Source organism: Lactuca sativa, chromosome 6 (assembly GCF_002870075.4).
Source record: "Lactuca sativa cultivar Salinas chromosome 6, Lsat_Salinas_v11, whole genome shotgun sequence".
Lineage (NCBI taxonomy): Eukaryota > Viridiplantae > Streptophyta > Magnoliopsida > Asterales > Asteraceae > Lactuca > Lactuca sativa.
Window position 1 is genome coordinate 48,708,429 of NC_056628.2, and position 72,089 is coordinate 48,780,517.

A 72,089-nucleotide genomic window follows, 5' to 3' on the forward strand; every position below is an offset into this window, starting at 1 on the left:
GAGTTCAAGCATGAAGTGGAGAATCAATTGGGCAGGAAAATCAAGATGCTTCGATCCGATCGAGGAGGAGAGTACCTAAGTATTGAATTCCACGACTATCTCAAGGAATGCGGAATAGTTTCGCAATTGACGCAACCTATGACACCGCAGTTGAATGGTATGGCAGAACGGTGTAATCGAACCTTGTTAGACATGGTCCATTCTATGATGAGTCATGCTTCACTACCTATCTCATTCTGGGGTATGCCTTAGAGACTGCCGCCCATATCCTTAACCGAGTCCCTACAAAGAAGGTTGCCAAAACACCTCACGAGATGTGGACAGGGAAAGCTCCCTCGTTGGCACATATCAAGGTTTGGGGCTGTGAGGTTTTCATAAAACGAGAGACTCACGACAAGCTCGAACCTCGTAGTGAGCGATGTATTTTCATCGGCTACCCGCAGAGATCCTTTGGATATCTCTTCTATAGACCGAGTGACAATGTTGTCTTCGTTGCAAGGAGAGGGGTTTTCTGAGAGCGAGAACTCATAAACCAAGGAGACAGTGGGAGACAAATCGATCTTGAAGAGATTCAAGAGTCGAGTGACAAAGGAACCTCTACCACTGGCGCTCAGCCCGAGGTGGAAACTCCGGTTGAACCAATTGACGAGTCCTTAACTCTTAGACGTTCCGAAAGAGTTAAAGTTCAACCCCAGTTTTATGGTTTTCATATTACTACCAAAGGGGACACATATATTAGTGATGGTACACTAATAAATCTAGATGAACCTAATAGCTATAAGGAAGCCATGGCAGGCCCAGAGTCTGCAAAATGGAAAGAGGCAATGGACAGTGAGATTCAGTCCATGTATGACAACCAAGTTTGGAATTTGGTTGACAATGTGCCCAGACGTAAGACGGTTGTGTGCAAATGGATCTTCAAGAAGAAAACCAACGTGGATGGGAATGTGCACACGTATAAGGCACGACTGGTGGCGAAGGACTTTACTCAAACTCCCAGAGCTGACCATGATGAGACCTTCTCACCAGTTGATAAGATAAAAATCTATTAGGGTGATGCTAGCCATTGCTGCATTTCATGATTATGAGATATGGAAGATGGATGTCAAGACCGCTTTCCTTAATGGGAAGTTGGCTGAGGATGTTTACATGGATCAACCAGAGGGTTTTGTCGATCTGAAGCATCCCAATAGAGTGTGCAAGCTTGATAAGTCCATTTATGGACTTAAGTGCATCTCGCAGATGGAATCTTTGCTTCGATGAGAAAGTCAAAGAGTTTGGATTTGTACGAAGTGAAGATGAATCATGTGTATATGTCAAGGCCAGTGGGAGTATAGTTAGCTTCCTCGTTTTGTATGTTGATGACATACTACTCATAGGAAACGACTGTTGGAATAGTGTCTAAGTCTGCAACTATATTAGGCAAGTATTTGACCCGGTTGTGCATGGTGCTTTTGGGTTGCCTTCACCATAGCAACTTGATAGGATGATTTATTAAGAGAGAGTAAATATTATTAATATATTATGGGAATAATATAAAGAATAATATATTGTTATTTGATTAATATAAGTCATAGAATTAATTGGAATTAATTTGGTGACTTAAAGAGATTAATTAAATAAAGGGGTATAAACTGTCAATTGTTTGATAGTTAAGCTTTAGACTATAAATCCTTATAGATATATAGTAGATGGATTCTAGAAGCTAGGATAGCTTCAAAATTGTCCAATGACTTATCTATGGAAAGGATTTGGATAGCCTTAAGAGAAGATTATCCAATTAGGGTTTAGGTTGTAACCCTTAAGGAGTCTACAAGTATAAATAGACCCTATGGCATAAGGAAATCGACACCTCACCAAAAGTAAGAGAACCCTGGCCGATTTCCTCCCCTCTCCTCTCTCCTAAATCATCTTTCTTGCTATTGGTGTTTGTAAGCCATTAGAGGAGTGACAATTGAGACTCTAGAAGCTCCAAGACTACAAGATCAACAAGGAATTCAAAGGTATGGTTCTAGATCTGTTTCAATGTTGTTATTTAACCTAATTAGCCATTAGAAGTCTTGGATTCAAAGCATGTTTAATTAGAAAGCCTAGATCCAAGCATTAGGGTTTTGCATGCGCACATAGGAAAGTTCTTATGGCTAAAACCCATCAGTGGTATCAGAGCCTAGCTTGGTTTTCATTAAATTGTTGCTTGATTAATTGAAACAAACTTGCAAAATTCGATTTTTTGGTTTCTGAGTCATGGACTCGGCGAGTTCCAAAGTGGACTCGGCGAGTAGGCCTGACTCGGCGAGTCCCTTTGTGCACTCGGCGAGTCCAGGCGTCAGGAATGGCCAGATTCGGGATTTTTTCATAATTATCTTATGGAAATTTACCTTAATCATATTAGATCAACCCTAATCCGATTTTTGATATATATGACTATTATCTTGATCTAATTGAAGATATTTATCAACTAATAAAATATTTAATTTCCTTATATGATAATTAATTAATTATTTTGATTATTTTGGTAATTATCTTAAAAAGAAATCTTGAATAAAATCAAATAAAGATAATTAGGATATTAATTGTTAATTAGAATTATTTGTTATTTGATCCTCCATGTTTTAAATGTTTAAAACTTGCCCTCAAGTTTTGAAATTTATATTTTGTGATTAAAAGTTTTAATTTAGACAACTTAAATTTCAAACCCTAGATTTTAAAAGGTTTAAAATACAACCCTATACTAATATGATATTACTAGAATAATATATATATATATATATATATATATATATATATATATATATATGTATGTATAACTAAATGCTAGTCTTACCGTTAGTAGGCCTCATTCACGAAGCCGATCTATAAGGTGGGTATAAGGTTGCGGTCTATAAAATGGCGCTTAATGGGTGTACACTCACACCCACCGCTTGCTTGATTGGTGGAGGGTCGTTAGCCGAACGGGTAGGATAGGGCAACCTCATCCTCTCATTAAAAGTATAATAAATAATACAAAGTAACTACACATATTTTAAAATTTCCCAATCTTAGTTACTTTAGGAAAAGTGAATTGATGCAATCCCATGAAATTACACTTTGCACCCTTGCTAAGAAGTTAGTGGAGCGTGTTTGGTTTACCGGCACACTAATTGGTTCTAAGCAAAGGTGGCAAAGGGTGATTCATTGTTTATCATAGTTCGATGGAGCGTGTGTGGTTTACCGGCACATCGAATAGGTGATCGTTACAATGAAGGCACCATGTGAATTTGCATGGTAATTCACACCCGCTTTGTGATCCTCGGCATCCCAGTCACAAACAAGAGGGGCATATCGAGATTTAAACATGCCATTGAATAGTTTCAATGAATCTCATCTAAACCTAGGAATTCTCAATACACTTAGGACTAATAGTTTAAGTTTTGTGATGGATAATTTGTGAATCGTCATTCACTTACCTTCAATTTATTTGCATGTTAGATTACGGCATCCCTTTTCTAGTATGTAAATGTTATTGTTGGATCCTAGCCCTAATTTTCTTATTGGGTGATAATTATGGATTCTTATTCTAATCTATCTTTGTCCTTTCTATTTGTAGATGTCGAACGCAAACAACGCTGCTGCTAGTTCTTTCACGTTGATGAGCCTTTGCCAAAAGGTCACCTTCGATGGAACGAACTTTAGCGAATGGATAAGATACATTCGCACCATTGCTCGCTATGAGGATAAGGAGTATGTCCTCGATGAGAAGCTCGAGAAGATAAAACCTGAAATCGCTACTCCGGCCGAAATCACCGCTTTTGAGACTCATGAGTGAGATGCAACGAAGGTACATTGCATCATGATTGCCACCATGAACTTCGAATTCCAAAAGTCCTACGAGGACATGTACCCGTACGAGATGCACCAAGACTTATTGGAGAGATACCACCAGAACGCGAGACAAGAGCGTTATGAGATTTTTACCAACATAATTTCTGCTAATATGGGTCATGGAGAATCTCTTACCGTGCACCTGCAAAAGATGCAAAGGTATGTCGACCGCCTTCGCAAGTTAAATGTTGACTTTGGAGAAGACTTGGCGATCAACATGGTGCTTCACTCTTTGCCTCCGATGTACAACCAATTTAGGATGACCTACCACATGAACAAAGAAAAGGTCACCCTAAGCAAACTCCAAGGTCTCTTGAGGGTTGTTGAGAGCAACTTCAAAGACAAGTCTGTTGCACCTACTCCCAATCCGCCTACTGCTCCTGTCTTGGCTATTGGTCAAGGAAAGGGAAAGAAGAGGAAGGCTTCATCGAAGAACTATTGCAAGGTTAAAGCCCGAGATGGTGACGCTTCTAGTGGGACCAAAGTTGATCCCGCTAAGCCCTGTCCTAACCCGAAGGAGGCAGAGTGCCACCACTGCCACAAGATAGGACATTGGAAGAGAAGCTGCCCAGAGTACCTGCAAGCAATCAAAGAAGGAAAGATCAAGCCATCTTTCGCAGGTATATACACAATTAAATCTAACGATTCTAATCATGCTATTTCTTGGGTTCTTGATACCGGTTGTGGTTATCACATTTGTTCTAATGTGTAGGGACTAAGAAGAAGTAGGGATGTGGAGCAAGGAAGGATCAATCTAATCATGGGGAACAGAAGATCGTCGCCTGTGACCAAGATTGGAGTGTATTCTTTAGTGCTTAGGAATAATTTGTGTTTAGATTTGAACAATTGTTGCTATTCGCCAGAAATGGCTAGAAACATCATTTCATTTCATGGTTTATATAGACAAGGTTTTAGATTTTCTTTTAATAATGAGAATGGTTCTATTTTGGCTTATCTAAATGGTGTCTTTTACTTTGAAGCTATACCATGTAATGGAATTTATGAAACTGTTATGATTGTTGATAACTTAGGAAATGATGTTTTGAATATAGATTCTTCCACTAGTATGGATAAAGCATCCTTGTGGCATTGTCGTCTTGGACATGTCAACAAGAAACTCATAGCCCAACTCCAAAAGGATGGAGTGTTGGAGTCATTCGACCTTAGGGAAGATGACACATGCGAGTCTTGTTTACTTGGAAAGATGACCAAGTCACCCTTCATGAGTACATGTGAAAGGGGTGAGGGTCTATTGGACCTAATACATACCGATGTATGTGGACCGTTTAGATCAACCACGAAGGATGGGAACCGCTTCTACGTGACTTTCACCGATAATTATAGTAGATATGGGTATATCTATTTAATCAAGCAAAAGTCATAAACCTTTGAAAAGTCCAAAGAGTTTAAGAATGAAGTGGAGAATCAATTGGGCAGGAAAATCAAGATGCTTTGATCCGATCGAGGAGGAGAGTACCTAAGTCTTGAATTCCACGATTATCTCAAGGAGTGTGGAATAGTTTCGCAATTGACGCCTCCTAGGACACCGCAGTTGAATGGTGTAGTAGAAAGGCGTAATCGAACCTTATTGGATATGGTTCGCTCTATGATGAGTCATGCTTCACTACCTATCTCTTTTTGGGGGTATGCCTTAGAAACTGCCGCCCATATCCTTAACCGAGTCCCTACTAAGAAGGTTGCCAAAACACCTCACGAAATGTGGACAGGGAAAGCTCCCTCGTTGGTACATATCAAGGTTTGGGGTTGCGAGGCTTTCGTAAGACAAGATACTCACGACAAGCTCGAACCTCGAAGTGAGCGATGTATTTTCATCGGCTACCCGCAGACATCCTTTGGATATCTCTTCTATAGACCGAAGGACAATGTTGTCTTCGTTGCGAGGAGAGGAGTTTTCCGAGAGCGAGAACTCATAAGCCAAGGAGACCGTGGGAGGTAAATCGAACTTGAAGAGATTCAAGAGCCGATAGATGAAGGAACCTCTACCGCTGGCACTCAACCCGAGGAGGAAACTCCGGTTGAACCGATTGACGAGTCCTTACCTCTTAGACGTTCCGATAGAGTTAGAGTTCATCCCCATTTTTATGGTTTTCATATTACTACCGAAGGGGACACGTATATTAGTGATGGTACACTAGTAAATCTTGATGAACCTAATAGCTATAAGGAAGCCATGGCAGGCCCGGAGTCTGCGAAGTGGAAAGAGGCAATGGATAGCGGGATCCAATCCATGTATGATAACCAAGTTTGGAATTTGGTTGATAATGTGCCCGGACGTAAGACCGTTGGGTGCAAATGGATCTTCAAGAAGAAGACCGACGTGGATGGAAACGTGCACACATATAAAGCGCGATTGGTTGCGAAGGGCTTTACTCAAACTCCCGGAGTTGACTATGATGAGACCTTCTCACCAGTTGCGAAGATTAAATCTATTAGAGTGATGCTAGCAATTGCCGCATTTCATGATTATGAGATTTGGCAAATGGATGTCAAGACCGCTTTCCTTAACGGAAAGTTGGCTGAGGATGTTTACATGGCTCAGCCAGAGGGGTTTGTGGATCCGAAGCATCTGAATAGAGTGTGTAAGCTTGAGAAGTCCATTTATGGACTTAAGCAAGCGTCTCGCAGATGGAATCTTTGCTTCGATGAGAAAGTCAAAGAGTTTGGATTTGTACGAAGCGAAGACGAATCTTGTGTATATGTCAAAGCCAGTGGGAGTATAGTAAGCTTCCTCGTTCTATATGTCGATGACATATTACTCATAGGAAACGACATCCCGACTCTGCAAGAGGTTAAGTCCTGGCTCGGGAAGTGCTTCGCTATGAAGGACCTCGGAGAGGCTTCTTACATTTTGGGAATAAGGATAGTAAGAGAAAGAAGTAAGAGACTAATTGGACTTAGTCAAAATACTTACTTAGAGAAGGTACTAAAACGTTTTAGTATGGAAAACTCGAAGAAGGGAGAATTACCGATACAAAGTAATGCCAAGTTGAGTAAGACTCAAAGTCCGAGTACCAAAGCTGAGATAGCAGAAATGAGCCGAGTACCATACGCTTCCGCAGTTGGCTCAATCATGTACGCTATGACTTGTACTCGCCCTAATGTAGCCTTCGCTTTAAGCATGGTTAGCAGATATCAAGGGAATCCTGGCAAAGCACATTGGATTGCGGTGAAGAATATCCTTAAGTACCTTCGGAGGACGAAGGAATGGTTCTTAGTCCTCGGAGGGAGTGATGACTTGAAGGTGAGAGGGTATAGTGACGCCAGTTTTCAGACCGACAGAGACAACTACCGTTCGCAGTCGGGCTGGGTCTTTACCCTAAATGGAGGAGCAGTGACATGGAAGAGTTCCAAACAAGAAATCGTAGCTGATTCAACGTGCGAATCAGAGTACATTGCAGCGAGCGAAGCGTCGAAGGAGGCAATATGGATAAAGAACTTCATCGGTGATCTTGGAGTCGTACCTGCCATAAAGGAGCCCATGGAGATTTTCTATGATAACGAAGGAGCGGTTGCCTTAACCAAGAAACCGAGGGATCATGGTAGATCAAGACATATCGACAGAAAATATCACTTCATTAGACATCGTGTAGAAGAAGGACAACTCGTAGTGAAGAGGATATCATCAGAAGATAACCCAGCAGATCCACTTACGAAGGGACTGAGTAGGGTTAAGCACTTGCAGCATGCTAGAAGTATTGGGCTGAAGGATGATATTAGCATAGATTAGATAGTATTAGAAACGTGTAATAGATAAATGTAATTAACATTTGATGATTAAATAAAGGAGTTTTATTTATGAGTAATGTTACTGTCTTATGTTAATTGTTTAACTATTGTTTCACTTTGCATGTTTTGACTTCCAGAATAATTGAGTTTATTAGGAATAATCGAATTGTTCAAATTATCCACAATCGTTCATATGTTGGAAGTAGATATATGAATGAAGATTGTCATGAATTGGTGTGTAGATTGTCTAAATGGTTTTAGACATAGCAAAGGGTTGCTGAAACGTTCATGAGTGCTTATGAACTAGTTTTGAGCATTGGAACAAACCCTCGCTTGCTGGAATCACCTTATGGAATATGATATAAAAGGGTGATCGCAAGACGATAATATCATATAGTCTTAAAACCTAGATATATGGTTTGTTATTTGTTAATTGATTGTACATTGATAATGCGAAAACGCATCAGTAACTCGGTGTTATAAAACGCATTGTTGTGTATAGTTGGTTAATGAATAAGTAAATGCATATAAGTCGAAGTTTATCTGTAACTTTTATCTAAGAAGGTAAAAGCGATATCTCGGCCGCTCGATAATTTGATTTGACTTATGTGTCGGGCCCGGTCAGAACTGAATTGATGTGTTCGATTAAGTTCTATGTCAAATAAATCAGAGATCGAGAAACCTAAATGCTTGACTAACTATTCCATAGGATTGTCAGCATGATATCTAACGGAGGACTGTACGATCCCTTATCTAAAGGACAAGATTGATTAGATCAGAGTTTGACAGCGTCTTTGAGAGCTACGATTGCAGACCGAATTGTACTTGTGCATATAGTTACTAGACTTATCCAAGTGGGAGACTGTTGGAATAGTGTCTAAGGCTGCAACTATATTAGGCAAGTATTTGACCCGGTTGTGCATGGTGCTTTTGGGTTGCCTTCACCATAGCAACTTGATAGGATGATTTATTAAGAGAGAGTAAATATTATTAATATATTATGGGAATAATATAAAGAATAATATATTGTTATTTGATTAATATAGGTCATAGAATTAATTGGAGTTAATTTGGTGACTTAAAGAGATTAATTAAATAAAGGGGTATAAACTGTCAATTGTTTGATAGTTAAGCTTTAGACTATAAATCCTTATAGATATATAGTAGATGGATTCTAGAAGCTAGGATAGCTTCAAAATCGTCCAATGACTTATCTATGGAAAGGATTTGGATAGCCTTAAGAGAAGATTATCCAATTAGGGTTTAGGTTGTAACCCTTAAGGAGTCTACAAGTATAAATAGACCCTATGGCATAAGGAAATCGACACCTCACCAAAAGTAAGAGAACCCTGGCCGATTTCCTCCCCTCTCCTCTCTCCTAAATCATCTTTCTTGCTATTGGTGTTTGTAAGCCATTAGAGGAGTGACAATTGAGACTCTAGAAGCTCCAAGACTACAAGATCAACAAGGAATTCAAAGGTATGGTTCTAGATCTGTTTCAATGTTGTTATTTAACCTAATTAGCCATTAGAAGTCTTGGATTCAAAGCATGTTTAATTAGAAAGCCTAGATCCAAGCATTAGGGTTTTGCATGCGCACATAGGAAAGTTCTTATGGCTAAAACCCATCAACGACATCCCGACTCTGTAGGAGGTTAAGTCCTGGATCGGGAAGTGCTTCGCTATGAAGGACCTCAGAGAGGCTTCCTATATTTTGGGAATAAGGATAGTGAGAGAGCGAAGTAAGAGACTAATAGTACTTAGTCAGAATACTTACTTGGATAAGGTACTAAAACGTTTTAGTATGGAAAACTCGAAGAAGGGAGAACTATCGATACAGAGTAATGCCAAGTTGAGTAAGACTCAAAGTCCGAGTACCGAAGCCGAGATAGCAGAGATGAGCTAAGTACCTTACGCTTCCGCAGTTGGCTCGATCATGTATGTTATAACTTGTACTCGCCCTGATGTGGCCTTTGCTTTGAGCATGGTCAGTAGATATCAAGGGAACCTTGGCAGAGCTCATTGGATTGCAGTCAAGAATATCCTTAAGTACCTTCGGAGGACCAAGGAAAGGTTTCTAGTCCTCGGAGGGAGTGATCACTTAAAGGTGCGAGCGTATAGTGACGCCAGCTTCCAGACCGACAGGGACAACTACCGTTCGTAGTCAGGTTGGGTCTTTACCCTTAATGGAGGAGTAGTGACTTGGAAAAGTTCCAAACAAGAAATTGTAGCTGATTCAACGTGCAAATCAGAGTACATTGCAGCGAGCGAAGCGTCAAAGGAGGCGATATGGTTGAAGAACTTCATCGGTGACCTTGGAGTTGTGCCTGCTATAAAGGAGCCTATGGAAATTTTCTGTGATAATGAAGGAGCGATTTCCTTGACCAAGGAACCGAGGGATCATGGTAGATCTCGGCATATCGACAGAAAGTGTCACTTTATTAGACATCGAGTAGAAGAAGGACACATCGTGGTTAAGAGGATATCATCAGAAGATAACCCAGCAGATCCGCTTACGAAGGGACTGAGTAGGGTTAAACACTTGCAGAACGCTAGGAGCATTGGGCTGAAGGATGATATTAGTTTGGATTAGATAGTTTAGAAACATGTAATAGATAAATGTAATTGACATTTAATGATTAAATAAAGGAGTATTATTTAAGGGTTTTGTCTTATGTTAATTGTTTAACTATTGTTTCACTTTGCATGTTTTGACTTCCAGAATAATTGAGTTTATTAAGAATAATCGAATTATTCAAACAGTCAACAATCGTTCATATGTTGGAAGTCGGTATGAATGAAGATTGTCATGAATTGGTGTGTAGATTGTCTAAATGGTATTAGACATAGCAAAGGTTTGCTACAACGTTCGTAAGTGCTTATGAACAAGTTTTGAGCATTGGAATAAACCCACGCTTGCTGGAATCACTTTATGGAATGTACCGCAAGTGATCGCAAGACGATAATATCATATGGTCTTAAAACCAAGATATATGGTTTATTGTTTACTAATTGGTTGTACATTGATAATGCGAAACCGCATCAGTAAATTGATGTCATAAAACGCATTGTTGTGAATGATTGATTAGTGAATGGTAAATGCATATAAGTCGAAGTTTATCTGTTACTTCTATCCTAAGAGGGTAAAAGCGATATTACGGCGGCTCGATGATTTGATTTGACTTATGTGTCGGGCTCGGTCAGGACTGAATTGATGTGTTCAATTAAGTTCTATGTCAAATAAATCTGAGATCGAGAAACTAATTGCTAGACAATAAGTATGACAATGCTTCATGAGATTGTCTACACGGTATCAAAACAAAGGACTGTACGATCCCTTATCTAAAGGACAGGTTACTGATAAGATCAGAGTTCGACAGCGTCTTTGATAGCTACGATTGCTAATCGAGTTGTACGTTGCATTTGTGGTTACTAGACTTATCCAAGTGGGAGCCTGTTGGATTAGTGTCTAAGCCCGTAACCATATTTGGTAAGTACTTGACCCGGTTGTGCATGGTCCTTTTGGGTTACCTTCACCAAAGCAACTTGACTGGAGAAATAAATAAAGAGAGAGGTTATTATGATTTATTAATATATTATAAGAATAATATATTAAATGAGAAATCATATTTGTTTAATTAATATTGGTCAATAATTAATTATGAATTAATTTTGTGATCAAGTGTAATTAATTAAACTAGAGGGGCTGAATTGTAATTATGTGATAGTTGCAAAATAGGGCAATGGTTATCCTTATTGTAGGATGGACGAATTCAAGGGATAAGATATACTTGAAATCGTCCAAAGGTCTAAAGGATAAAGGATAAGGGTTTTTCAAGGCTTATCTTATGATTGTTTGGTGGGTAAGCAACTAGATAAGGATAAGGACTGAAACCCTAATCTCTACCCTATATAAAGACCCCTAAGGCCTTGTGAATTCGTCCACTTGATTCTAAGATATCCCAAGGCCGATGTCTACCTCTCCCATTCTCTCTCTATAGCCTCTCCAATTGCTTGTGGTGTTTGTAAGCCATTAGAGGCACTACACTTGTGGTGCTTGCTTTCAAGACTTAGGGCTTGAAGATTTAAGTTGTTATTGCAATATAACAACAAGAGGTATGTGATCTAACCTTCTATGTGAATTTCGAAATTAGTAGGCTACATTAGGGTTTTATTCATGTGTTCATAATGTTGTATATCTAAAAGTGAAAACATAGATCCAAATCTAAGGTTGCATGCACACATAGGATTGTTTGTATAAAACTCATCAGTTATATGTAAACCGTTATCAGTTTAAAGCTACAACTTTCGAACAGTTTGGATAAATTACTTAAATTATTAACATAAATATAACATTACAATGTCAACTTAAATATAAATTTCAGTTCCACTTAAAAAACCAAAGAATATTTTGTAAATAGTTAAAAGTGATAAATTTTAGTGATAATGCAAAAATTAAGTTGTAATCTAAATTTAACTAAAATATATCCTAAATATATTTTTGTAATCGTTAAAAGTTTTCAAATAAGTAGCTCAAAATAACTTACAATAACAATAGTTAAAAATAACTCTATATAAATGATCATATTATTACCATTAAAATCAAAAAATAATGTTTGATGTTTAAAATAATTATAATGATAGAAATTAAAACATTAAGAAAATAAATTTTAAAAAAATAGTTAACAACAACAACAACTATAAATAATATTAAACCATATATTATATTTAATTTTGTTCATGTGTAAGTCGCGGGTAGAAGTCATTCAAACGATTGAGTTTATGAATTTATAATATATATATATATATATATATATATATATATATATATATATATATATATATATATATATATATATATATTATCAAATAATTCAAAATAATCTATATATTATATCAATTTAGTATAAAAATTATTATAGCAAATTTAACAACAACGTTAGTGTTTTTAAAATAAAAAACATATATTTGTAAAGACTTTACATATATAGGTGTTTCTGCGCAACGCGCGGGCATTCGCCTAGTATACTTATAAATGAAGCATTTTTCCTTTCACCACATTCATTTGAAACTCCCATGACTTTTCAATTTCTTTCTAATATAGATTATAAGTTGGCTAATAAGGTTAAATAAATATAAAACTTAAAGTGTAATCATATATAAACTAAATTTTAATATTAATAGAATATATTTTTTTCTACATATAAATTATGTTTTTAACTTTTAACATATTATAATTAATTTATTAGGTCTAATATGTTGTTGTATATAACCATTATCATTTCAAAGCTACAAATTTTGAACAATTTGTATAAAATACTTAAATTGTTAATTTAAATATAACCTTACAAGATCAACTTAAATATAAGTTTTAGTTCAACTTAAATAATCTAAAGAGTATTTTGTAATTAATAGTTAAAAGTGATGAATTATAGTGTCTTTCTAATAATGATTATAATTTGGTTAATAAGGTTTAATAAGTATCAAACCTAAAGTGTAATCATAAATAAACTAAATTTCAATATTATAATAATATTTTTGCTTCTACTTATAAAGTTATGTCTTTAACTTTTAACATATTATACTTAATTTATTAGATTTAATATGTTGTTGTATGTAAACCATTATCAGTTTCAAGCAACAACTTTTGAACAATTTAGACAAAATACTTAAATTGTTAATTTAAATATAACATTATAGGGTCAACTTCAATATAAATTTCACTTCCACTTAAAAAACCCAAAGAATATTTTGTGAATAGTTAAAAGTGATAAATTATAGTGCCAAAATGCAAAAACTAAATTGTAATATCAATTTAACTAAATTGTAATATGTAACACCCAAATTTTCAAAATAATTTTTCATATTTTATAAAACACATTTTCATTCATAATTGTTATAAAAACACCATTGTATCACATAGTCGAAACATAACATCACATCCTAAGATCAAAATGTAAAAACTCCTCGTGTGTGTACTGATCAAGCTGGCGCCTTCCCGTGATCCTCACTGGTACATGAAACACATAACACAACACTATTAGCATAAAGCTTAGTGAGTTCCCCAAAATACCACACACATCACATATTAGCCACTCGAGGGTATAACTCTGTTTGACCCTCTGGTCAATGTGTCTCAATGGGACCCTCCAGTCCCATAACTCTGTGGGCCCTCTGGCCCTAACTCTGTGGACCTTCCGGTCCTAACTCTGTAACATACATAGCATAAAGCACATAGAAATCACATCATGCAAGAACATACAAATACTCTGTCTCATAACTCTAATTACCACTCTAGGTAAAGTATAGTGAGAAGACTCACCTCGGGTAACTCGGTGAAATCTCGAACTCTAAAAAAAATCCGATCTGTCTAATCATATGAAATAAACACTCTAAATCAATACATCTCTCAAGGCTAGACTATTCCTCCTCTTAGTACTCTCAGAAGGGTAAAAGACCATTTTACCCCTCTCATGGCTCAAAGACCCTAAAGTTGACCAAACCCTAAAAGTCAACAAAATTCAACTCCCCGGGTTACCCTGCGCGTACCACACATGTATGTTGGGCGTACCCGGTGTCTTTAAAGAAAGCGGGGTGCGCGACCCCTTACGCCACGCGTACTGGGATTACGCCCAACGTAACTCCCAGTTTCAGACTCTAAGCATTTTGGGGTCTTAATCCGTTAAGACCCACGTCCAACTTCTAGATCTGACCATTTATAACCCTCTTAATTCATAAAGTCGGCAACTTTAAGCCTTTGCATGGCTGGACAAGTCACTAACACCCATAATACTCCACTTCCTCACACTAGAAAGCTCAATACTCATGCATAACCTCATATCCATGACCAAGATAGAAACTTTATGGATTTATAACACAAATAACACTGAAATGGGACAGATCTAGGTCCACGAAGCACATTACACTCATAAAGTCTCCACCTTTGGGACTTTTATCCCTAAAATGGTCCATGCAATCATCTATCCAAAAAGAAGAGGGAAGTTTTGAACTTTATACCTCCAAATGCAGCTCCTTCCTCTGTAGATCTCAGATCCAAACTTGCACTTCAAGCTCTAGCCTCCACAAGCTCCTCTCCTTCTTCTTCACACACACACTAAGGCACTTTTAGCTCCAAAACACTCACTCTCAAGCTAAGGACGATTGGGAGGCTCTCTTAGGGTTTTACTCACTGATATGGAGGCTCAGAAATGAGCCTTAGCATCCATTATATAGTGCACAATTCAAATATTAGGGTTTGCATCTGGACCCATGACGCCCAGCGTAACCCTAGGTACGCCCAGCGTACCCAGGCGAGTCCGCGTCCAAATTAAGCGAATGAGTACGCGCAGCGTACTCCCCCGTACGCCCAGTGTACTCATTTGCTACAAGAATTCTTACAAGGACCGCTTTTGACAACATGACAAAATGAAAGGAAATAATAGCTTTACCTGGATTTCGGGATGTTACAATTCTCCCCCACTAGAACCAAACTTCGCCCTCGAAGTCTCATGCCAAAAGCAACTCCAGATGTTGCTCCCGCATCTCTGAATCCGGCTCCCAAGTCAGCTCGGACCCTTTCCGATGCTGCCACTGGACCTGAACCAGTGACACCTTCTTGTTCCTCAGAATCTTGACCTTCCGGTCCAAGATCGCGATCGGCCTCTCAAAAAAATTAAGACCCGCATCCACCTAGATATCCTCCAATGCTACCACTGCCGACTCGTCAGCTATGCACTTCCTCAGCTGAGACACGTAGATGGTATCATGAATCTGGCTCAACTTTGCAGATAGCTCCAATCGATATGCTACCCTGCCCACCCTCGCAATAACCCTGAACGGTCCAATGTACTGGGGCCCCAACTTGCCCATTTTCCTGAATCGGATCACTCCTTTCCAAGGAGACACTATCAGGAGTACAAAATCTCCAACCTGGAACTCGAGCTCGGATCGACGTCTATCCGTGTAACTCTTCTGGCGACTCTGGGCCGTCATAAATCTCTGTCTAACATGTTGTATTTGCTCTGAAGTCTGAAGCACTATCTCAGTGCTTCCCATCACTCGTTGCCCTACCTCTCCCCAACAAATGGGAGTCCGACACCTCCTCCTATACAATAACTCAAAGGGAGGCATACCAATGCTCGAATGGTGGCTGTTGTTATAAGAAAACTCAGCCAAAGGCAGATACGTATCCCAACTCCCTCCAAAGTCCAACACACATGCTCGAAGCATGTCCTCGAGCGTCTGAATCGTCCTCTCACTCTGACTGTCCGTCTGTGGGTGGTAAGCGGTACTGAAATGCAGCCTAGTACCCAACTCCTCATGGAATTTCTTCCAGAACCTAGAAGTGACACGCACATCTCGATCCGACACAATCGAGATCGGAACACCATGCCATGATACCACCTCTCTCACATACACTTATGTCAACCTCTCTACGGAAGAGCTCTCACTGATAGCAAGAAAATGAGCGCTCTTCATCAGCCGGTCGACTATCACCCAAATTGCATCGACGCCTCTCGTAGTCCTCAGCAATTTGGTGATAAAATCCATGGAAATCTGTTCCCACTTCCATTGGGGAACCTCAAGCGGCTGCAACTTGCCATGCGGACACTGGTGCTCAGCCTTAACCCTGCGACAGGTCAAGCACCTCTCTACAAACCAAGCCACATCCCTCTTCATACAAGGCCACCAATAATCTCTTTTCAAGTCCAAATACATCTTAGTGGCCCCGGGAAGGATCGAAAACCTCGACCTGTGTGCCTCCTCCATCAAAATAGCACGTGCCCCACCCTCAAATGGCACCCAAATCCGGCCCTGGAAGGTCATAAGCCCCCGGCTAGCGGCAATGAACTCTGATATATGCCCAATCACCCGCTCTCGTTTGCGGTTCTCCGGTCTCATGACCTCCACCTGGGCCTCCCGAATGGTGTCCAACACCGGATTCATCACTATCAACCACATACAAACATCACGCACAGGGGCACTCTCTGCCCTGCGACTAAAAGCATCGACTACCACATTAGCCTTGCACGGGTGGTACAGGATCTCACACTCATAGTCCTTTACCACGTACAACCATCTCCTCTGACGCATGTTCAAGTTGGGCTGATCCATCAGATACTTCAAGCTCTTGTGGTCCGTGTATATGGTACACCGAACCCCATACAAATAGTGACGCCGGATCTTGAGGGAGAACACCACAGCCCCTAACTCTAGATCGTGCGTAGGTTACCTCGTCACATGAGGCTTCAGCTACCTCGATGCATATGCTATCACATGCCCTCTCTGCATCAACACCGTGCCCAGACCTAATATCGACGCGTCACAATATAACACAAAGTCCTCCATTCCCTCCGGAAGGGCCAACACTGGGGCTTCACACAATCTCTGGCGAAGTGTCTCGAATGAGGCCTGCTGCTCCGGGCCCCAACTGAAAGTCACGCCCTTCCGGGTCAGTCTGGTGAGAGGAACCGCAATCCTGGAGAAATCCTGAATGAATCTCCGATAATATCCGGCCAACCCCAGGAAACTCCTAATCTTCGAAGGGGATCTCGGTACTTCCCATCTCATCACCGCCTCAATCTTGGCCGGATCGACCAATATCCCATTCTGGTTGACGAAGTGCCCTAGAAACTGGACCTCCCGTAACCAGAAATCACATTTGGAGAATTTGGCATACAGCCTCTCCGATCTCAGAACTTTGAGGATCTCCCTCAAATGCTCCTCATGCTGCTCTCTGGACCTCGAATACACCAGTATATCATCAATGAACACAATCACCGAACGATCCAACATCGGCCTGCACACCCTGTTCATGAGATCCATGAACGTCGCCGGTGCATTGGTGAGCCCAAAAGACATCACCACGAACTCGTAATGCTCATAACGAGTCCTGAACGCTGTCTTCTGGATATCCTCATCACGCACCCTCATTTGATGATATCCAGACCTCAAATCAATCTTGGAGAACCAAGATGCTCCCTGCAACTGATCGAACAAATCGTCGATCCTCGGTAAGGGGTAACAATTCTTGACCGTCAGCTTGTTCAACTCCCGATAATCAATACACATCCGGTGTGAACCATCCTTCTTCTTGACAAAAAGGATCGGCGCTCCCCACGTCGAGCTACTCGGCTGTATAAACCCCTTCCCCAGCAGCTCCTGAAGTTGCGAGGATAACTCATGCATCTCTGGAGGTGCAAGGCGATAGGGCGCCTTGGCGATAGGCGCTGCCCCCGGAACCAAATCAATACGGAACTCCACCTGTCTCTTGGGAGGCACACCCGGCAACTCCTCGGGGAAAACATCCGGGAACTCACGCACTATCGGGAACTCATTGAATGACCTTGGTCTCTCTGCACCTATCCTCGTATCCATCACGTAAGCCACATACCCACTACAGCCCTGCTGTAGACTCTGCCATGCTCTCGCGGTTGAACAAAACGCCGACCTAGAACGGGTACCCTCGCCATAAATCGTAAGAACTCCCCCACAAAGGTCTCGTATGGTCACCAATTGTCGCTCGCAGTCGATAACCGCTCCAAATCTGCTCAACCAATCCATGCCCACGATGACACAGACATCTCCCATAGCAATCGGGACCAAATCAATCGGAAACTCAACGCCGAATATCTCGAGTACACATCCTCGAATCACATCAGTGGCATACATTGCTCTCTCGTCAGCTATGGAAACTCACAAAGGTCGACTCAACGCCTCACGACAAATACTGATGTGCTGACTAAAGGCTAACTACACAAAAGAGCAACTCGCACCCGAGTCAAATAACACCAAAGCAGGCATAGAACACACAAGAAATGTACCTACGCATATCACAATATAAGCATAACACCACAAAATCAGAATAAACATATGAAAGAATACATACCAGCCACAACATCGGGTGCTGCACGGACCTCCTCCGCTGTCAACTGGAAGGCTCTCCCGCGAGCCTTCGGCGCCTCGATCTTCATCGGCCAACTCTCTGTAGCTCGAACAGCAGCATGGACAGACCCCTGAGAAGCTCCCTGAGCTGACCCTCGCAACTGCGTACACTCGGCCTTTCGGTGTCCAGTATGGTTGCAGTGAAAACACACTGCAAACCACTTAGGGCAATCCTTGTCCATATGCCCCTCCTTGCCACACTTGTAGCAAGACCCTGCTCTGCACACCCCCTCGTGACTCTTGTCGCACTTGCCACAAGTGCGACCCTTCTGGTTCCCAGATCTCGAATCGGCAGGCTTAGCCCGCTTGGCGGTCGGTTGGGACTGCGCCGGTCGCTGATCCCTCCCTTGAGACTCCGCCTCCTCCCTGGCCTGAGTCTCTAGCTCAATCTCCCTCTTCCGGGCATTTTCCTGAAGCTCGGAAAATGTCTGATACGTCGAGTTCACCACGAACTCGCGGATGTCTCTCCTCAAAATGCTCAAATACCGGCTCATGCGTGCCTGCTCAGAAGACACGTGCTCAGGGCAGAACATAGCCCTCTCATGAAACATCCTGGTGATCACAATAACAGACTTTGTACCCTGCTTGAGGGTCAAGAATTCCTAGGCCAATTGCTCCCTTTCCATCGGGGGAACGTACTCATCACGAAACATAGCGGTGAACCTCTCCCAGGTCACCGCAGCAAGCTCTGCAGAAGAATAGTATGTTGTCACAAACTTCCACCAGTCCTTCACCCCCAAGCGAAGCTGGTTCAGTGCGAACCGAACCCTCAAATGCTCCAGACATGAACATGTGTAGAAGCACCCCTCAATGTCAGAGATCCACCTCATCGCAGCTATCGGATCCTGAGTTCCATCAAACTCTAGTGGCTTCGTGTTGCTGAACTCCCGGTACAGCATGCGGCCTGGCAGCAGCAACGGCCGCAGTGGCTGCAGCAACAGCAGCATCAGTAAAAGCAGCATAACGCTCATCAAAATTCTCGATCAGGGTGGTCTTGATAGACCCGAACATCTTTGGAATCTCAGTGCAGATGGCAGCAGCCACCTCATCATGAATCATCTGGCGGAGCTCCTTATCGCTCACACCCCCTCACTAGACCGTGGTCTGTGGCGTGTCCCCACCATGATGTCTCTCTGAAACACAACACAAAATATAAGAGACTCGCTCGAGTGTACACACACTCGATATCCCAATCCTACTTCATCCCTGGTACCCTAAGGATTCTTACTTGGGCTATGCACTGATCCGGTGCCTTCGGTAGTACGGACCCAATACTACCGTCCACACTGCATCAATATTCACCCCAAGTCCTCCTCCTAGGATCCCAAATCCCAAGTACTCTACTCTCTCTCTCTCTCTCTCTATGCACAGTCTACTCTCAAGCAGATCTCTCATAAGCTCCTCGCTGCTATCTATTCACTATCAAGCATCTCCTAGCAGCAAAATCCCTAGGCTAAGGTATCACAAATCAGGCCACTCTATTCCTAATAAGAATGCCTAGCCTACTCTAGCATGTATATCATATCATAACATATCTCATAACTCATAATGTAAGGGTATTTTGGGAAATCACCGTTCGGGCGTTAGCTGATCGTACACACTGCACTGCTCTGCTCTTTCAAAAACTTTTTACTCTTGAGAAAATTTTGTAAATTTTTATTTTGAAAATCTCCCAAATCCTCAATTTGAGTTCAGATACGCCCGAAGGTGTACCCGAATCCCTCAAGCCAAGGCTCTGATACCAACTTGTAACACCCAAATTTTCAAAATAATTTTTCACATTTTATAAAACACATTTTTATTCATGATTGTTATAAAAACACCATTGTATCACATAGTCGAAACATAACATCACATCCCAAGATCAAAATGTAAAAACTCCTCGTGTGTGTACTGATCAAGCCAGCGCCTTCCTGTGATCCTCACTGGTACCTGAAACACATAACACAACATTGTTCGCATAAAGCTTAGTGATTTCCCCAAAATACCACACACAACAGATATTAGCAACTCGAGGCTATAACTCTGTTTAACCCTCTGATCAATGTGTCTCAGTGGGACCCTCTGGCCCTAACTCTGTGGACCTTCCGTTCCTAACTCTGTAAACTCTGTAACATACATAGCATAGAGCACAATGAAATCACATCATGAAAGAACATACAAATACTCTGTCTCATAACTCTAATTACCACTCTAGGTAAAGTATAGTGAGAAGACTCACCTCGGGTGACCCGGTGAAATCTCGAACTCTGAAAAATCTGATCTAGCCTCCGCCTAATCATATGAAATAAACACTCAAAATCATTACATCTCTCAAGGCTAGACTATTCCTCCTTTTAGTACTCTCAGAAGGGTAAAAGACCATTTTACCCCTCTCATGGCTCAAAGACCCTAAAGTTGACCAAACCCTAAAAGTCAACAAAAGTCAACTCCCCAGGTTACGCTGCGCGTACCACACATGTACGTTGGGCGTACCCGGTGTCTTCAAAGAAAGTGGGGTGCGCGACCCCTTACGCCACGCGTACTGGGATTACGCCCAACGTAACTCCCAGTTTCAGACTCTAAGCATTTTGGGGTCTTAATCCGTTAAGACCCACGTCCAACTTCTAGATCTGACCATTTATAACCCTCTTAATCCATAAAGTCGGCGACTTTAAGCCTTTGCATGGCTGGACAAGTCACTAACACCCATAATACTCCACTTCCTCACACTAGAAAGCTCAATACTCATGCATAACCTCATATCCACGACCAAGATAGAAACTTTATGGATTTATAACACAAATAACACTGAAATGGGATAGATATAGGTCCATGGAGCACATTACACTCATAAAAGTCTCCACCTTTGGGACTTTTAACCCTAAAATGGTCCATGCAATCATCTATCCAAAAAGAAAAGGAAAGTTTTGAACTTTATACCTCCAAATGCAGCTCCTTCCTCTGTAAATCTCAGATCCAAACTTGCACTTCAAGCTCTAGCCTCCACAAGCTCCTCTCCTTCTTCTTCACACACACACCAAGGCACTTTTAGCTCCAAAACACTCATTCTCAAGCTAAGGACGATTGGGAGGCTCTCTTAGGGTTTTACTCACTGATATGGAGGCTCAGAAATGAGCCTTAGCATCCATTATATAGTGCACAATTCAAATATTAGGGTTTGCATCTGGACCCATTACGCCCAGCGTACCCATGTGAGTCCGCGTCCAAATTAAGCACATGAGTACGCATAGCGTACTCATTTGCTACAAGAATTCTCATAAGGACCACTTTTGACAACTTGACAAAATGAAAGGATATAATAGTTTTACCTTGATTTCGTGATGTTACATAATATCAATTTAACTAAATATTTCCTAAAGATATTTTTATAATCGTTACAAGTTAGCAAATAAGTAGCTTAAAATAACTTACAATAACGATAGTTAAAAATAACTCTACATAAATAATTATATTGTTACCTTTAAAATCAAAAAAATTGTTTGATGTTTTAAATAATTACAATGATAGAAATTAAAACGTTAAGCAAATAAATTTTAAAAAATTAATTAACAATAACAAAAACTATAAATAACATTAAACCATATATTATATTTAATTTTATTCATGAGTAACTCGCGCGTAGAGATCATTCAAAAGATTAAGATTATGCAGTTTTAATAGATGTATATATTATCATATAATTCAAAATAATCAGTATATTATATCAACTTAGTATACGAATTATTATATCAAATTTAACAACAACATTATTGTTATATTTTTAAAAAAAACATATATTTGGAAAGATTTTTAGCTATATAAATGCTTCTCCGCAACGCGCGGGCATTCGCCTAGTATATCTATGTAAGTCTTTTTTAAAATGCAAATTGTCTATCTTATTACTTTATATTTTAATATATGTTTATCATTTTAATTATAATAATAAGTTTTTTTTAAGTTTTCTTTCACTTATTAATAATAATAAGTGGTTTTAAAATTAATGAACAATAATTATAAATAATAAAATCAAATTATAAAAATCATGGACATGTCATATTATCCATGCAAGTCTCTTTTGAAATGTAAAGTGTCAATCTTATCATTTTATTATTTAGTTTTTTTTTAACGGCAAATATACTAATTAATCCACCTATGTCCACTATGGGACTTAAACCCTCGACCTCAAGGAGGGAAGGCAACACCGGATACCGCTAGGATAGAAGTCATTTGGTTATTATTTAGTATATGTTTATTTTTATTCAAACCATATTCATTTGAAACTTTCTATTTAAATAAATATCATTCAAAAGTCTCTTAATAATGATTAACCATTCAAATGTTTTATAACTTATATAATATGTTTAATAAACAACTAATGGATATTCTACTATAAAAGGTCAATCTCTTTGAGTAGACACACAAATACCAATTATATACAAAATTCACAAAGAAAACAAATTTAAAGGTTTTTGTGTTGGTTTGAGGGTTTTAGACCATTTTTCGAGTCATGCTGTTATGTTAAAGCTTTTAATTTGTAAGTTGTTATATACTAATTTTTTTCTTGGTTTAAGTATTCTTTTAAGACAATCATTGTATGTCGTGGTTGAAATTTTAATATAAATTAGATTAGATTCATGTTATCGATCATATGTTATGGAAGATGATATATATAATATTTAATTATATTATATATATATATATATATATATATATATATATATATATATATATATATATATATATATGTTTGTATATTTGTGTTGCTTCAAATCAATAATTAATTAAAAATCACAGATATGTCATATTATCTATATTATCCATTTAAGTCTCTTTTAAAATACAAATTGTCTATCTTAACACTTTATATTTTAATATATGTTTAACGTTTTAATTATAATGATAAGTGCTTTTTAAAAGTTTTATTTCACTTAATAATAATAATAATAAAATTAATAAACAATAATTATAAATAATATAATCAAATTATAAAAATTACAGATATGTCATATTATCCACGAAAGTCTCTTTTAAAATGAAAATTGTCAATGTTATCATTTTATTATTTAATATATCTTTCATATTTGAATAATAATATTAAGTATTTCTTAAAAGTCCTCCTTAACTTATTAATAATAATAAGTGATATAAAATTAATAAACAATAAATTTAAATGATAATAATGTCAATTTATAAATTATATAACGTTATGTCTAACGATTAGTATTTATCCATTATTATTATAGTCATTTGTAATAAGTGATATATAATTTACCAATAGTATTTATCCATTTTTTTATTTTAATGTTACGTTTATGTAAAAGTGTGAACACGAAAACCTTTGTACCATAAATATGACATATTTGTATAAGAATGGATAAATACTATTGGTAAATTATACTATAATGATAAAATATCTTGTACGGAAATCAAGGGTCGTTTTCATGCTAAATTCTATCAATTTGATAATCACAAATGACAAAACTTTTGAGTAAATTATAATTTTGGTCCCTACGTTTTACCTAATACTGTAAGCTTGGTCTAAATTTTGACATTATTTCAAGATAGCCTTTTAACTTTAAATTTTATTACAAATGAACTTTATTCATTAAACAAAATTATAAGTTAAGTCAAAAACTCAATGTCATTTCTTATGGGTCAAGGACAATATTCATAATAAAAATACAACCTTAATTGAGCTATTCTTGACTTATTCGGGTCGTTTCAAATCGTTTTAGTTCTAAAATAACATTTGAAAGTTGGTTCAAAACTCAGATCGGTCGGATCTACACTAAAAAAAATCGATCATTACCGCAGACAAGATTTGTCGCTAAAAACAAATCTCATCATTGCTAAAGGCGATAGCAGCGACAAATCGCCGCTATTGTTCTGTCATTATTGCTTAAAAACGCTGCTAAAAACAGGTTTGAGGTGGCTTCAATATTCCGTGTTTGCATAAATTAGGGTTGACTTCATGCTGTCGGTCCAGATCGGTTCATGACTCCCCAATTTTCAATAGGTCCGATCTTCAACATTTTCTCTTAATTTCAAATTTTAGACTGACACTTGCAATTTTTGTAAAAAAAAAAAATGAGGACCAAAATTATTGTAAAAAAGAAAAAAATGAGGACCAAAATTATAATTTACTTAGCATTTATATATCCAAGTCAAATAAAGTTGAGTTACATACCCAATGCATGAAAGGAAAAGATAATCCATGAACTTATTTAATCTTGTTTAATGCAGATCCTATCTGCTTAATTACTTTTTAGGTGGTTTAGTAGTGGCTTCCAAGAGAAGGGAAAAAATACGAATTAACAACGTTCAAAAATTGGTGGAGAAATTGGAATGTGCACTAACAATATTGGTGTGCTTCTATATAGAAACTGTATAATTTTTTTAACTAGGCTACAAGAGTCATTATCTATATTTTCAAGAAAGAATTTATAAATGTTATGTCATGTAATAATTATATCATATAAAAAATATCTTCTAGAATATTCATTACTATTCTTTTCCAAGATTCTTTTACAGTGATTGTTCAATGTCCTTATGAATGTTAGACGATTTTATTGTTACAACTAATATATATTACTTCTTGATTATATATTAAATATCTAATTATATATGTGATTCCTTGATAATTATAGCCATGGTAATAAATAAATAAGTAGGTTTTATAAAAACCGTCGTCGTAAATATAATATTTTATAACATAATTATTATAATATGTTATGATACACTTTATTGGTGGAGGACAATTGGATTAGTAGTAAATTATTTTAAGGTTGTTATTTATGAGTGTGATTTGATATTAGCAATAACATTAGCATGGGTGGGGTTATATTTATACAACACAAAGGCGACTAGATACACCATTAATATCGCACGGGTAAATTGGTAATATGATATGAATCCATTTCTTATAACATAAAAGAATCTCCAATAAAAGCAAGTAAAAGCTTTTCTTATGGCTTATTGCTATTGAAATTATTTAATATTATTAAGCAAATAAAAGCTTTTCTTATGGCTTATTGCTATTAATCAACTACTTAAAACTATATAATACGGTTGGGTCATATGATTTATTTTATTACTATTTATCAACCATTTAGTTATTAATTATAATATAAATTTTGTCTTTTTGTTTTATTTTTTTATCATATTTTATAGTTAACGTTTTGTTACTAATCATCAACCACTTAATATTTTTTTTCTATTTTATCAACCATTTAATATTCTTATACCATTTAACTATATAGTTTGTAAAAATAATATTAATAAAAATATAATGTGTTTAGAAATAACAATTAAAGAAAAATATGTTTATAAAATGTTTCAAATAGGTAAATATAAATAATTGATTTATTTTAAGTCATAAAATGAGCTTATGTACCAGAGAGGATTTATAAAAGATAAATTTTTCTTAGACTATGAACGGGCAACGCAAAGCCCCGTTATTCTGAGGTGGCATCCAAAAAACGGCGTTATAATGCCGGAAACACCCCCTCCCCCTCTTCGTGTTTTTTGGTGTTACGTTACGAGATGTTACAGTGAGAACGGGAAGAAATGTCGGACATTTTGCGAGGAACGGTCACTTTTCAACCGTTTCACAACGGTCACCAGTAAAAAGTAAATAAACAAATCAATTTTAACTCCAATATATATATATATATATATATATATATATATATATATATATATATATATATATATATATATATATATTCAAATTTTACCTACATATTTAACCTATTTCTCTCACTTTATTTCATACAACTCAACCAATTTCACATTCAATCACTATGGATCAAAACCCCGACACTCATCTTCTAAACACAAACATATCCCCTCCTCTTGGTTTTGCACAATATGAGGCGTACGCGAACATCCTCAACTCGCAAAGCTCACCACAACTTTCACTTTTCGGGAACTTTTTCAATTTCGCCTCACCCCCACCACAATTCCACTAAACATTTTCAACACATTCGCTACCATGTAACAAAGTACCACACAACCACCACCCACACGAGAAACGATGCAAGTGCGGGGGGGGGGGGGGGGGGGGGGGGGGGGGGGAGGGATCGGGTAAAAATGGCTAACAAAGGGACAACAATAAGGAAAGGGAAAACGGTCGCGGTGGAGCAATTGGAAGAAGAACCTCTAACATGGTGGATTGCGGAAGAAGAATACGTGTTGGCGGTGTCGTGGTGCAGGACATCAAAAAACCCAACTAAGAGAAACAATATGAGAAAAGTCGCTTTTTGGGAAGTTGTGATTGACAAATTTACTATTTTGAAGAAGGATGAAAATTATCGCAATCACGATATGTTGAGTAGCAGGTGAACTCAAATAAGCAAGAAGTGCACCAAGTTCAATTTCATCTAAAACAATCTTTCCTCGCACAAGCAAAGTGGTGTGACCGATATTGATGTTTCTAGAGCGGCGATGGACCAATATCATGTCAAGACAAGTCACCTTTATGAGCACGAAAAGATTTGGGAGATTGTTAAGGACGACCCAAAATGGAATAAAACGGACACATTTTCATAACAACAATCCAAAAGGTCTCGCGGCTCGGGTCCGATCGACATTTTGGACGCACACATAAACATCGACCTCAATGCGGACACAGATGAGCTACCAGGCGACCCCAACGACATCAAAGAGATATCCCCGCCTCAACAATCGATAGGGCGCGAGAAAGCGATGTGGGCTCAACGACATGCGGAGGAAAGCGAAAGTAAACTTTGAGAGCATGCGGAAATGAAATGGAAATTTGACGCCCACAACGAAATCACACTTAAAAGATATGAGTTGCAACGTAAACATTTGGAGTTCCTTTGTCGAGAAGCGAGGAAGATCGCATTACGAAGGATTTGGCAATTCTTCAAACTAGCGAGGATAATATGTCACCGAGACAAGCGGCAGTGCTCCGAAAAATGAAGGCAAAGATCGAGCAGAAATATTTGAGCGACGAATAGTGTATCGGTTTTAAGTTTTTAAAATTGTTAGGACTATCGTATGCCTTGGGTCAATGTTTTTTTTTTCTTCCTTTGTAATGTCAATTTTATTTTTAAAATTGTATGTTTAATTTAGTAGTTAATTGAATTATGTTTTATTAATTTATATGTTTTTATAAATATTATGACAAAAATTAAAAAAATAAAACAAATTAGAAAAAGAGAAATTAAAAACATAAAAAAAAAAAATGATAAATGTTATCATACCTAGTAACCTTAAACAAGTTTCATGTCGTATCATTTTGTTTTTTCCTTTTATTTCTACCACTCACGTCAAATTTTTATTTTTCATCTCTTCCCTCTACTCAGTTATTACCGCTATCCTGCCACTGTCACAGTTTCGTCCACCTTTAGAGGTAAACTTGGTAACAACTGTTTTATACGGATTTTATGGATTAGTGGAGACAAATATATTAGAGACTACGAAAATAATATCAATTGCACATATTTTTGTTTTATCAATAAAAACCGTTTTTGTTAGTAAGTGCCTTCAAATCGATAAAACAAACCCATGTATAAAGTTTGTTTTTACTGTTTAGATAAATTATGTTGTATTCAATAAACAAAGGTCTATTTATTGCTTTACAGAAAATCTTAAAATCTTGTGACAATGATTTGAGGCCTTCATAGGTTGATAAAGGGATGTCTAGATTTGATTTGTGTAAAACCTAATTATAATTTATAATCGTGACATCTATACTAAACTCCAAAGACCAAAAGAGATTGATTTTATAATGTGACCTAATTATGAGTTTGATAACGATAAGCTATTAAGTTGGTTTCATATCTAATAAAAGAGAGTAAATGGAGATCTATGAATCAAAGACAAAACCAGCTACAAATTAAAGAGGGGTTTAGTGAAAGGATTATTTTGTTTTTTCTTTAAGCAAATTTAATATATTTGATTTTTATTTGAGTGTATACTTTCAAATTAAAGATTTCAAGCTTTATATTTAAAAAGGTTATATATTTTTTAGTAACCAGAATTGACCGGGGTATTAAAATATTTATAGAAAAACTAGAACTAATAATCGTAGAAGGGATTGTAATAGAATTAATTTATTGGCATTTTTAATTTATCAAGATTTATAGCATCTTTGTAAAATAAATAAAAGTAGTTGATAAAAAATGGTTATATTTTATAATAATAGGATTATGTGTGAGATATTAGTCGCTACCAAATAAACCGGTCGATAGAAAAATAACGTTTAATAAAAACTAATTGATGAAATGACGTATTATAATCGAATTAAAAATTTGTGTTGATGTGTCTTGAATATATGAAATAGAGCATTTCTTACCGATTATGATTTTTTATGATTGTATCTTATTTTTTATTTATATAATATTGGATAATACTAATTTTTTTTATAAAATTGGAAAATTTTCCATTAAATCGGTTTTTCGGTTTCCATGTAATAACCAAAAGTGTTTTCATTATAATTATATATTGAGATCTCCGGATTTTTAAAATAATTATTTTGATTGATAAGTACATTTATTTGGAACGATACATATAATCTATTTTAAAACTACTACGGAATTTACACGGACAACACATTTATTTTTACTATTTAAAATATATATAGCATATATTTCCATGAAAAACATTTTTATATAGTCTTTATTTTATGAAAGTTTAATTCAAAAGATAATATTTTTTATCAATTTAGTTATATTCAGTCTTCTTATTATAGATAAACAACATATTTGGATGATCCATTCATTCCTTCAAATCAATCAAACGTCGTTCCATTATCTCACTTGTTCAATTACGTTTGCTCATTTCTTTTACCTTTATAACTCCATTTGACAAAACACACTTTAACTACAAGCATAAATTTTATAAACATCCAATAAAATCCTAACCTTCAACTTCATGATGATTTGCATGATCCCCACTCGTATATAACCAAACTTCCACTTGTTTGCATGGCAAAAATTTCTCCAAACGCTCTCGAATTTTGTTAGAATATCTCATAAATTGATATTATAAAACACCAAAATAAAAATAAAACGAGTTGAATAACAAGTTTTGTGCTAAATTCTCATGATTGTTCTTGCAATTTGTGTCTCTAAATGGCTAACATCTTCATCTATTTATCTTTTAAAATCATTCTTGCTTCTTCATGGAATGATGACATAAAGATCCTAGAATATTCCTTTGATTCTATCTCTATCTTTTGCTTAACTTGAACGAGTTATTTGAAAAAAAAAAAAATTAAACTTATCCTTGATTCAGTTCTTATATTTGTTAAATGATTTATAAAAACAATTTAAGCTTATAAAAAGAATTCGACAATACTTTTTTATTAGGTTAGTTTTTGTCTTAAATATTCTTCCAACCTTATAACAACTTGAAACAATAATTTTGACTAATATGCCAACCTTAAAATATTAAATTTTATTAGAAGACTTTTGTGTTGTAACAACATAAATCACATTGACTTTGTTGACATTAATTTAAAAAGTGCAAATTGTTATAAAAACAGGTCAACTTGGTCGAAGAATGTAAAGCGATGGAAAACTATTAGGGTTCATTACTAAAATAACCAAAAGGAAAGTATATATCAAATTTCATAAAAACCAATGTCGCCGGTTTTTTCGATTTAATTTTTGCCATGTATGTTAAAAAAAACCAACATACTTCCATACAAAAAAACACTTCCCCAATCTTTTTTTATTTATTTTGTTCAATTATAATGAGCATTGAAAATGCAAAAGTCAACCAAAACAAAGTCAATTCAAAATACTTAATACCCAATCTTCATCAAGTTGAATTTTTTAATCACCTCAATTAAGGAACTCTTTGTAAACCTCACACACACTAATTAAAATTGCACATAATACATTTTTGGGTTATGTATAAATATAAGTAAATATAAAATAATGTTTTGTGACAAAAACTTCAGCAAAAAAAAAAAATAATAAATGAAGTATCTTATTTGGAATCTTGTCCACCAGAAAGAAGAGCATTCGCTGCAGAATCCAAATCATGGGGAAAGAAAACCCTGCACAAATACAAATACTTTCATTTTATGCATCTAAAAATAAAGAAAACATTTTCTTTTTTAACAAAGTAAAATCATATATATATATATATATATATATATATATATATATATATATATATATATATATATATATATATATATATATATATATATATATATATAATGTGAAAATTACCTGCATGTATTATGGTAAAGGGTTGTGCTCAGTTGGTTAATGTCAGCAACACCTTTACAACCACCAACAACTTCAAGAACTTGCCTAAAGAAAGATTAATAATTTAATACTATACAATAAAAAAATTACACTTTTGGTCCCTGAGTATAGCTGAAATTTTCAATTTTGGTCCTTATCTGGGATATTTGTAACATTTTTTAGCCCTGTTACAAGTATATGACTATTTTTAACCACTCAGTTTAGCTGATTTGTGCAAGTTTGGTCCCAAAAAATTATATTTTCCAATTATGGTCCTTGTTTGGGTTCTTGTAACGTTTTTGGTCCCTGTTCCAAGTAGAACGACTAATTTCGGTCACTCGGTTTAGCTAATTTATGCAATTTTGGTCCCAAAAAAGTTATCTTTTGCAATTTTGGTCTTTATTCCAAGTAAAATGACTATTTCGGGTCCTTGAGTATAGCTGATTATCGTAATTTTGGTCCCAAAAAATATAGTTATCTTTACTTGAAAAAAGGTAACAAAACATTACAGAATCCTCAAATAAAGACCAAAAAAAAAAGAAAATCAGATACATAGGGACCAAAAATGTAATTTAATCATATTCCAAAACAGTTAAACTTAAGAAAATAAACATCATAAAAGTATAAAATATATGCCAAAAATGCCCTTACCGGATTAAACAAGGTTCATTTCGACCTTTGACTAGGCAATCTTGATCATATTTCTCTTTTTTCTTAGAAGGCCAGGTGGATTTTATAAAATTCTTTCCAGCATGAGTGTTTTTTATTTCACAATAAGGAGAATCTGTCTCGATCATCATTCTTTCAAGAGGGATACCTTTTAATGCATCAAGATTTTCAGGTGTTTTCAAAGAGCAACCATTTATACCTGTTGTTTGAAGAATTATTAAAATATTATAAATTTGGAATTTGTATGGTTTTTTCAGGTTTTGATATATATATGGTTGACCTATAAAGAGATTGTTGAATGCCAGAAGCTTGTCACGATCTTCAGGAGTACCCGTAAATGAGTGGGCAACTCCACCATAGAACCTGTCGCATAATGAATAAACCAAATGAAATTAACTTTACAAAATTCAAATTTAAAAAAAAAAAAAAAAAAAAAACTCATTTTTCATAAATAAAACCAAAATCATCATAGCAATCTTTTTCAAATGAGGAGTTGAGCCATCAAAAGTTCCCCACCATTTTGCTACAAATTGTAAGCATGAACTTGGAATAAATTGATACTATTAAAATTTTTTAAAAATAAATAACTAAAAATAAAACACATTACTCGGATCAAAGTTGTCATCACTCACCTCACATGCTTTAACTTTTAGATCAATGCCATCATCTTAAACCATTGGGTCTTTATAATAATAGTAAGAAGTTAAAAGATACACTGCTAAATGTTAGATTGGAATTTGGCATATCTTTCACCTACAATAATATGATATCCATGATAGGTCCCTATACTTTACCATCATTGTTTTAAGCCATAGTTACCTAAATCGCAGGTTGCTCCAGGTTGGGAACACGGAGCAGGTTCATGATTCGCTAAAGTGGAAGTATCAGGTACGAAGGGGGCTCCATATATATTCAAAAACATTTAGGTTTTAGATTTTATAAACCAAATTTCAAAATACAAATAAATTAAGTTTAACTTCTAAAATATGAACAATGTCATTTTTTTCTAAAAATATGAAACAGCAAGAACATTAGAAAGTACTAAAACAGTGTCATTTTTTTTATAATATACCCGTTGTCTTTTCCCTTTCCCGTTGTCAACATTTTCGTTATCAAAATTCTCCCAAACCATTTCCTTTAATCGAACAATTGAACTTTCAATATATGCATTTTTTGGATTCATGCCCCGCTTCTTGTTGAGGTCGGATTTATAACAATAAGAAAAACGGGACTGAAGTCTAATGTTGGAGCGAATGAAGACAAGTTCATCCACTCTCTTGGCATTTAAACAATTCCGTTCGACACTATGGATATAGATTATAGAAGTATCTACTCAAATTTCTCTCCGCCAAAGAGCTACTAGTCGGTTTGAAAAGTATTTTTTTTGCTACTTCAGCCAATTTCGGAGTCTTTGATCCATATGTAGTCCACCAATCAATTCCATCTATTGTCACTGCATTGGCTTGCGTTGCAATTCTAGAATAGATTCCTTTTTCATATGAAATGTCGCAAATTGTTCTAATAACATTCTTTCTTCTTCATTTTCCGCAATCCTATGAAACGGTTCCATAACACCAATCACGATCTCTTTCTATTTGTTAGGAGTTTTTTTTGCCATCGCATCGGGTGCCAACTTCTAAACAATGTTAATTAAAAATTTTAGGACTTAAAGCAAACCCAAAAAAATGAAGTAGGGTTGTCATTTTCTCTCTCATCTAGCCGCAACAATACTTTCAACTTGAAAGTAATAAGTTAACTATTTATGTTCTCTTGTAGCATCTTTGATTTCACTTAGCATCATGTTCGTTCTTTCGTAGATTTCTCTCATTTTGGACCTTTGCCATCACAAAACTTAATTAGCAAAAATATGGGTTTTGTAATAGCTAAAATATTCTAAATGTCTTCCCAAAACTCATCATTTTTAATCGTATCGGTGACTTATACACCAACTTTTCAAGTATTTTCGTCCCCACGTTCACTGATTCGCACCAAAAAATAAGGACGATAGTTTTGGCAAGTCACTCCCTACAATCCAATAATTTTCTCAAGAGTATACAATGTGATATAAGACGTGTCTTCGCAACCTTCATTAACTGCAATTTGAGTTTTCTCTAAAAAATGTTATGGCATGGGTGTTGTTAAAAAAATACTTAACAATTATTTTGTTTTTCTTATTTGTTAAGGTTAACCAATAAAACTCAATAGTCAAGTCTTTAAAAATCAAATTTAAATTGTGTACACAACAAAGTGACCAAAAAATATGTTTGTATACCATCTTGATTTCCCGCCCAACCGGTTTGCAATTATTCACGTTGTCCATTACAACTTGCAACACATTGTTTGGTGCGGTTAATTTGCATTGTGCAATGTTTATGTACTCAAAAGACTTTTTAAGGGTGGAAAAAATGTGGATGTGATTTCTAAATTTTTCTAAGAGCCATCGAGAGTATTAGACCAAGCAATGTGTTACAAGTTGTAACACACAACGTGACGAACTGCAAAGCTGTCAAGCGGGAAATCGACAATGTATACAAACATATTTTTTGGTCTCTTGTTGTGTGCACACTTTAAATCTAATTTTTAATGACTTGGTTACCGAACTTTATTGGCAAAGCTCAACATATAAGAAAGGCAAAACAATTGTCAAATATTTCTTAACCACACCTATCCCTTAGCATTTTTTTTAAGAAAACTCAAAATTGGAGTTATTAAAGGTTGCAAAAATACGTTTTGCATCACATTATATACTTTTAAAAAGATTATTGAAATGAAGGAATGCACTTGCCACCGCTATCGTTCTCAATTCTTGATGAGAATGGATCAAAAGTAGGGACGAAAACACTCGAAAAGTTAGGGAAGAAGTCACCGATATGATTAAGTATGACGAATTTTGGGGAAATGTTGAGAATATTTTGGCTATTACAAAACCCATATTTTTGTTAATTAAGTTTTGAGATTGCGAAGGTCCAAGAAAAGAGAAATCTATGAAAAAATGGATAACATGCCGGATGAGATCAAAGATACTATAAGGGGACATAAATACTTAAGTTATTACCCTCAAGTTGAAAATATTGTTGCGGCTAGATAGGGGAGAAAATGACAATCCCACTTTATTTTTTGGGGTTTGCTTTAAGGTCTAACATTTATGATAAACATTATCTGGAGAAGTTGGTACCCAGTGGCAATGCAAGAAAAGCTCTTAAGCAAGACAACGAGATTGTAGTCGGTGCTATGAAAGCGTTTCATAGAATTGTGGAAAATGAAGAAGAAAAAATGATGTTACGAGAACAATTTGCAACATTTCATATAAAAAGAAATATATTCACTCAAGTCAATGTTGTAACAAAAGACAGAATTGATTTGTAGGCTACATATGGATCGGAGACTCTGAAATTGGCTGATGTTGCAAAAAATATACTTTTCCAACCGATTAGTAGCTCTTCAGCAGAAAGGAATTGGAGTACATACTACTATATCCATAGTGTTAAGCGGAATCGTTTAAATGTCAATAGAGCGGGTAAACTTATCTTTATTCACTCAAACATTAGACTTCAATCCCGTTTTTTTTATTCTTATAATCCGACCCTCACAAAAAGTGGGACATAAATCTGGAAAGCGCACATACACAAGGTCAAGTGCTGGCTTGCAGCTCGATTAGAGGAAATGCTTTGAGAGAATCTTGATGACGAAGGCATTGACAATGAGAAAGGGAAAAGGCAGCTGATAGATTAGAAAAAAAAAATGAAATTGTTTTAGTACTTTGTAATGTTTCTATGTTGTTTTACATTTTCAAAAGAAAAAAAAAATGACATGGTTCATGTTTTTGAAGTTAAATGTATTTTGAAATTTGGTTCATAAAATTTAAAGACTAAATGTTCTTGAATATTTTTTATTAATTGTGTACATCAAACCAGACTATATGGTACACCGTACCGGTTCGTATTGAAAAAAGATTGTAATGGTTCTTCAGGAACCGGAAAAATTAGAGCACATTTGAAAGGGTTAGCTGAATATATTCCCTATATGTAACATGGTGCTATTTGGTAGAAAAGTAGGTAGGTAGGCAAACAGGTGTCATAGATATCACACCATCACAAAATGTATCAAAACAAACTAAAGCATCAACAACTATATTAATAAGCATAACTTAGTTTATGGAAGAAGATCCATCCATCATACCTGTGTTTATTTTGGTCAAGAATCTCACAGAAATCCCCAGCAGCTGCTCGCATATGAAGAAACATTGGAAGCTTCATGAGATGTGCTAATTCAAATTGTCTCTCAAAATACCTAGTGATAAGATAACAATATATATGAGAAAAAATGAAAAATGACCAATTGTAGATAACTCATATATCCTTACTTCTTTTGAATCTCTGGTGAACAAAAGTGAGTTCTGTCATAATCCAATCCACATTCACCAATTGCCACTACCTTTTTGAAACATATAAAAGTTCAATTAATGTTTCATCAATTTAAACACAAATGCATAAATCTATTACCTTTCCTTTTTCAACTCCAACTTTAGCCAGTGACAATAGTGCTTGGAAATGCTTTTCTGGATCTCCACTCTCATCAAACTCCTGAGAACCAGATTAAAACAAATCATAACTACAAGTATCTTTATGTTCATGGAAAAAAAGAAAGATAGAAGAATGTATTCACGATTCACAAAGAAGAAATGCCCACATTGCATCTTGTTGGGTGCACTCCAACTGTACAGAATAGTCTTGCTGCAACAAACATTGCATCATCAAATACTAAACCACTTCAACTATCTAATGAAAAAAAAAAAAATCCAATCCAAATATCAAATACTACAAAATTGGTAAAGATATGTTGTAAAATCAAGCACACACATTGACTAACCATCAGTTTCAGCAATAGCTAAAGCTTCCCTTGACTCCTCAAGTGATCCTCCTGTCACCTGCAACAAAGGCGTCTCCTCAGTGATCAGAACATGAACAAAGAGAATTGTTAGAATGTGTGTGCACTGATAGAAATCATATGAGTTGCTGGTTTTTATTTCTATCGATTAGTAAATATATGTCGATTTGTTAAGTGAATGAGTTTTCATCGGAAAGGCACAACTTAGCTTCTTGTTGTATAAACGAAAGAGATGTCAAATCGCTATAAAATCACCAGAGATGAACGATTAAATGCAAAGCTTACTATAATTCGATCAACGCCAGCGCTCCAAGCTCTAGTTAAAACTGCTGCAATATCAGGTAAATGGCATTGTTTGCCATTATATACACCCTTGAACATGCTATCTGCATCAATATATTAAAAAAAATCAACCAGTAAGAAAAGTATTAAGCTTTTGAACCTCGTAATACAATTCGGTGTGAAATAAACTAACCTGTGAAGTTGACGGCAATGTCTGTTCTAAAATTGAAGCGGAAAAACCAAGCAAGGTATAGATAATGTTAGTAAATTAAGCAGTGAGTGTAAGAATTAGGGTTTATACACAAAGAAAGGAAATAATACGAAGTAGAAGAGCCATGCCTATCATTCGAACTGTCGCCATGGATTAACAGATGAATCGTCGAGGTGTTTGGTTTGCACTTTGCAGTTTGCAGTCCCAATCTTGTGAGTTTTGGGGTCCAGCAGGAATTGAATTTCTGAGTTTTGCATTGGTGGAGTGTTGATCAGAGCATCTTCATCTTTTTTAATTACGACTTATTATTATTAATTTTTTTATTGAAACATATAGTTTTTATTTAAATAGTTAATTAGACCTAACAGTGGAACTAGTTTGGAATCGAATTTGATCCAAATTCTTTTAATAAATTTAAAAGTTCAATTCAAATTCGCTCCGTAACTTACAGGGTCTTGAATAATTAAATTTATATTCTTATTCATCGAGTCCAATAGACATCCAAACTCGTCCCATAACCCGGATATTTTTTTAATTACATTTTACTTAATTCTTAAAAGAACATTTTTTAAATAAAAAATGTCTACTGTAGCTTACTACTTAAAAGAAAATTTCTTAAATAAAATAAATTTTGATTTAGAAAATGGATTATGTACGTGAGGACTTTCGATTGAAATTAAAAACCACTATTGTCGCAACTTCTGATTGATTTCTAGCTGTCAATTATAATGATAGAGAATGGCAATTGCAAAATTTTCTTCCGATTGATAAATGATTTTATTGATTTATAAATGAAATTGGTGAAGCTTGATAAAATATAAATGAAATGAAATCATGATTCTTGGTAAAAAACTGGAAATATATAAGTCAACTTTTCGATTCCTACGTAAAAAAAGTTTGGTCTTTAGCTTTTGCCTCGTGGACTTGTGATTGAAATTAAAATTAAACGTCATGCAACAAAAAAATATAAACGTATAATTCTAAAATGTATACGGAGCGGGTTATAAACGGAGGGGAGCGGTGATGATCCATACTCGATTCTTTTAATAAAATGGTTAACGGGTACGGGTCGTTAAAGGGTAAACGGATCAAAAACTATGCTCCAAACCCATATAATTCTTAAGGGTTTTGATCGAATCAAGTTCAAAACCCACTTCATTTACAGGTCTATAGTTAATGAAAATCTAACCCCTTTCTCTTTAGAGAAAATGACTTATAAGACCAATAAAGTTTTCAAACCGTTCAAAAAACTTCAATTATATTTTGATTGTTCAAAAAAACCCAACGAACTTAACCTATTGTCTAAAAAAGTCCAACTAACTTACATTTTTGTTGAGTTCTCATTAGAGCCAACCGACTAATGAAAGTCAACGAATGACATGGCTTATGACGTGGAATTAAATATTAGGAAAATAACTTGTAAGAATAACGAAGTTTCGAAACCATTCAAAAAACTTCAATCATTTTTTGTGTTGGATTAGGCGTCTAAGCCAACAACTAAATTAGTATAATCTTGAATTATTAGCAAAATCATTTTGGGTTGTTGTAACGTCCCAAAAATTATGAGGTAAAAATTTCATAATTAATTCAATCAAAACACCAACTATCTTTTATTCAAACATTCAAAGTATTTCATAATAAAAAAAGTTATCAGAGTACAATCCCAATATCATTATATTGCGGAAACATGGGTGGATGCATTGCGATTAAGTCGGGCCCTTCCTTTTCAAACCGGAAGTACCTGAAACCATAACCATAAAACTGTAAGCACAAAGATTAGTGTGTTCCTCAAAATACCACATATCCTACATACCATTTGGCCTAGCCCTCACGTTGGGCCCAACCAGCATATTGGGCCCAACCCACCATAATAGGCCTAGCCCTCACAAACCAATGGGCCTAGCCCGATCATACAAATGCAAAAGTTACAGAGACAGTTAGCACTCTACATAACATACAATGGGCCTAACCCAACATACCATGCAAAAGTCATAAAGACAACTAGCATAACATAACCTAGTGGGCCCACATTGGTACCTTCGACCCACGGGTACGGTGAGGAGACACACCTCAATCCGCTGATAACCAAAAACTACTCAGGTCGCTAAACCTGATAATGTCGCACTAACTAACAATAAATACAACCTCAATTAATAATTAACCCAATAACCCAAAATCCAAGGCCCAAAAATCCGAAATAAGCTCTTAATGGTTCAAAAGCATCCAAACACTTATTTGACCCTAAATGATGTCTTAACACATAAAGTTGGCAACTTTACTCCTTTGCATGACTTAATGGGAACAAATCCTTGTTTTTATCTATATTAAGAACACCAACTCATGCATGCATCAACAAGAACCCTCAAGATAACATTTTTATGACTTAACAAGTCAACAAGGATCAAATATGAGACTCAAAGGTCCTGGAGTAGCTTCTACTCACAAAATCAACAACCATAGGACCAAAACATGATAAAATATCACCCAAGACTAGATCTACACTAGAGAACCATAAAGTTTGAAGTTGTATACCTTCAGAAGGTAGATCAAAATGCACAAAGCCTGGATCTACAAGCTTCGAGTAATCCCACACTTCTTCAAGAAGCTCCTTCTTCTTCAGTGAGCACAAAAATGCATAAAATCACACCAAACACTCAAGAACCACACCAAATGAGGCTATGGTTTCGTTTCTAAGGTTTAATGGGATGGAGGTTGAAGATAAGAGGGTTTGTTGAGTTAAGCCACTAAATAGGGCCCAAGACCCTAAATGAGGGTTTGCATATGGTTAGAGTATGCCCTACATACTCCCGGGACGGCCAGCGTACTCCATAAAGTGTTTGTGATCCTCCTGCCTAGTACGCCCAGCGTACTCTTATGTACGCCTAGTGTATTAGGCTTAACCCTAATACCACTAAACTTCCGAATGCCATAACTTATTCATTCGAATTTTGTTTTCGACGATCCTTATATCCCATAAAGGTAACGAGAAGCTCTACACTTCTATCAACTCATCATCGCCTTAAAACTTTCTGAACTAAAATCTAAAATTCATAAAAAGCCCAAACTACCACTTTACAGTTATACCCTTGGGCTGCAAATTACAAATCAAACCCTAGGACCATCTAACCTACATTATCCACACCCAAAGGGGGTCTAAGTCTCTATTTCCCTAAGGCCCTAAGCCTTATGATAACTGGTCTTCGAGTCATGGCCCCATATTAGGAAACAATTCAAAACAGGGTGTTACAACTCTCCCCCGCTTAAATTAGATTTCGTCCTCGAAATTACTCCTTACCTCCCTCCTAGAAACCAATGCTCCGAACAAAAACTCCTAATGCTGAACAAATCACTTATCCTTAAAATGTCGAACCAGCACGTTACTGTTGGATTAGTGTCTAAGTCCATAACTATTTTGGTATGTACTTGACCCGATTGTGCATGGTCCATTTGGGTTGCCTTCACACTGGTGACTAGACAGGATGATTGCTGAGGAGAAAGGCTGGTTTATTGTTAAGAATAATAAATTAGGGTATAAATATGATTTATTAATATATTATATGAATAATATATTAATTTGGAATCATATTATTAATTAGTATTTAATCAGAAATTAATTTAGAATTAATTTTGGGATTAAAGGAACTAACTGAAAGTGCAAGGGCTATTTTGTAATTATTCAATAGTTGAGGTTTTGGGCCATTGGATCACCTTTATTAAGGCTTGAACGAAAATCCTAGAAGGATCTAGGAGTTTTCGTCCAAGGGCTTAAGGAAAGGAGTCCATGGACTTGCTTAGGCCCTAAGCTAAGGGATTAGGGTTTACACCTTGAAACCCTAGTTAGCCTTAAGTATAAATAGCACCCTAAGGCACTAAGATTTCGTCCAAGCTTTGGGAAACCCTAAAAGGGACGAAATCTAGGGCAAGATACCCTTCTCTCCTCTCTCCCATATTCATCCTTTCACCTGGTGTGTTTGTGAGCCATTAGAGGTACTACACTTGTGGTACTTGCTTTCAAGTGCTAAGGAAATTCAAGGAACTAGTGGTTATTGCTATATAACAACAAAAGGTATGTATTCTATTTTTATATATGAATTTCGAAAATTATAGTAGCATGCCAGGTTTCTTTTTGTGTTCATAAAGTTGTATAACTAATAGTGAAAACATAGATCCAACTCTAGGGTTGTATGCACACATAGGATTGTTTGTACAAAAACCCATTAGTTACTACTAAAATTCCAAAATTGTATGACATCTACATGGACAGAACCATTCCGAAACACAATCATGAGGACCACTTACTACAATTTAAACTGAGAAACATCCTTTGGTCCAAAACCATCCAAATGATACCCTTGGCAGGCAGATTCCTCAACCATAACTTGTTGACGAAGGGCCGTTTTATATATATGATGACTCCCAACGCGAGTCTTGATCCAATGCCCATCCGATACATAAATCATATCCCGATATCCATAGATTTACTCTTGTTTTTCATCCGAAGTTTTTTGATTCCGCGGCGACCTTCCACTGTACTGAGGTATAAATCCCCACTCCACCGCTGAGACTGACAACCCCACACCTAGTCCAACCACCAGGCTCCTACTGAGAGTTTAATTGATAAAGGCTACCCTAGCCTATACATTACACGAATTCCAATTACTGACCACATAGTTAACCTAATCCAACCATAATCCAATACATTGATCCAACCGGTCCCTGCCAGGTCTCACACGCACTGTCATAACCATATGGGCGTAACCCACATGTCTCACCCAGACTGCACAAACAAACTGGAAACACCCACGAGTCCCACCCAATCGAGTGCTACATAGGCCTAACCTCGCATTGGACCCCAATGGTCCTCCTCCCATAACAAGGAAAAATCCTCTGACAATATCGTCTGCCTCTCTCCAGGCAGGTGTTGATCCCCTCTCTCAGCCCAACGACCACGACTATCATGGTCTACCTCACTTTGGTGAATACAATGATCCCATCGTAGACCTTCAATATTTTCCACAACTGTTTTATCAACCCAATGAATGTCACTGCTACCCCGTAGTCTTATAACACTTCCATGTTGTCATGGCCCCACCCATGGTCTTACCGTCCATCTACTATACTGACCATAATCATCATGAGTCGAACTCGCGTCCAACTTTTCCAAATCAGGTGCTTGGGTCATGCTTCGAACCCCAAGGCCTTAATCATACAAGAACAGGCAGAGAAGCTCTAACACAACCCTCAACCTGAATTCAATTCCTAGAAGTTCGATTGATTCTCCCCCACTTGGATTCGACTGCATTCTTCCGATCCACAAAATATGATGGATTTCCGACCCATCTCACATCCTTACATTTCAAACTGTCGACAAACTGAGCTTACAAATACCAGCGTTCCATCACTAGCCGATCTTAATGATTGTACAAAAATTCGAAATCCAGATGAACACTCCCCGAAATCTCAGCAAGTCTGATAACCCCAATCACTTCCCATGATACAACACCAAACCCTTAAGTTCTTTATTATTGTGGCAAAGACTATAATCTTTAACTGAAACTGGTGAATCATCACTCCAACCTCCCACTCTCCAAAGGATCTCTGCATTTTAGCCATCTTTAACCCTTTGCGATTATGAAATTCATTTGGCACTTCTAATGTCCAAACAAACTCATGCAATTGCTATCATCATCTTCTTGCTACCGCTCATTCCCTAGAAACGTTAGTGATTGGACCCAAAGGTCCTTCCATGAATGACTGTCATTCCTACTCGAGCAAATGCTAACTAATAAATAAGCTAAAAACCCCAAATACTATTAGCTCAACTAAGTTCTAAAACATGCATATTACAAAAAAAGACACAAGTGGTAATCTTAGACTTTAAAATACGATTCACAAATCGTCCAACTCCTCGTATACGGGCTCATCATCCACTTCTTCTTCTTCTACAACCTCTTTATAATCCCCAACATCATTTTCCTCTTCATCTTCGTCTATCAATTATGGTCCTCTAGACCACGAGTTCGACTTGGCACCCTCTTTCCTCCTACTCGTTCTTCTTCTAGCATAAGGCTCCTCATTCACCCCCATAGCCTCTGAAACTACATCCCATGTCAAGTAATCACCCTCAAACACAAGAGCATCTTCTTCCCCTCCAACCAATCATTCAGATCTTGAACGTTCGAGTCGTCCAAAACGATCAGGTCAATCGTATCTCGCATATCATATATCCTTCTTAAAGCCCAATTGTATTTCATGTAAACTAAATCATTTAGTTTTTTCCATTCAAGTCAATTTCTTTTTTTGGAATGGAGCCATACAAATAAAAAAATAAACATTAGTAAATATTATTTGTTATAATATATTTGATATTTCTAATTATTTTAAACATAATGAGCTACTTGTTCAAATACGCTCCAATTACGTTCACAACCCGATGAACTACATGTAAGACTTAACACCTTAATAGCAAACTTCTTAAGTGTCGGTGTGGAAGATCCATATTGAATCCACCACTCTGTCAGTGAAAGCATTGATCTCATTCTTTTAGCCATCGAAATCCCAAAAATCCCTTGTGTGCCTCTATATATAGGTAGCTCGGTGTGAATTTCAACTCATCCTCTTTCGACAATGACAACTTATGTATGCATGTCATCAATCTCGTAATCACCTCACTATCATCTTCCACACTCGGGTTGTTGTAATATAATCCCGAATTCAAATAGTGGTCAACCGCATGCAAATCTTGGTGTAGTTGAAAATTCCACCTCTTATCAATTATTTCAAAATTTTGTTTATACTTGTATTTTTTGTTGTTGAAAGACGAGGCAATTCTTTCCTTTGCTCTATCCATGGATTCATATATGTACCCCAGAGGATGCTTTTTTTCACTATCTATCAATCGAAGCATTGTTAATAAAGAATCACAAACTTTGACCGCAATATCTATATTGGTGTCCAAATATTAGGAGAAAATATAGTGTTGGCCATTTGACTTCCTCCTCCTCCCGCCTCGCCGGGAACTTGCTTTTGTTCCACGCTGCAGATGCGAACATCTTCTTCAAATTTTTCTTATGATTTCTAAAGCAATTCAAAGTTATGAAGGCGGTTGCAAGCCAGGTCTTTGCGGGTCTAACCATATCTCTTTTGGCCCGTGAAATCTCTCATCATATTCAAGAGCAAGGTGCGGTTGTAGATGTAACTGTTGACCGTAATTGCTCTATCAAGTGTCTTTTTAAGATGAGGCATTTTAAAGATGTCCTCAGGCATCAAATCGATGCAATGCGTCACACACGGAGTCCAATAAATATGTGGATACTTTTCTTCCACAATTCGACCGGCTAAAACGTTGTTGCTAGTACTATCCGTTACAATCTGAACCACATCTTTCGGGCCGGTTTTTTTATGAAGTGGCCAAACAATTTGAACAAGTATTCACCTGTTAGAAACAACAAAAATAAAATAGGAAAAACAACATTAAAACAGGAAAAAAAACAACATCCGATAAAAAAACTGCATTAAAAACAGCATATAAAGCAGAAAAAAAAAAAGAATAAAAAACTGCATAAAAAAGGAAAAAAAAAACTGCATAAAAAAAAAAACTGCAATAAATACTTGCATGAGAAAAAAAAAAGCATCTACCGATTCTATAAACATACTTCCTCGTGGAGTATTTACTAGGAAGTTAATAAGTGATCTTCCTTTTCGGTCCCTCCAACTATCGGCCATCAAAGAACATCTGAATGACTTCTTCTTCGTCTCATTTAATGTCAAAAGTGTTTTTGTGTGCTCCATCTCTAGCTTCAACATGGGAACACATACCTCATGATAGCTAGGGGGTTTCATACCGCAACCATGTAGAGCAACCTCTTCAAGTGCGGCCCAAAACTATCATACTTCACAACATTGAATGTATCATACATTCAACGACATATCTTTTGAACCGCATCAAGTCTTAGCTTTTTTGTGGACTTCTTTATGTATGGATGTTCCAACCTAATACCCCTTTTTATTCCCCTTTTTATTACATGGCAACCATATTACATCCATAGGCCCTTTTACGGGCCTTTTAGTGGTTGCGGTTGAGCCACTCGGCGAAATGGGTCTCTTTCCTTCGATTGGAAAAAGACACTATGTAACACCGAAAAATTTTAAATTTATTTTATTCATTTTTATTTCATAAAAATGCACATTATCCTATATAAACACTTTTTATTTAAAAATCATCAACAAGGTTTTCAGAACATTATGAAATTTCAGGATCTGTATTCATCACTCTTTTCTCTTGTGTGTGTACAATCGAGCCGCCGCCTTCCAGCGATTCTGAAGAACCTGAAACACATAACACATAACACGGTAAGCACAAAGCTTAGTGAGTTCCCCAAAATACCGCATACAACACATACGCCGCTCGACACTATAATACGAACCTCCGGTCGATGTGTCTCAGCGGGACCCTCCAGTCCCGTAGCTCGTTGGACCCTCTGGTCCGATCATAGCTCGTTGGACCCTCCGGTCCGGTCTATAACATCATACAACATACATATATCACATAGCACATAATCTCATACGCAACACATAAGACCCTCTAGTCAACACATAATACCACTCTAGGTAACGTATAGTGAGAAGACTCACCTCGGGTAATTCTCGAAAAGTCTCGAACTCGAAATACCGATCTAGCCGCCGCCTAATCACATTAATAAATACTCTAAATCAGCAGTGGCTCTCAAAGGCTAGACAAGTCTCGTACTATGCTTCCCAAAAGGGTAAAAGACCATTCTACCCCTCCCCTGGCCCAATAGTCCATTGGTTGACTAAACCCTAAAAGTCAACGGAAGTCAACGGTCCGACTTTGACCAGACTCGTCGAGTCAGGCAACGACTCGGCGAGTCCACACGCGTAATCAGATTCCTCACAAGGTCTCACTCGACTCACTGAGTCACCCACCCAACTCATCGGGTCTCAACTGATCACGAAACTCGGGTAAGCTCAATCCGACTAGTCGAGTCCTCCTATGGACTCGGCGAGTCTCCTCCATGACCAAACTCATCTGACCTTCTAAGGTCAGATCTGCTTCACCAACTTGTAGATCTATCCTTCTAGCACCCACATATCACGTAAAGGTCCAAACTTTACGTCCATGCATCATGATTAGAGCCATAAATGAAGAAATAGCCATCTAAATGGAAACCTAGGCTCAAACTCTCTATGTAACTGCATAAAGCTGAACATAAGGGACTCTCTGGACCTCCCATGGTCCAGATCTAAGGCTTATTCCACATTGGGACCTCAAACATTCCATAACCCTCTAAAGAGAATGGTTAAGAAACCCTAGATTCATGAAATCAACACAAACAGGAGAAATGGTCCGATTTGTTACCTCAAAGTGAAGCTCCAGGCTTCATAACCTCAGTACATCAACCCCCTCTGGTCCCTCTTGCTAGAATCTCATCTTCTCTTTAGAAATGACACACCAAAATGCTCAAGATGGCTCTTCTTTACTCTCTAAGCTCTCAAGGATGATTTAGGGTTTCTCCAGGGTAAGGATAGTCGCAATTGAAGACCCTAAGGCTCTTTAAATAGGTCCCAAACCCAGACAATTAGGGTTTTCCACCACAGCGCCGACTCGACGAGTCCAATTCTCGACTCATCGAGTCCATTCATTTAAACACGTCACCTGATCGCGCCCCTACTCGACGAGTTAATCCACCAACTCGCCGAGTCCCTTCGATTAAATCATAATATATAAATAATATAATACATACCCAAGAATCTGGATGTTACAATTCTCCCCCACTTGAATTAGATTTCGTCCTCGAAATCGCTCCTTGACCCCACATAATTAGAATCCAAAACACCCGTAAGATACCACCGTAGGATCTCATACCACACCAATATCACTAAAGAGGACACCTCCCGTACGAAATATCCTCATGCCACCTTCTACCAGAATCATCAATTCTGACAACTCACTGTTCCTCTGATTCTTCCTAACGAAAACCATCGATCGACTATCGATCATCCATACCACTCGCACCACCTGCTCCTTATCCCGCTCAAAGGAGCGAAAGGATCACGCTACACGGGGAACCCATCCCCTGCACTATCATCGAAATCTCGTATGAACAAAGACTCTCAAAACCTTGCCTTCTAACTCAGGGAAATGTTTTTGTTTAATCAAAATCATCTACTAACTTATAGAAATCTCAAGCCTTAACTTCCTTCCAGATCTCCCTTTTCCAACCCTGAGCACCAGGTTACCCACGACTTTCACTATTGAACCTCCCAAGAAGATCCATGCATGACACACCACTTCCTTTTCACAACAAGTGTTTCAATCCATGGTGACACACAAGTCACCAATTCTCGCTATCCCCAACGAACACTAAAATCCACACTCGAATATCAGCTCACTCCTGACACTTGACATCTAAGGCTCAAGAATTTCGTGCAACTCACTACACTATCCCATCCAAACACTGAACCTCTGGTCTTGATTCCAGATGACAACTAACTTTTCAGAAAAGTGCTCATTCTCTGAATCTGAAACCTCATATCGCCTTCCCGACGCACTACTAAAATCAAACTCATCTCAAGAGTTTGATCAATCCCCGGGTTGGACCACTCGCCCCAAGAACCACTCATTTCGAGACTGATGACTCGCAACCCACACTTAACTCACTCATCTACAACAACCACGACTCCATCTAATATAACCACTCCAGACAAATGAGATAACCACAATCCCGTCCCTGATTTAACCATCAGGCTCCCATACCTCATATATTTGGGCTACCCAATCCAAACAACCTTTTCGCGTTATGCTCGGATCATAGAATAGTTTATCCCAACATTCTCTTACTGACTAGACAGTACTACCACCCTCGTAGTATCTCAACCCTTCCTTGATTAGTGCATGCTATGGCTCCCCGTGGCATCACTACAACCTCTCTCTGATCCGTGAGTACTACGGCTCGCGTAGCATCTCCCCAACCTCTCTGATCTGTGAGTACTACGGCTCCCCGTAGCATCACCCCAACTGAAACAACCCAGAAATACGACCCGAAAATTTCATTTTTAATATAACCAAAAGTCATAAAACCGAGTATCATATAATAAAACCATACGCTACGTATCTCAACCATACTAAAATACTGTGAGAAAGCTATGTCACAACTGTATCAAAACAAATCTAAGAAAACTGTATCAACTCCCAGGACAAAAACTGAAACTGTGGTGTGTGCGATGCCATCATCCCGAGCTCTTCCCTTTACTTGTGGAAGTACCTGAACCCAAAAACAGAAACCGTAAGCACGAAGCTTAGTGAGCTCCCCCAAACTACCAGATACCACACAATGACAAATAAAGCACATACTGGGCCTTGCCCACTGCATCAGACCGAAGTCCGGAACTAACTGCATCGGACCGAAGTCCAGAATTGACTGCATCGGACCGAAGTCCGGAACTAACTGCATCGGACCGAAGTCCGGAACTAGCTGCATCGGACCGAAGTCCGGAACTGCCTGAACATAGCATAATATAAACACATATTTGCTAACATAACACATATACTGCATCGGACCGAAGTCCGGAACACATAACACAAAAGATGCTTGATTCACAAAGACATCAAGCACTCTAACTACTGCATCTGACTGAAATCCGGGACTACTGCTAACTAAACGGGTCGGCATTGTGGCCATAGACCCGTTCCTACTAGAAGGAAACTCACCTCGTGAACTGGCTGCTGTGTGCATGGCTCTGGAAGCTATCTGATGCTGCTCCGGTATCTCCCCGGCTACAATTCCATAACACACTCAATCAAATACTAATCACTGCATTGGGGTAAAATGACTCTTTTACCCCTGGTCAAAGTCAACTCTCCCGGTCAAAGTCAACCTACAGTTGACCTGACTCGCCGAGTTGGGCCGCCAACTCGCCGTGTCTCTATTCTCATTTCTCAACCCTACTCGTGGCTACTCGTCGAGTATGGCATCAACTCGACGAGTTCCCTTTTGATTCAAAAACTCAGGCAATCTGCATCCGACTCGCCGAGTCGTATGAACAACTCGACGAGTTGTTCTTCGAGCTAAGAAGATTGCCTTGGACTCGCCGAGTTGTATGAACAACTCGTCGAGTTCCTCCATTACCGAGTTTGACCTCCAACTCACTGAGTCCACTCTACTACTCACTGGTCCCCACTCGGCATCACTCAAAAGGGGAAAAATCGGGGACTCACGACTCGACTCGTCGAGTCGTTCTTCCGACTCGCCGAGTCGCTTGCATGCAGCTACTCTAGACTCGATTCTGCTTGAATCCAACGTATAAAACTTATAGATTTGGGCTCCCTTAGCTCGATTAGCACGTAAAGATTCTATCTTTACGTGCCTATAAGCATCCATGAAGATAATAAGGCTCAAAAAGCATAATAAAGGCTAGATCTAGGGTTCTCATGCAAAGCATCTTCAAAAAGGCAATAGATCCGGGCTCTACAACTCCTAAATGAACAGATCTAGGGATATCTCGACCTATTAAGGCATCCATACAACTATAAGGTTTGGAAATTACATCAAACTAGCCCTAGAAGTGTTCTAATGGAGGTTTAAAGCATAAAACAGAAGGAATCCGAGAAATACCTCAATGAACTCTGATTTTGACCTTGGATCTTTTCTCTACACCTCTTCCCTTTGGTCCTTTCTTCTTTCTCTTCTTCAAACCTTCAAGGATTCACACAAAACACTATAATCAATCAATGAATGGCTAAGGGTTTTCTCACAGGCTCTCTGAGGGTGAAGGAGGCGAGTTTGGGGCACATAACATTGCTTAAATAGTGAGCAACCCGGGGATTTAGGGTTTCTTCCTGGCAGGCAGACTCGCCGAGTCCCGAATATGGACTCGCCGAGTCGCCGACTTACACGTGCTCGAAATCCCGTCCCTACTCGACGAGTCGGGCTATAGACTCGCCGAGTCCCTCTTGAAAACTTATAAATAAATATCATGGAAGCAACTTACCAGAGACGGGTCGTTACACCAACCTCCCTGATCCGTGAATACTACGGCTCTCCGTAGCATCACCCTAACCTCTCTGATGCGTGAATACTACGGCTCCCTGTAGCATCACTACAACCTCTGCTCTAAGCCACTGAACTGCGGCTCCCCGTAGTCTTACCGCACCAGCCCTTACCTCTTCATAATCTCACTTTCACGTAGACGCCACACCACGATCATGAACTTATGCCCTGCGGACCGGCCATGCGTAGGTGTACACACCTACTCAAGCTATGCACTGCTATTTCTGACAACATCTGAACACACCTTTCCCTGCTGCAAATCACCTTCCCGAATAATCTTACCTGATGTCATTTGGCCATAGGGTTCTCACCGGAACCGTACTCACTTGATACCCACTATCTGCCTCCGACTCACAATTCCAAAATAATCCGAACTTAATGACATCATATTCCGATACTTCAGGACACCATCACAACATCCCACGATGCCTTTTCTCAATCACTGATCTCACACTCACTGCATCATACACGGATACCGCCTCCCTTCATTAGAATCTCGAAATCGATCTTCATCTTGCAACACTTGCAACCTCGAAGTATTCCCTTTCCAAATTGAACACAAGACATCGCCATTAACCCGTAACTCGACTACAAGGACCCAGAAATTCACCCATTGCTGATCGCTACTCATACCATCTTACTCATACCGACTCCAAAATTAACTAACAGACCAATTGTTGCTTTTCTTGGTGAGGAGATCACATTCTGAACATATACCTGTCAACCTCTGCTGTTGCTCTCTGAACTCAAGGACTTAACTGTCTCGTCTTGTTTTACACACTGAAATTTTGACCTGAAAAACCTCTCTGACCAATGGCCTCCTGCCATAGAATCACTCATTCCTTCCTGATCATGCACGACATACATCATCTCACTTGCACCTCACCCTATCCACCAATTTTGCCCTGAACCCATGAATCTGCCACATAATCACTATAACCAGTCCTCTAACTGCCTCTGCACAATTCTCAAATCCCTTCAGCAATTACCTGGTTCTCCCCCACTTAGGGTTCGAACCATCGCCAATTGGCGCACTTTCAATCCATCCACAAACTGCTTCCATTAATAACATCACATCTATTCTCTAATTGAGCTACGCAACGCTTGATGATCTCCCCGATTAGAAACCTAGCAATACCAAATACTCAGAATCACAGACGAAGCCCTCATAACTTCTCCTCATGGCTTCCTTTAATCATTCAGGACCTCATACTGCCCCATAATTAGACATCCCAACTGCCCCGATTCACCCAATACTCTCCGTTTCCACCATTGGCTCTATGGTACAAGAAATACTTCACCACGGACAAACCGCTCAAACACCCTGAAAAGATCCCCACCAGTACTACTCCACGACCTCCAATTTCTGAAGCCAGAAACTCGATAGCTCATTCCCCTTCTCAAGAACGGAAACCACGTAACTCTCGCCATAGAAGGTGATGGCTCATCCATCAGTCGATGGCTTGACTCGAACCCCACTTCTTCAACAACATCATCCCACTTATCCTTAAGCCGTGCAGTTTCCGCTGGCACATCACAAATAAAATCTCTTAAAACGAATCTCATTTCTCTTTCAAGCATACTCCCTCAAACTCATTCAAATTGGCCCTCAAGCCGCATACTCTCTCATACCTGATCTCGGTATAATCAACCTAATGGCATAACTGGTAGGACCAGTAACACTAATCATCGCAGCCATGGTACTCGAACCATGTTGCTATCTCTCTGTAACAGCCCGGAATCCCAGGTATTATTAAAATTATGTTTTTGGGGTGGTTTAAGAGGGGACTCGGCGAGTTGGAGCTTAGACTCGCCGAGTAGGATCGCGGACTTGGTCGCGGGTCCGCGACTGGACTCGACGAGTCCAGATATGGACTCGGCGAGTCGACGCTGTTCAGCAGAAACCCTAACCGTTCAGTTTGGATCGTATTTAACGCCTCTTAGGCCGTCATTTTCAGTCTTTTGGTCAATTGAGAGGAACCCTAATCGCTGTGGACGCCTAGAGCAAGGGAGAAAGCTTTGGAACTTGGAAGAATTGGTTAGGCAAGAAGAAGAGGGTTTTGGCTAAAGGAATATCAAGGAGGATTGAGTCCTGAGATTTGGGGGACACAGAGAGTGCGTTTTCAGGTAATACTCGGACCAAATCTGTTACTTTGATGTATTTATGAAATTAGGGTTTATAGAACCCATTTAGTGATTTAATGAAGTAATGCCTTGTTATCCCACGACTATAGTTTTGTATTAGGACCTTTAGAGGTCCAGAAGGTCCCATGAATGTGTACTTCGGGACGAGATCTATCTCAGGAAGCAGTTACCCGTCTGCATGGCATGGACTCGCCGAGTTGTTCTTCAGACTCGGCGAGTAGCTTGAAGAATTACTGGGACTCGCCGAGTTGTTCATCAGACTCGGCGAGTGGAGTCGGGGTGGCCCCGCGATTCTTCCACGAGGACCTCGTCGAGTCAAGAGGGATACTCGACGAGTAGAAAGGGAATATTCAGGATTTTGTGAGGACGACTAGACTCGCCGAGTCGCCATGGTACTCGCCGAGTCCAGTCGAGTTGACCGTTGACCGTTGACCAGAGTTGACCTAAGTCTGACTTCTTAGGGATAGTCACACTTAGATGATATGAGTGTTAATGAGTTATATAATGTTATAGGAGGGTTGTAGCTCGTTGGTTTGTGCGCGAGTGATTTCAGGAGTTGCTAGCTTTCAGCACTTACGAGGTGAGTCTTCTCACTATACTGTACCCGGAAGGGATTGACTGTGTGACCGTAGGGTCGAATATGATATGCGATATGTATGCTGTATGTGGTATGTTATATGTTATATGTGCTATGTATGCTATGGGCCGGAAGGCGATATGATGTGTGATGGACCGGAAGGTCGGCGTGGGTAAGGCCGGAAGGTTTACCCAGCAGGGACGGAAGTCCCCTGAGACACATGGACCGGAAGGTCGGGCCGGAAGGCAATGTTATGTGGACCAAATGGTCCGGGCCGGAAGGCGTATGAGCGTAAGTTGTATATTAGGGAACTCACTAAGCATTTATGCTTACAGTTATTATGTATGTATGCGTTTCAGGTACTAGCGAGGACCGTGGGAAGGCGCCGGCATGATCGATACACACTGAAGAATGTTTCATGATCTTGGGAGTTTGAATAATTGTATTGACTGAATAATTAAACCGTTTATGCCTTGGTTTTTAATGGAAATATTTATGTTTTAAAAATGAAAAATTTTGTTTGAAAACTTGAGTTGTTACAATTGGTATCAGAGCCTTGGTTTGAGGGATTCGGGTGCACCTTCGGGGGTAACTGAACTCAGACCGAGGATTTGAGGAAACTTTTCAAATAAAGGCATAAACTTTTGTAAATGAGTTTTGTGGTAAGCAAGAAAGAAGCAGTGTGTATGATCAGTCAGCGCCCGAACGGTAAAAGATCCCCAAAATACCTTACAATATTATATGATATGAATTGTTATGCATGCTAGAAGACTAGGTCTTCATGATAGGACTAGAGTGGCCTGATTCGTGATGCCTTAGTCTAGGGAAGTTGCCTGTATGTGATGCTTTGCTAGTATGCGGGTAGATAGAGCGTATCATAAGTAGAGTACTCACTATCTGGTGTTTGGGGAGGAGGACTTGGGATGAACATTGATGCGGTGTGGTCGGTAGTATTGGGCCCGTACTACCGAGGACATCGGGTCAGTGGGAGGCCCAAGTAAGAATCCCTGGATATCTGGGACTGAGTAGGATTGCGTGTCGAGTACGATTATACTCGGTAGAATCTCTGATAGTTTTATGTTGTATTTCAGAGATATTATGGTTAGACCGCGGCACGGGGCAAGTACGAGCGGTGTGAGTGACGAGGATATTCGTCAGATGATCCACGAGGAGGTGGCGGCGGCGATCCGGGCTGAGATCCCGGAGATGTTTGGGTCTATCAAGACCACCCTGATGGAGACGTTCGACGAGCGGTACGCCGCATTGACTGAGGCTGCAACCGCTGCAGCTACCGCAGCTGTGGCCGCTGCTAGGCCACAGGGGGGTGATTCATTGCTGTTCCGAGAGTTCAGCAACACGAAGCCACCAGAGTTCGATGGGACGCAGGATCCGATTGCTGCGATGAGGTGGATCGCAGATATAGAGGGGTGCTTCTATACTTGTTCATGCCCGGAGCACCTGAGAGTACGGTTCGCTTTGAACCAGCTCCGTCTGGGGGCGAAGGACTGGTGGAAGTTCGTGACAGCGAATTTCACTTTGGCAGAGACTACAGCGGTGACATGGGAGGGGTTTACTGCCATGTTCAGGGATGAGTACGTTCCCCCAGTGGAGAGGGAACGATTGGTGCAGGAGTTCTTAACCCTCAAGCAGGGTACCGATTCTGTTGCGGTGATTACACGGAAGTTTCATGAGAGGGCGATGTTTTGCCCTGAGCTGGTGTCCTCAGAGCAGGCTCGGATGAGCCGATACTTGGGTGTCTTGAGGAGGGATATTCGGGAGTTTGTGTCAAACTCCACTTACCATACTTTTGCTGAGCTTCAGGCGAATGCCAGGAAGCGTGAGATCGAGTTGGAGACCCAGGCTAGGGAGGAGGCCGAGTCTCAGCGGGTGGATCGGCGACCGGCTCAGTTCCAGCCGGCAGCCAAGCGGACCAAGTCCGCTGATTCGAGGACAGGAGGTTCGAAGGGTCGCACTTGCGGGAAGTGCGGCAAGAGTCATGATGGAGTATGTCGATCTGGTGCTTGCTACAAGTGTGGCAAGGAGGGGCATATTGCTAGGGAGTGCCCCAAGGGATTTTCGGTTTGCTTTCATTGCAACCAGACTGGCCATAGGAAGGCTGAGTGCCCTCAGCTTCTTCAGGGATCTGCACCTGCTGCCGGAGTTCCTGCGACTCGACCGGTGAAGGCCGAGGCCCCGAGGGCTCGGGGAAGAGCCTTTCAGCTGACAGCGGAAGAGGTCCGCGCTGCGCCCGATGTTGTGGCAGGTATGTTGTAATTCATGTAATTATTTTAATGTCGATATGTTATGCTTATGTTATTATACGCGTAGGTACTTTCCTTGTGAACTCTGTGCCTGCCTTAGTGTTATTTGACTCGGGTGCGAGTAGGTCCTTTGTGTCCTTGGCCTTTAGTCAGCATATTGGCGTTAGTCGTGAGTCGTTGAGTCGACCTTTGAGAGTCTCTATAGCTGACGAGAAGGTGATTTGTGCTACGGAGGTTCTTCGGGGATGTGTACTAGAGATTTTCGGGGTTGGATTTCCGATTGACCTGATTCCTATCGCGATGGGGGATGTCTGTGTCATCGTGGGCATGGACTGGTTGAGCCGGTTCGGCGCTGTCATCGATTGTGAGCGTCAGTTGGTGACTATACGAGACCCAGGTGGGGGAGTTCTTTCGGTATACGGCGAGGGTACCCGTTCGGGATCAGCTTTTTGTTCGGCCGCTAGGGCAAGGCAGAGTTTACGTCAGGGCTGTAAGGGTTTCGTGGCGTATGTGATGGATACGCGGGAGGTTTCTGAGAAACCGAAGTCAGTTGAGGAAGTTCCGGTGGTGCGCGAGTTTTCAGATGTCTTTCCCGAGGAGTTGCCGGGAGTACCGCCTGTGAGGCAAGTAGAGTTTAGTATCGATCTGGTTCCGGGGGCAGCGCCTATTGCCAAGGTGCCCTATCGTCTTGCACCTCCAGAGATGCAAGAGTTGTCCTCGCAACTCCAGGAGTTGCTGGGAAAGGGATTCATTCGGCCGAGCAGCTCGCCATGGGGAGCACCTATTCTGTTCGTCAAAAAGAAGGATGGTTCACACCGGATGTGCATTGATTACCGGGAGTTGAACAAGCTAACGGTCAAGAACCGTTACCCGTTGCCGAGGATCGATGATTTATTCGATCAGTTGCAGGGAGCATCTTGGTTTTCCAAGATCGATCTGAGGTCAGGATACCATCAGGTGAGAGTTCGGGATGAAGACGTCCAGAAGACAGCGTTTAGGACGCGATATGGACATTATGAGTTTGTGGTGATGCCTTTTGGACTCACCAATGCCCCGGCTGTGTTCATGGATCTCATGAACAGGGTATGCAGGCCGATGTTGGATCGGTCGGTGATCGTATTTATCGACGACATTCTGGTGTATTCGAGATCGAGAGAGCAGCATGAGGAGCAATTGAGGGAGGTCCTTGAGGTATTGAGGTCGGAGAAACTTTATGCAAAGTTCTCCAAATGTGACTTCTGGTTGCGGGAAGTTCAGTTTCTAGGACATGTGGTTAATCAGAAAGGGATATTGGTCGATCCGGCCAAGGTTGAGGCGGTGATGAGTTGGGAGGTGCCGAAGTCACCTTCTGAGATCAGAAGTTTCCTTGGGTTGGCAGGGTATTATCGGAGATTTATCAAGGATTTCTCCAAGATCGCAGTGCCACTCACCAGATTGACCCGGAAGGGTGTTACGTTCTCATGGGGGCCCGAGCAGCAGACCTCCTTTGAGACACTTCGCCAAAGATTGTGCGAAGCCCCGGTTTTAGCTCTTCCAGAAGGGATGGAAGATTTCGTGGTATATTGCGACGCGTCGATTTCGGGATTGGGTGCAGTGTTAATGCAGAGGGGTCATGTGATAGCTTATGCGTCGAGGCAGCTGAAGCCTCATGAGGCGAGATATCCCACGCATGATTTAGAGTTGGGGGCAGTGGTGTTCGCTCTCAAGATTTGGCGTCACTACTTGTATGGGGTTCGATGTACGATATACACGGACCATAAGAGTTTGAAGTATTTGATGGATCAACCCAACCTAAATATGCGTCAGAGGAGGTGGTTGGATGTGGTCAAGGATTATGATTGTGAGATCCTGTACCACCCAGGCAAGGCTAATGTGGTAGCCGATGCATTGAGTCGCAGGGCGGAGAGCACTCAATTGCGAGACGTATGCTTGAGACTGACTGTGATGACTCCAGTATTGGACGCCATTTGTGGGGCCCAGGCGGAGGCCGTGCGACCAGAAATGCAGAAGAAAGAGCGGGTTGTGGGGTTAATCTCAGAGTTTGTCAAGGATAGTCGAGGCCTTATGACGTTTCAGGGTCGTATTTGGGTACCGTTCGTAGGCGGTACGCGTACTACCTTGATGGAAGAGGCTCATAGATCGAAATTCTCGATCCATCCTGGTGCTACAAAGATGTATTTGGATTTAAAGAAGGAATATTGGTGGCCCTGTATGAAAAGGGACGTGGCATGGTTCGTTGAGAGGTGCTTGACCTGCCGTAGGGTTAAGGCTGAGCACCAGAGACCGCATGGCAAGTTACAGCCATTGGAGATCCCCGAGTGGAAGTGGGAACAGATTGCTATGGATTTTATCACCAAATTGCCGAGGACTGCTAGGGGAGTTGACGCAATTTGGGTGATCGTGGATAGGTTAACAAAGAGTGCACACTTCCTTGCCATCAGTGAGAGTTCTTCGGCGGAGAAATTGGCGGAGATATACGTGAGAGAGGTGGTATCTCGGCACGGAGTGCCGATCTCGATTGTGTCCGACCGTGATGTGCGCTTTACTTCCAGATTCTGGAAGAAATTTCATGAGGAGCTGGGTACTAAATTGCATTTTAGTACCGCATACCATCCCCAGACAGACGGTCAGAGCGAGCGGACAATTCAGACACTGGAGGACATGCTCCGAGCGTGTGTGTTAGACTTCGGGGGTAGTTGGGATGCGTATTTGCCATTGGCAGAGTTTTCCTACAACAACAGCCATCATTCGAGCATTGGTATGCCGCCTTTCGAGCTGTTGTATGGTAGGAGGTGTCGGACTCCCATCTGCTGGGGAGAGGTGGGACAGAGAGTGATGGGCGGCACGGAGATCATACTCCAGACGACAGAGCAGATTCAACAAGTGAGACAAAGATTATTGACTGCCCAGAGCCGACAGAAGAGTTATGCAGACAGGCGCCGATCCGAGCTTGAATTTCAAGTCGGCGACTTCGTTCTCCTGAAAGTCTCTCCTTGGAAAGGAGTGATTCGGTTCAGGAAGAGAGGCAAGTTGGGGCCCCGGTATATTGGGCCATTTCGTGTGATTGCAAGGATAGGTCGGGTAGCCTATCGGTTGGAGTTGCCAGCGGAGTTGGGTCAGATCCATGACACTTTTCATGTGTCGCAGTTGAGGAAGTGCATAGCCGATGAGTCGGCAGTAGTTCCATTGGAGGATATTCAGGTGGATGCGAGCTTGAATTACGCGGAGAGACCAGTGGCTATCAGGGATCGGAAGATCAAGGTTCTGAGGAACAAGGAAGTACCCCTGGTGTTGGTTCAATGGCAACACCGTAAAGGGTCAGAAATGACTTGGGAACCGGAGCGCGAAATGCGGGAGCAACATCCGGAACTATTTGCAGAATGAGACTTCGAGGGCGAAGTCTAATCCAAGTGGGGGAGAATTGTAACAGCCCGGAATCCCAGGTATTATTAAAATTATGTTTTTGGGGTGGTTTAAGAGGGGACTCGGCGAGTTGGAGCTTAGACTCGCCGAGTAGGATCGCGGACTTGGTCGCGGGTCCGCGACTGGACTCGACGAGTCCAGATATGGACTCGGCGAGTCGACGCTGTTCAGCAGAAACCCTAACCGTTCAGTTTGGATCGTATTTAACGCCTCTTAGGCCGTCATTTTCAGTCTTTTGGTCAATTGAGAGGAACCCTAATCGCTGTGGACGCCTAGAGCAAGGGAGAAAGCTTTGGAACTTGGAAGAATTGGTTAGGCAAGAAGAAGAGGGTTTTGGCTAAAGGAATATCAAGGAGGATTGAGTCCTGAGATTTGGGGGACACAGAGAGTGCGTTTTCAGGTAATACTCGGACCAAATCTGTTACTTTGATGTATTTATGAAATTAGGGTTTATAGAACCCATTTAGTGATTTAATGAAGTAATGCCTTGTTATCCCACGACTATAGTTTTGTATTAGGACCTTTAGAGGTCCAGAAGGTCCCATGAATGTGTACTTCGGGACGAGATCTATCTCAGGAAGCAGTTACCCGTCTGCATGGCATGGACTCGCCGAGTTGTTCTTCAGACTCGGCGAGTAGCTTGAAGAATTACTGGGACTCGCCGAGTTGTTCATCAGACTCGGCGAGTGGAGTCGGGGTGGCCCCGCGATTCTTCCACGAGGACCTCGTCGAGTCAAGAGGGATACTCGACGAGTAGAAAGGGAATATTCAGGATTTTGTGAGGACGACTAGACTCGCCGAGTCGCCATGGTACTCGCCGAGTCCAGTCGAGTTGACCGTTGACCGTTGACCAGAGTTGACCTAAGTCTGACTTCTTAGGGATAGTCACACTTAGATGATATGAGTGTTAATGAGTTATATAATGTTATAGGAGGGTTGTAGCTCGTTGGTTTGTGCGCGAGTGATTTCAGGAGTTGCTAGCTTTCAGCACTTACGAGGTGAGTCTTCTCACTATACTGTACCCGGAAGGGATTGACTGTGTGACCGTAGGGTCGAATATGATATGCGATATGTATGCTGTATGTGGTATGTTATATGTTATATGTGCTATGTATGCTATGGGCCGGAAGGCGATATGATGTGTGATGGACCGGAAGGTCGGCGTGGGTAAGGCCGGAAGGTTTACCCAGCAGGGACGGAAGTCCCCTGAGACACATGGACCGGAAGGTCGGGCCGGAAGGCAATGTTATGTGGACCAAATGGTCCGGGCCGGAAGGCGTATGAGCGTAAGTTGTATATTGGGGAACTCACTAAGCATTTATGCTTACAGTTATTATGTATGTATGCGTTTCAGGTACTAGCGAGGACCGTGGGAAGGCGCCGGCATGATCGATACACACTGAAGAATGTTTCATGATCTTGGGAGTTTGAATAATTGTATTGACTGAATAATTAAACCGTTTATGCCTTGGTTTTTAATGGAAATATTTATGTTTTAAAAATGAAAAATTTTGTTTGAAAACTTGAGTTGTTACACTCTCTGCCTGCTATAAATCATGGTACTCGAACCATGACATCACTTCCCAACCTGCTTCCAAGCATGTTACTCAAACCATACAATCCCCTCTTATCTGCCACTGATCATGGTACTCAAACCACACAATCCCATATCATCTGCCACTGATCATGGTACTCAAACCATACAATCCCCTCTCATCTGCTACTTAGAATCCCAGGAACTTTCCATGTATCGAGTATGGGTCCTCTGCTTCCAGTAGTATAGGCCCATACTACCTGCCACATCTACCCATACTTTCTACATGAATCATCCCAGATCTCCTAAGTAGCTGCTCAACCTCCTCACTTACAAATTCAGCCCTGCTAGCCGCTCTTCCTGCGAATACTCTCCATTATCCGCCTACTCATCTAACAAAGATCACTTCCCAGGCTCTTCCTAGGTTCCCACACCTTCCTGCCATCAGCTGCTGAAGAACTCCTAGTGATGCCAGCCGTCTACCTCCTGAATATCGTCATATTCACTTAGTAGCCGACTACCATCACCGAGAATTCCACAAAGCACGAAGCAAGAAACATTCGGGCATCGAATAGTCCCTTATCAACACGTATCACCACTCTAGGTTACAGCTCCGCTTGCTACACTCGTAATCAAAGACGTCACCGAGCTCAAGCAACTCCACCCCTCGCGGGTATCCGACTACCTTCTCAGAAGGCTCCTCAAATGCTCATCTAGGTATCTCTCCTATATTACTCCTCTGCTCAAATCCTTCTCTAAATAGGATTCCTGCTGGATACTCATAATCCGCACATACACAAAAGCAATTCACAAATAATAGTAACTCCTAGGCTAAGGCATCACAAATCAGGCCACACTAGCGCTAAAATATGAAATACCTAGTGTTGAGATTAAAAACCTTTAATCTATGAAGATCGATTAGATCTTGAACAAGTATGTAAATATAAAACTGTAAGAACACGAAAATAAGAACGAAACAAGATTGAATCAAACGATTCGAATGATTAAACAAAATCCTCAGAAGAGCTTGATTAAGAACATCAACTGTAGAGGATTAGTAGGTTACAAGAACGATTAAAGAAACCTGTAATGCTATCGTTAAGCTCTAGAATAATCGCTAAAATCATTGACCTAATATGCATGCAAGCATATACTTATATAATAAACAAAATAGGCTCTCGGTTGGACAGGCCCAAACCGGAATACAAAATAAATAAACTATCGAGCCCATCGACGCAACACTTCAAAATAATCTTCAGCCCAACAATCTCCCTCTTTGCGTCAATTGGAGCGAGACCTTCACTTGTTACTTGGGCCAGCAGCTGAAGCAGGTACCTTCTTCTTCACGGTGTTAAACAGACATTTGGTGAGAGCGAGAATAGTCTGTCTAAACCGGACGTACCATTGAATCATGTCATTGAAGTACTTGACATCATCAGCTGAATTCTCTTTACACCTCTTGATGATCGATAACACGTGCTCCAGACAAGCAGTGGTGTAAAGGTGTTTGTCAGCTAAAGTAAAGAGACATTTCTGTCCTTCTGCTCTAGTGAACATAACCGAGTTGCGTCTCGGGTCGATCTTGCCCATTTGCATTTGGTTGAGATCACTGGCCAATCCCACAGGAGCTATCTTCGGTTTCTTCTTGAAGACTGTGGCGACCTCCTGATCCATAAGGGCAACCTCCATGATGTAGCAGGCTAACATCCTTTTGATATGGTCTATAATGGGACCATATTCGACTTTATTAGTCAAAAGGATATTATACAGGACAATCCAATCATGAGGATTTAAGTTCGGTAGATCCGCCAGGGAGATGTGATGAGCAGTTCTTGCAGATCCTCGAATGACCTTGAACCGAACGTTTGTGAACCTCCCTTCGGCGTAAGGCTTCAGTACCCGAACACTTACTATCTTCTGGGCGCTCCAAGTTAGATACTGAGGACGAGCAACCTTCAGATAAAAGTCAATGAGCTCCCTGTCAAGCTCAATGTTCGGATGAGGGACTTCAAAGATGTTAGAGAAGGCGTGGAAGATAAACGCCTTTCGAGTCAGCGGCATGTCGAACTGCGAGTCGACAGTATTATTGCAGTCGAACGAGATAACCGGCTCGATCCATAATATGATGGGAGTGTCTATGGCCTCTTTGATCATTCTCTCCCGAGTCCAGGCAGGGAAGAGAGTCTTCCTGCTCTCAAGGAGATCGTGGGCTTCCTTTTGCTTGCGTTCGGCTTCTTCAGCCTCTCGCGCCACACGACTGGCATCATCATCAGCATTGCAACTGTTCTTTCGCTTCAACATGTCAGCAATGGTCTCCTTGTCTTCATCTTCATCTTCTTCCTCAGCTATGCGTTTCCTTTTGTCCTTCACACCCGAACCCGAAGCTTGACCAGACGGAGGTGGTTCGATTGTGTGAGTAGCTTTGGAGGAAGGAGGTGGTTTCGATCCGTTCTTCTTCTCATTTCCCCCTTGTTTCGGAATGGACACGAAACTCAGAAGGCCTTCGATTTTGCTGAGAAGGTCCATGGTCGGAGAGAGCTTTTCAGCAAGGGTTCGCCTCACTGAGTGGTTGAGAATCGGATCATGTGCTTCTAGGATGTTGGATAAGGCTGCGTGTACATCCGAAACACATGTCTTGATGACTTCCCTTTCGGATCGAAGAGCTTCCAACTGTTGTTGAGAGTTGGATAGCTGAGTGCTCTTGACCTTTAGGGCGGTTGTTTTGCTCGCCAGAGCGTCCATCAATGAATTCTCGGCTGCGAGATCCTCCTGTAGCTTAGCGAGGCGCGCATCGATGGAGGCACGAAGGGCCGAGTTGTCGTCGCTTATGTTTTGGCGAAGGGCAGCGAACGAAGTCAACTCCGTGGAGACGAACTTGGCCAATTGCTGAACAATCGGTTCCAAAGTTGTCTTCGTGGCGTCGACGCTTTCCTGTAAAGATTGTAACAGGATGGAAGCGTCGGAGAATAGTTTATCGACTTTTTCGGTCGCTGCCTCACAGGCTCTGGTTGAGGCGTCAATAGCAGCAGTTGCTGAGGCCACCGAATCATGTTGAGCCCTGGAGAAGGCGTCAACAATTTTCTGAAGGGCAGCTTCAGAGAGAGAAGACTGCTGGTTGGAAGATGAGGCGAGAAGTAGGTCAACCTTCTCGTTGAGCTCCTTTAGATGCTTCTTTGTCACTGGAGCATCATCCTCTTCATCACTCTGAACCTGAAACGGACTATAGTAGACCGAATCAAAATTCATGTGTTCACCACCAAGGTAAGGGTTTTCGCCATCAGAGGCATTTTCTGGAGATGGAGGGGGTGGTGAAGCTGGGGGTGTTGTGGTTTTGGTAGGTTCAGGTTGAGTGGGTGTGGGATTAGTTTCGGGTGGTGGTTGAGTTTGGGTAGGTTCGGTTGTATGGGTTTCGGTTTGTGGTGGTTCGGTTACGGGTGGGGTTTCGGTTACTGGTGGTGTTTCGGTTACAGTTGTGAAAATGGGTGGTGATATAGGGAAAGAGGTTGGTGGAATAGTGGTATTGGGGATTATGGTCAGAATGGAAGTAGGAATGGTTGGAGGAGGTGAAGGAACTGGTGAATTATGAAGTTCCATTTCTGGTGTAGGGGACCGAGGTGGTGTGTTGCCTCGTTGAGGGGTTTCGCCTCCTTGAGAGCCGTCCGAATCCGAACCCTCGCGCTCTGATTCACTCGAGGAAGAGGGAATAACAAGCTTTCGCTTCGGTTGAGTCTTCCTCCTCTTCGGTTGTGGGGACTGTGCGGCTTTAGGCTGTTTCCTCTTCTTGGGAGAAGGACCCTTAGGAGCTTTGGTCGCTTGCTTCCCTTTTTCAGCCTTTTTGCCCCTGTTCGACGGTTTGTCAGCATCGTGGATAGACCTGAGCATATCTGGTGTCAGTTCCCTAGGACCAGTTGGCCTGAATTCCTTGATCGTCCGAATCAACCTGCTGTCAGAGGGCACGTCGCCATACATTGTCTCCGGAATGGAGCCAATGAACGAAAATTTAGATGCATCTGAGACGATGATCTTCTTGGTATGAAACGTACCAACGGAAGACATCGATGCACCGACAGCAGTGGGAATGTCGAACTTGTCCATCGCCCACTTTGTAATCAAAATCCAGAACCGGGCCAACGACACCTCAGAGTGTCGTGATGATGAAGAAAGGCTTTGGATGAGCTGTTGCCATAGGACCAACCCATAGTCCAGGTTAATCCCGTTGTAGACCGCGTACATGATCGACAGGAAGAGGCGACTGGCACCGTCGGATCCTGAGCTCCGTTCCGACAAGCCCTTGAAGAGGACTGTGAACATGTCGTTCCATTGTGGCGGCAAGCAGGACTTCTTGAACTTTGAGACGGAGGTGAGAACCTCCGTGTACCCCATGTTGTAAAACATGTTATACAGATACCCAACTGGAATCGTCTCCGGATTTATTCTCGATGGGTCAACAGCCAACCCTAGCATTGTGCAGAAACGTTGTCGAGAAACAGATGTCTTGTGTTCAGCAGTCTCGAAGAACACCCGTTCGACTGCTTTGTCGTAATAAGCAGTTGCATAAACCTGTGATAGGCCCACCATGGGAACAGATTCGATCCGGGAGAGAGCGGTAGCGATTTGGGAGTACTTCAGGCACTCGATGATCGGCGACATGTAGGAGTCGTACGCCAGAGGATTGAGATCGATCACCAGACATTGTTGCGGACGAATGGGAAGGATTTGTGATGTAGCATGGACGGAAGATGATTCTGCCATTGTTGAAGGTGGTGGAAGAAGAAGATGAACAGTGAAGCTTTTGGTAGTTTTTGCTCTCTAGAAAATCTGGAAGCGGTAAAAAGGTAAATGAGATTGTGGACTGCCTTTTATAGTGAGGAATTGGAGAGAGAAAAATCGTTTCATATCTTCTATACGATGATCACGTAGGAGAGAGATTGTCAGAATCCTAGGATCACGCTACCCAACAAGCGCCGTTTCAGAAGAAAATCGCTTCAAATCCTCACGCGCCTTTAAATGCCAGAGGGATGTCGCTTGGATTTCGCACACACGTCCATAATGTCAGTAAAAGCATGGGCGTTTCAAATTCACACGCGCCCCCTTTTTTTTTTACCGTCGTTTGAATTTCAATCTGTTTAACTCCCGCCGAGTCAGCAACCTTTCGTCTTATCCTTTTAAACGCCATCTTTTGAATTAAATACCCACGTGGATTGTTTTTGACCACAGCTTCATAATTAACCACCAAAGTAATAAGACAGCCTGTAATAATTAGTAACGGAATTTTGGAAAATCAAAGATTTTCGTGCAAAGAGTGTAAAAGAAAAAGAAATAAAGCAACTCTTTTAAGGATATTCTGTGATGTCAATAAAGACACAAAACTGATGATCCCGGGCACGAATCTCTTCCTTCAAGGTCAAGAGAGACCTTAAAGTGTTAATGTGGATTCCCGTTAAATTACGATCAAACTCTTAATAATAAATGTTGAAAGGCTTCGTTTAATTAGGCTTAATAAGGGTGGCTTTCGCTTTGATTCAGCTATTCTAATCTTGAAATAAGAGAGAAAGTGAACAAAGTACTTGTGAGACCGGTGTAGCCTGTTGAACAAGTAGGTAGGAATTTATTTTAAATTGGCTTGGAAAAGTATAAAATCTCAGATAAAAAAATTTAAAATTGGATCCCATGGGAAGAAATGTTATGGTGTATAACAATTTCATAGGAATCACACAAAAGAGAATTTGAGATTTCATGAGGGTACATTCGTCAATTCTTTGGTGAAAGCTTGAGCAAATTAATTGTTCACCGTCAATTCTTTGGTGTTGAATTTTGGGTTTCACTCAGCTCGTAGTGATACGAAACTAAGATCATAAACACAGATGTTGTGTAACCATAAACCTCAGTGGTAATTTCTGAGAGTCTCAAGGGTTACGTTGATGAAACGAATGTAATGGAGAAATGTAATGGAGATGGTGTAAGAAAACATAGTACCTCTGCTGCGAAAATAAGGACCAAGCAGGAAACTCTTAACTCATGTGAGAAGAGAGTGAGGTAGCTCACGATTAGAATAAATGTGTTAGCCTTATTGGGAAGACAAGGTTTGTGTATACCAGATCATGAAGGCTATTATTCAAAATCTTATGAGGCTTGGGACACATACAGCAGCATGCTTCTAGAGACACTTAAGTAATTCATCAATTATATCCCCATAAACGAACGAACACACAATTAGAAAAAAAAAATAGAAAAAAAAATATTTTTGGCGTTTTGAGATTTATTAAAAAAAATAAAAATAAGTTAAAAAAAAATAAGTAAGAAAAACAAAATTAGATTTAAAAAAAACTTGAGAAAAAAATATGAATAACCGAACCCGAACGTTCGGTTGGTTTCGGTTCCACACACGTTTGTTTCTTGGATTGTCAGCTGACCAACTTCCCATCAAGGAATTGACAGCCTCCAGTTGTGCTTTTTCTGTCGAGTCCACATCCTCCAAGGTTAGCATCAGAATAGGCTTGAACGAAGAAGCCTGAGTTGGAAGGATACCATAGACCCAAGGAGGTGGTTCGCTTGAGATAGCGTAAGATGTTCTTCACTGCAAGCATGTGAGGTTTGCGTGGGTTTGCCTGAAATCGAGCGCAATAACACACAGAAAACATGATGTCAGGCCTGCTAGCAGTTAGATACATTAGTGAGCCTATCATTTGACGATAGAGCGTGATATCAATAGCCGGTTTGTCTAGGGATGGAGTTAGCTTGGTGCCGAATGTCATTGGGACTTTGACTTTGGAGTCTCCCATCATGCCAAACTTTGCTAGGAGAGTCTTCGTGTAAGCTTCCTGATTGATAAAGATGCCTTCGGGTCCTTGTCTTATATTTAAACCAAGGAAAAAGTTAATAGGACCCATTGAGCTCATTTCAAACTTAGTCTCCATCAACTTTCTGAATTCAGCTGTTAAGCTGGGATTCGTGGAGCCAAAGATGATGTCATCGACATAAATTTGAACTATCATAAGGTGGTTACCTTCCTTTTTGCGAAAGAAGGTTGGGTCAACCGAACCTTGTTTGAATTTAGACATCTTTAAAAATTTAGTTAGCGTTTCATACCAGGCTCTCGGAGCTTCTTTGAGGCCGTACACAGCTTTATCCAGAATATAGCAATGGTTTGGATATTTTTCGTTCACGAACCCAGGAGGTTGCTCCACATACACAGTTTCTTCGAGTTCTCCATTGAGAAATGCACACTTGACGTCCATTTGAAAAACTTCAAAGTTTTTGTGAGCAGCATAAGCCAGAAATATTCTAACAGATTCTAGCCTAGCTACTGGAGCGAAAGTCTCTTCATAATCTATCCCTTCCTCCTGACAGTATCCCTTTACCACCAGACGAGCCTTGTTCCTTATTACATTACCTTCCTTGTCCATTTTGTTCCTAAAGACCCATTTGAGACCAACAACCGAAGCATCTAGAGGAGTTGGAATGAGGCGCCAGACTTTGTTCCTTTCAAATTCGTTCAGTTCGTCTTGCATTGCTTGAACCCAATCAGAGTGATCGAGGGCAGTGTTAACTGTCTTCGGTTCAACTTTTGATACAAATGAGTTAAACATACAAAACTCAACCTTTGAAAATAAGGATGTCTGTTTTGCCTTTAGTTGTGATCGGGTCAGAACCTTTTCAGATACATCACCAACTACTTGAGAGATAGGATGATCTCTGGTCCATTTGGTAAGAGGAGGGTAATTTGGATCAAAGGTAGGGTCTAGTTCAGCATTGATCATTTCTTCTGGCTCAGATTGGCTATCGTAGTCAAGCGTCATATCATCATGCTCCCCCTCGATTGATGAGCTTTGAGTAACTTGAGGTTCAGGGGTTTCTTGTGGTGCTGGACTTTCAGGCGTTGAAGCGCCTTCGTTTGGAGAAGCACCTTCGGTTGGAGAAGCACCTTCGGTTGCAGTTGTAGAACTTGGCTCCCCCTCGACATGTGAGCTTGGCTCCCCCTCGACTGAAGCGTTGTTGGATGGAGGGTCATCAGTAGTCGATCCTCCTTCATTCATTCTCCTGGCAGCTTCTTCGACAATTTGCTTCATGTGGTCGACCTTGTTGTCAGCTGCACCTGCTTCTGAGAGAGAAGCTTTCTCTGGTTCGTCAAAGAGCTCCATAAATTTGTCGTATAAATTAGCGATCGAGACTGTGACTTGCCCATTTTGAGGAAAGATTTCCCCAACGATGTCTTCTTTGGCTTGTAGCTTTTTGACATGGCCATCGTCAAAGGTCACGTAATATGTCTCTTCAGTTTTTCTCGAACGCTTGTTTAGGACCCTGTATGCCTTGGATGTGAGAGAGTAACCCAGAAAAATTCCCTCGTCGGATTTGACATCGAACTTGTTGCGGTGTTCTTTAGAATTAAAGATGAAACACCATGAGCCGAACACGTGGAAAAATTTCACATTAGGCTTTCTGTTATTGAGAATCTCGTATGGTGTGAGCGTGAATCGCTTGTTGAGATAAGACCTGTTCTGTGTAAAACAAGCAGCAGAAATAGCGTCAGCCCAAAAATAAAGAGGTAAGGAAGTGAAACTTAGCATAGTTCGGGCAGCTTCACACAAAGATCGGTTTCGTCTTTCGATAATTCCGTTCTGTTGTGGTGTGTAGGGAGCTGAGAAGTTGTGACTAATTCCCTTTTCTGCAAGAAACTCTTCAAACTCCCTGTTCTTGAATTCAAGACCATTGTCGCTCCTGATGTTGCGAACAACCTTCTTGAGCTGTACTTCAATTTGCTTGATGAACAATTTCAGCTTTTGAGTCGCTTCAGATTTGAGCTTTAGAAAGAACACCCATGTAAATCTTGAAAAGTCATCAACAATAACAAGAATGTACTTGCTACCACCGATGCTTTCGATAGATGAAGGACCACACAGATCGATATGAAGTAATTCGAGTGGTTCAACAACTTTTGTGTTAATTATAGATGGGTGACTTTGACGACTCTGCTTCCCCATTTCGCATGCAGCACACAAATGATATCTGTCGTACTTGAGCAATGGAAGACCCCTAACATGACCTCCAGTGACAAGTCGGTTGATATCTTTAAAGTTGAGATGAGAGAGTCTTCGGTGCCACAACCAGCTTTCGTCAGATTGAGCTTTTGATAACAGGCATATTGCTGGGTTTCCTTTGATGGGTTTCAGATTTAGAGGAAACATTTCACCCTTTCGCTCCGACTTGAGAATTACCTTCTTTGTCTTTTTCTCAATAATTTCAGAACCTTCATCATCGAATGAGACTTTGAGACCTGTACCTCCAACAAGCTGAGATACACTGATGAGGTTGTGTTGGAGTCCTTCCACATAAGCCACCTTCCTTATAGTAAAGTCACCATTTGTTATCATCCCGTATCCCTTTATGGTGCCGAAAGAATTATTTCCAAACTTTACATTGCCACCATTTGCAAGAGATCTGTATTCCCTGAGCTCCTCTTTCCTCCCTATCATGTGACGTGAGCAGCCACTATCGATGTACCATTCTTTGTCGAACTGCTCGTCACTTATAACCTGCAAAAATTAAGCAGATTTAGGAACCCAAAGTTTCTTGGGTCCACGTGAGCTTTTCATGGGAACAGGAACAATAAGAGAGATGTCAACTAGATATGTTCGTTTTATGAGTGTTGTTTCATCTTTCCTTTTAATGGTAAAAACTTTTATCTTATTAGGATTGGGTGCGTTCGGTTTGGACTCTGGTTTGGATTCAGTGACCTTCTGTTTGCCTTTTTGTTCAGCTGATGAATGTGATTTTTGAGAACGAACAGAATTAGCTTTAGAGCAAGATGGAGATGAATTGGTGGAAGTAGAAGAATTAGAAGAAGTAGAAGAAGTGGGTTTAGATGGAGAGGACTTCTTGGCTGCAGACTCTAGGTGATCCTTTTGCTTTTGATCATTGGAAGGACTGACCTTAGATTTTTGATCTCTTTTGACTTCAGAACCGAACCTTTGCATTCGGTTGGAATCGTCTTGTGAACCGAACCTTGGCTTTCGGTTGAAGTCTTTCTCAGAACTGAACCTTTGCTTTCGGTTGGTATTTTCTTGTGAACTGAACCTTGGCTTTCGGTTATTGTGACTCTAAGGCATTCCAACAGGATTGTTTTCATACTTCAGATTCTTGTCTTGATGCGAGAAATATGCATTCTGGGATTGCCAGAATTGTCTCCTTTCAGAGAGATTCTTCCTGTATCTTTGGTTCCCCCCTCTCTTCTTATTCCTCATCTGCTTTGGTTGATGATGAACATTAGCTTTCGTTTTTGGTTTCTCCTTGGCTGGTTCCTTTTGAACTGAAGGAGTTTCACTTTGAGCTGAGGGAGTAGAGGGAACGTCTTCTTTTGCCGAAATTTCATTCTCCTGAGGAATGTCTTTTGTGCCACTGGTGCTTGGCTCATCGAAATTATCTGGCTTATTCAAGGGTTCAGGTATGTATCTTCCTTTACTCATCCAGGAGGTTCTTTCAGATAAGCCCACCGTTTCGTTTGCATTATCTATTGGTGCTGACCAGAAGTACTCATCGCAGCCATCAGCATTGTCTTCGTTTACAATAGCTGTGAGTTCAGCTGTCTGATGTTCGGTTACTCCAGTCACCTTGTATACTTGATTTGGAGTGGTCCTGACCTTCTGATACACAACTGCTTTCTCTGCTAAGATCGGGGACTTTTGTTGGGACAATCGAGCGAACTCCACTGAATTTTCAGAAATTAGATTCTTGTGGTTTTCAGGTTCGCTTTTAACAAATTCTGAGCAGTCAACCGTGTCCTCTACAGAAATTTCACTCATGTTGTCATCCTCGTTAAGCTCAGATGTATTTTCAACATCAATTTTGTTTTCTGAGCTTACATTGGCATTCAAAGAGTCAAATTTTTGTATGGTTTCGGTTCTCAGTTTAAGTCTATCATTTTCATCCAAAAGATTTTTGAGCATGTCCTTGTGGTCCTTGGATTTAATGAAGGACTCAATTTTGTCCAGTCCATACATGTAGGTCGGATTGACATCATCAGACAATATCACACTCTCACAATTATAGGCTTCAGCATCAATTTCATCCTCCTTAAACTCCAAGAAGGGCAAAATCATGCGATGGATCTTTTGGCCTATTTCACAATCTAAGTGAAGCTGAGTAATATTAGAATAAAGACGTTTTGCAATTAAACAAAAAACATTCCGCTGTTTTAACAACTTTAAATTATCTCTTTGTAAATAAATGTTTTCGTCTTTAATTTTAACTATTTCAGACTCCTTCAACTCGATCCACATACGCCGCTCCTCACTCTTCGACGCCGCCCTGCTTAATTGATCAGTTAGGTTAGAATTTGTGACTCGAGTTTGAGTTAAGCTACTATCTAGATGAGAAATTCTTGTATTAACATTTTTTAGCTCTTTCTCATATGAGGATTGTGGTACTTTAAATGAAACAAAAACCGATTGTACCTTCTTTATTAGTTCATCAAGCTCATTGAACGGCTGGCTGAGTGGTTTGGCCGTAAAGCACATGTCCTCCTGCACCTTCGGTTCATTGCTTCCACTATCGGTGTTGTATCCCCTTATCTGAGATACATCAGTTACCATGAAGCATCTGTTGGAATAGTGTCTAAGGCTGTAACTATGTCCGGTTGTGCATGGTCCTTTTGGGTTGCCTTCACCATAGCAACTTGATAGGATGATTTATTAAGAGAGAATAAATATTATTAATATATTATGGGAATAATATAATGAATAATATGTTTGTTATTTGATTAATAAAAGTCATAGAATTAATTAGAATTAATTAGAATTAATTTGGTGACTTAAAGAGATTAATTAAATAAAGGGGTATAAACTGTTAATTGTTTGATAGTTAAGGTTTAAACTGTAAATCCATTTGGATATACTTTGGACGGATTCTAAGAGCTTTAGGAAAGCTAAAATCGTCCATATACTTATCCTAGGAATGGATTTGGATAGCCTTAAGAGAAGATTATCTGATGGGGACTTATCTGTAATCATTAAGGAATCTACAAGTATAAATAGACCCCATGGCATAGGGAATTCGATACTTCTGAAAAAAACAAGAGAACTCTGGTCGAATTCCTTCCCTCTCCTCTCTCCTAAATCATTCTTATTGCTTTGGTGTTTGTAAGCCATTAGAGGAGTGACACTTGTGACTCTAGAAGCTCCGAGACCTCAAGATCAACAAGGAACTCAAAGGTATGATTCTAGATCTGTTTTAATGTTCTTGTTTAACCTAATTAGTAATTAGAAGTCTTGGATT

At 39.8% G+C, this 72,089-nt stretch overlaps 1 protein-coding gene across 1 annotated transcript; it reads right to left on the reverse strand.

The window, feature by feature from the left end:
* Positions 1–30,319: 30,319 nt before the first annotated feature.
* Positions 30,320–37,099, reverse strand: LOC111909333 (uncharacterized). The gene is made up of 12 exons (XM_023905138.3): positions 36,938–37,099; positions 36,792–36,812; positions 36,602–36,702; positions 36,299–36,356; positions 36,119–36,162; positions 35,932–36,012; positions 35,793–35,863; positions 35,609–35,719; positions 31,710–31,792; positions 31,412–31,628; positions 30,743–30,826; positions 30,320–30,564 (listed from the first exon to the last, which is right to left on the reverse strand). Exons 1-12 carry the CDS (start codon positions 36,957–36,959, stop codon positions 30,495–30,497), a joined length of 963 nt encoding a protein of 320 aa, XP_023760906.1. The 5' UTR covers positions 36,960–37,099; the 3' UTR covers positions 30,320–30,494.
* Positions 37,100–72,089: the final 34,990 nt, after the last annotated feature.

Coding starts and splice junctions, on each gene's coding strand:
- LOC111909333 (XM_023905138.3), bottom strand. CDS start 36,959: ATGGCGACAGTTCGAATGATAG. Junction 36,357..36,601: donor CTGGCGTTGATCGAATTATA/GTAAGCTTTGCA, acceptor CCTTTGTTGCAG/GTGACAGGAGGATCACTTGA. Junction 35,720..35,792: donor TCACCAGAGATTCAAAAGAA/GTAAGGATATAT, acceptor TCTTATCACTAG/GTATTTTGAGAGACAATTTG.